Source organism: Ambystoma mexicanum (assembly GCF_040938575.1).
Source record: "Ambystoma mexicanum isolate Mex_15411 chromosome 12 unlocalized genomic scaffold, UKY_AmexF1_1 Mex_chr12_unloc.2, whole genome shotgun sequence".
Classification (NCBI taxonomy): Eukaryota; Metazoa; Chordata; class Amphibia; order Caudata; family Ambystomatidae; genus Ambystoma; species Ambystoma mexicanum.
The window spans coordinates 3,675,692-3,747,780 of NW_027182323.1; the positions used below are offsets into that span (position 1 = coordinate 3,675,692).

General features: G+C 47.5%; 1 non-coding gene across 1 annotated transcript; it reads left to right on the forward strand.

Annotated features, from left to right (window-relative positions):
• Positions 1–29,650: 29,650 nt before the first annotated feature.
• Positions 29,651–29,723, forward strand: TRNAM-CAU (transfer RNA methionine (anticodon CAU)). Its single transcript has one exon. It is a non-coding gene; the product is annotated as a tRNA-Met (tRNA).
• The last annotated feature ends 42,366 nt before the right edge of the window (positions 29,724–72,089 follow it).

The following is a 72,089-nucleotide window of genomic DNA, read 5'->3' on the forward strand; positions in this document are numbered from 1 at the left end:
ACCCTCTCCCGGTCCCTTGGTAATGCCTTTGATTAAAGATGGGTCTGCAATATAGGAGAGCTGGATTCAATACCAGATTGTCTTCATGTTTTCCCACCTTCCTTGGCCTCAACTCCTTCCTCCCCCTTGGGCCTTCTCCTCACCTTAATATTGTAAAAGGTGTATTCTATGTCCTGCTCCTCGTGGCAGGGGCGCGTAGATGTGGGGGCGAGCAGCGACCAAGTTCCTTCACTGGTGCAAGTCCCCTGTGGGAATCCAGGCCTGCTGCGACTCTGTAGGTTTGCTGCTTTGCAGTCTTTATATGCAGTTCTTATGTTGCTCTTAGTTCGAATAATAATGTCTTGCTTCTTTCCTTTTAGGTATGGAAAGGTATTTTGGTGTTGTCATGCAGTTTGAAGATGAGCATGGGCCGGTAGGTGAAAGCGCGGTGTGTGCGATGCTGTCCAGTGAGTAATGCGCAATGCACGGCACTGTTTCGCCTTTTATATTGCTAACCTGTGTCTTTTCTCTCCTTGCAGGTTGCGATGTTCCTCGCCGAGCGCCGTAATGTTCCAGCAATGATACTGACCAGGAGATGACTACCCAGGTAAGAATTGTGTGGCTTTCTTCATTTGGGAGGAAACGTGAGTAAACGCTTAGTAATGCTGTCTTTCTTTCGCGTCTTTCCAGGTTATGGTATTCCAGGATACATGCTGTGCCGGATGATGGAGTTCGTACCTTCAGGTGAGTGGAACTGAAGTCGGCGATGGATTGAAGACAGGATACTGTTCCAGGTAAGTTTCGTAGTGTTCTTTCTCTCTCTGCAGATCCTTGGTTTCAGGTAAGCTGGCATCAAAGAACTGGACACGGTGAGCGTTACGCTGCCCACAGCAGAATAACTCAAAGCATGTTCTGCTGTTTGGGTGTGGTTTAAATAGTCTCAGGTAAAGTAGTCCAGGTAAAATAGTCCCAGGCCTGCCACACCCAAAGTAGTCCAGGTAAAGTAGTCCCAGGCCTGCCACACCCAAAAAACTAGACTGCATAGCTCAGTTCCTTGTAACTGAGCTGTGTGTGTGCCTCCATGTTGGCTGAACCCCCCAAGTTAAATAGTCCCAAGTAAATAGTCTCATTCTAATGTTGGTCTTCATGATGGTTATGAGCCTGGCACCAAAGGCGCCAGGACTGACTCCAAGTGAGTCATGGATGAGGTTTTAAGGCCTTTGACCGAGCCCTAACTGGAAGGCTGACTTGCCAGTGAGGGCCAGGGGCCAGGGGCATGACAGAGATGCATGATTATTTGACAAATATGACTGCTAGTGTTTTTTTTATTTCTCAACATGTCAGAAATCGGAGGGAGGTGTCGAAGAAGATTGATGAAGAAAGTCAAACAGTTGATCCTATAGATTTGCTAAAGCAACCTTGCTTGTATTCAGGCGACCAAGTGCTTGTAAGGATTTTTTTCGGCACTTGGAATAAACCCTGCTTTGTGTGACCATACCTAGTAGAGGGGGTCACTCCTACTGCAGTGAAACTCGAAGGAAGAAGAGCTTGGCTGCAATTGAATGACATTAAGCTTCACAAAAGAGAGACCCTCACCCCTCCTGCACCGCTGACAGTGAAGCAAGAGAACAAGTTCCAGGAATGCAGACTAGATAGACTACCAAGAGCCAACATAGAACAGATGCAGGAAAAACAACTTGAACTTTCAGTTATTCCCAAGTTTGAAGGGAAGCCAACACCACTCTGCAGTGTTCAACAAAACTGTTCCAGTTGGGTTAAAAGAGACAATGCCTTAACACGAAGACTGCACATGACAGTTTATGCTGTCTGTAACATTACACATATTTATGTATGCTGTTTTAGTATACATACTCTGATGTTATCCAGCTTTAGTGGGACGGCACATTGATGTCACTTACAGAAATCCAAAAAACAGTCCTATTATTTTCAGAATCATCATTGCAATCATATTACAATTTCTTTCTATAAAAGTGTGGTTTATAAAAGTGACAGAAACTAAATGATTGAATTAAAGAAAATGGGAATTTTTCAGTTCATAAAAGACACATTGTTAGTAAGAAGACCAGTTGATACACATAATGCAGTAAGATGAATGAACTTGTTTGCAATCTTTTCTGTGTTGATGTTTTGTACAATATGCAGTTTTTATTTCATTATTATAGCATTTCGACAAATGAGTTCTATAATACAAATGGAGTGTTTAGCAATGAGACATCTATTTCTATCCCTAACAAAAGCACAAGTGATATTTTCCCTGAGATTTCCAAACAAACTAACCAAGTAAAGAGGGATGTTGAAGAAGATCATCAGGATATAAATACATATCTTTGTAATTCAGCCGATATAACATGTGTTATAAACACATGAGTGAGGTGGGGAGGAGAACGACAGATGAGAGCTGCTATGTATGTTCTCTCATCCCTTATTGAATGAGCACAACCAGATCATTAATTGCAATCAGCCATCTAGCAGCATGCATGACAAGATGACAATTTGAAGCGAAATGGGCAGCTCTATGATGGATGTCAAAGAGAATGTTCCCATACAAAGACACATGCATAAAGACAGAGAAGATGGAAAAAGCCCTGGATTGGAAGAGCAGAATTCTCCTCACCTTCCCCCAGAAGCTCAATGTTTCCAGACCCCCGATTCTCTGTAGGCTATAATGCTGCAACAGCCTCTTCCTCAACCTGCCTCTGTCCTCCCTTCGCACCCTTCTACTAATCCAGAATAGGACTGCTAGTCCTATCCTTGGCCTCAAGCCCAGGGACTGCATCTCTCCACCCCTAAAATCTCTCTACTGGCTCCCGGTGACCACAAGGATCAAATTCAAGACCTTTTGCATCATACACAAGGCTGTCTGGGGCCTGGAAAGTCATTACATCCAGCTTTCCCTCCCTAAATACCTCCCGGCCAGAGTCCTTCAGTCCACTGGCTCCAACTCTCTGCAGATCAAACGTTTCTCCAAGCAGAGAGTGGCAGGTAGATCCCTTTCCTCGACTGGCTTTTTCCCTCTGGAACGCACCCAGCCCTCAGACTTGAGCCGGATCTTCTTAAGTTCCGAAACCTTCTCTCTCAAGACTTTCCTTTTCTTCTCTTCCTTCCCTCTCCCCCTCCTGTGCTAACTCTCCATCTGCCGTTGTGCCTGGGACCTGGTCCCTTCTTAGTCATACAGGGGCCAGACCACCAACTATCAGTCCGCCCAGCATCCTTTCCCAGCACTTTCCCTCGGGCCCGCTTTCCCAGACTAGCCCAACTTGGTCCTCTCTGTCCACCACACTCATCCTCCCTCCCCCTATTCCCCTGGCACTTGCAGCCTTGGCCCTCCCAGCATTTACCCGCCCTCACCCTTAGGAGGTACCCCACTCCTGCACTTCTCCCTCCAACCACTCCCCTTCACACTTACAACCTTGTCATGCACGGTAGGATTGTAACAATACCAATATAATCGGTTTTGTGTTTTATTTTTATTCCCATGTCCCCCTCCACCTTGTCTTGTGGCACCTGGAAACACCTGTGTATATGCGGCATATAAATGTCAAATACATAAATAAATAAGTACTCACTTAGTGCTTTGACTGACGAGGAATAAGGATTGTTGAACAAAAGAGACTGAAAAGTGCAGACAATTGGGAAACAACAGGATTGCCAGGATGCTGGGAGAGACCTTGGCTATTGGTATATGGTCAAGTATCCACCAGTACACGATGGAAAGCTGGAATGTTTGCATGCAGTGCACACTTATTGATGACAGCAACAGAAAGGGTAGTGCAAATAGTGAATGATGACTGTCTTAAAGAATGGGCATAGTATGCGAAGTTACTAACATGGGTTGAAGATGAACCAGGACCTGTATCCATACTACCCATGAAGAATGTGACACTCTGTTTCAGAAATAGGTGTTTGATCAAAGTTGGAGAAAATAAAAGATGTCAGCAAATAATTGTCATGCCAGCAATGACAGAAGGAACTGCCGCAATAATGGACCACTATTGGCCTTGTACATCTAATGCTTATATGAAGCTACCTAAAGGTTGGGAAGGAATATGTTCTATTGTGATAATACATGTTCCTGCATTGGTGATCGCCCAAAGTGATCTCAACATAGACAGTTTTCTGAAAATGAAAATGGATACACACCAAAGGAAGAAGAGGTCGCTCAACCTCACCCGACAGAAGAGAGAGAACTACTTTTCAGCAAAATCAGTAGAGCATTCCACGACATTCCAGATGAGCACAAATTGTTCAGTAGAATGGCAGTGATATTTACGGCAATATTCATTCCAGGAATTCAAACTGCAGTGAATGCCAAATGGTTACAAATCACCAGGTGGGTACTGCTACAGACAATCAACACAACAATAAAAGGATTTAATGCAATTAGTGAAGGATTGAGGGCCATCAGACTCATGACCCTCCAGAATGGGTATGTCCTGGACTTAATTACAGCAATGGAAGGAGTTGTGTGCGCCAAGATCGGGCCTTCGTGCTGTACTTACAAACCTGTCCATGTTGGAGAAAATGGAACCTTGACAGAAGCAATAACTATGCTGTCAACTCTGCATATGAAAATGGAGGAAGAAGTAGATAACACCGAGGATGAAGACTGGTTTTCGTCTCTGTTCTCATAGGTTCCAATACGGCTAGCAAATGCCATCAAACTACTGGGAGCAATACTAGTGTTGGTATTGCTAGGATTCTGTCTTGTACGAATAATCATAGGGCAGTGCAAGAAGACAGCAAAGAAAGCTATTGGGATGAACATAATGATCGATGTGAATGCTGTGACTGATGAGCACACACAGACCGAAAGCACCACCAGTGTGCACCTGAAAGGAATCCTCTGGCACCCTCAGGAGCAATGTTTTATTACACCAAGGATCATAAGACCTATGTGGGATGTTGGGTATTCTGTCAACCGACTGGGGAGTGTTGCCATATGACATGGAATGTGGATGAGCACATATAGAATGCAGGTGGCCTGAGGGGGGTGACAAAGATATGGATTCCTAAGAAACCACAGTGTGAAGAGAAAGTGAAGAAGATTGAGGAGGTGGTTGAGGACTCAACCAGAGGGGGCAATGTAGAGAAGCAGATGTACACTTCACTCATTTCACTCATGGAGCACACACCCTCACCTCCATCATATTGAAAGAACAGTAAGAATGCACTGTACATGACACCTGGAGTCGTCCCAATACCGGAACAAAGAAACCAGTGTGAAGAGAAAGTGGAAAAGATTGTGGAGGTGGTCGCGGACTCGATCAGAGGGTGGGATGTAGAGAAGCAGATGTACACGTCACTCATGGACCCCATCCCCTCACCTCGGTCATATTGGAAGAACAGTAAGAAAGCACTGTGCATGACACCTGGTATCGTTCCAATACCAGACCACAGATATGAAAGACGTTATGTGCTCAGACAACCATACCGAATGTACGCTTGAACTGTTGTGGTAGAAGGAAGTCTGCAGACACCACTGGACACAGAATAACTATAAGTAAAGTCTGAGAGGTGTAAAGTGATGTCATGAAGAGAAGCGACACAAGCACACTGAAATGATATATGAAAACCCAAAGAAAGAAGATGTGACTGAAGTGACAAAGTGAACATACATGCAAATACGAAGAAATCTTATATACTGAGAAGATAGTTAAGAAGATATGCAGTATATGTATCTAAGCAGACATGAAAGGTAGATGAGACATATAGAAGCTTGCTAAATGTAGGGAAATATAATGCAGGTAAACAGCCATGATGAATAGATGGACGTCGGTTTTGTATAATGGCAAGCTAAAAGCCCCCAGGAGAGAGACCACGGCTGGGTAGCTGACAGGCACTGAAATACAAATTCGTGTAAGAATATTTGTTTGGCTTAGTATCAAGGATGCCGCAGCAAGAAGCAACTGCAAGGTACACAGAGTCAAAGAGGATAAGCCATGTACGTAGGACATATTTCTCTTAGATTAAGCAAAGGAGGAAACATTTGCGAGTTGCAAATACTGGACAATCAAAGATGCAGAAAGCATATGCAATATGGAGCCACCAAGTCTAAAGAGGCCAGGGAGAGTAATAGTACCCAGTATAATTGAATCAAATAGCACTAAATAGAAGGATAAGATGACAAAATCATGGTCTCCTCACATGTGGTGCAAGACCAGAGAAAAAGGCCTATTCATAATCCTTCAGACGAAGATAACAATGTACCTTCACTCCCTTTAAAGTTCTGAGGATGAAAACTGTCAGCAAGGTCAACTACAAAGAAGAGGTCTTGGCTTAGGACCTAACTGATGAGAGATGGTAGGCTAATTGGCCAAGTGAGCAGTTGTCTGACGTTGTTCCCTGCAAATGGGTTTCGTTTTGCTTACGTGCTGCTAACGAGCCGAATGTCCAAGGTTGGAAGAGAGTTCCAATCAATCAGGATGGCCTATGTGATGATGAACCATACAGAAGCCAATTCGATGCTATTATTCTATTATTATCTGTATCATACATAGTTAGTGGTAGCTCGAGGCATGACTACTTGATGAAGGGCAGCCAATGATGTTACTAACAACTAAATAAGCTATAGGTATATATGTTCCCTTAACCTATCCCTTTGTAAAATAGGTTTTTACTAATTGCAACGTAGGATGACGTCATAGCTGACGTATACTGAGGTATAAAGACTTTGTGTAACTGAATGCATTCGAGAGTGTGTGAGCTTCAATTTGTTATGCTTGCCAGATTTCCCTACTTTATTGAACTGATAATAAAGTAGTACTTTGAGTACTTTGCCATATTCTTTGAGTCTGTATGGTTATTTGGGCCTGCAATCAGTTATTGTGGTAATCCCGTCGAGCATTTGATACGCTCCAGGTGCTATTGCACAGATAACTGGCCGCCCCCTCCATCCTTGCTAACAATCTCTCGTTTCTTCACAGCATAGATGCCTTCCCTTTCTATTTTGCATCCCCAATATCCTGCACTTGTATTGTATCCTTCATTTACTTGTTTCACTTCCTTTGCTTGACATAATCTTTCTTGGATCTTCGGCTCTGATTTGCATAACATCATTAGAAATCTGTACGCCAACACAATTACCCAGGTGAGGATTGGCGCTAAATGGAAAACTTCTGCCAACCCTGTTTTCTCTATATATAAATGAAATGGCAGAAATAGTTCTATCTGCCTCAAAGGATTTTCCATCCGTTAAAAATATGCAAGTAGCACTACTTCTCTATGCAGACGATTCCGTCCTGCTAGCACGTACACCAAATGCACTCCAAGTTTGGAAATTGGGGTTGGGGGGCTTGGCAGAAGGCACGATTCTGCACATAGGATTGTCAGAACAAGTGGTAGAGACGATTCTTCAACCCAATGTACAGCTATGTTTAAAGCATATGATAGGCATTGGATGAATTTTCAGGCCTTTTATGATTGTAATAATCGCCCCCATCCAGTGCGGAATACCAGCTATAATATTGTTTCTGCAGGATGGGCTCCGCAGGGGGTTAGCTGTCCTCTTTGATGACCCACTGGGTCACCCTCAAAGTCCTGAAGGGTCAACCCTGGGAGTGGAAAGACTCAAATCTGCATTGCAAACATAACAGTATTTGTGAGTAAGAGGAAGCATTATGTACAGATCCAGGAAAGTAGGGACTGTGTAATACGAATTGGAAACAATGGTTCCCGTAACGGAGGGTTGGCCTCAAATGTAAATACAGTGCTGTGTAAGAGAATATTTGGAGTAATGAGTATAACTAGTAAATAATCCCAGCATTAATTGTGTTTTAATCTTTTCAGTAACTTTTGCTTACATTCCTTAAAATTATCTACATGATTGGCAATTTCTTCTTAACACCATCACAGAGATCACGTTTGCAATCTATAGAGGACCACTATAGTAGCTGATGCATGGTGTACACAACTGCAGGTGTTACTAATGAGTTTCTGACAATAGTATTTCAAACATCACAAGGAAATTAAGAGAGATAACCAGGGAAGCACATCATAGTTATTGCTTATGAGAGGCGAAGCAATAATTATGTGTCTCTGTATTTAAAAGGGGAAAGAAAATATCTTTCCATTAATAAAACAGCCTCACGAACAGGGACCTGGAACCTGGACCTTCAGATTAAACTATATGGATAGAGCCCTAAAGGAATTACCATCTTGGAGGATCCCCACTTCGATAAATGTCTTTGCTTTGCCTCTTAAGTTCTCTGCATAGCTTTGTTTAGCAGGATAAGCTGCTGATTGGATTACAAACTAATAAATCTCATTCAAGCCTGTTCTGTCCATGTCTATTCCCGCGGGCGCCCCCCCAGTAACACCAGTAGGGCAGGGGTTTCAGAGAAAAGAAGTGGATTGGGTTTGTATTTCTGAAATATTATGGATAGCATTTTCTTTCTCCATAGCAAACAGTTACATGATTTGCACATGGATGAATATATACTACCAGTAGCACAACATCCTCGATGCATGCCCATTCATCTTTAGACTCAAGTTGAGAAGGAAATTAGCTATTTACTAGTGAACCTGTAACGGGTCCCACTGCGTGGGTTTCGCCTATCATGTCTGTTCTAAAAAAGCGTTTGACTAGTCACATGTTTGTGGACATGAGGTGAACGGATAAGGTTATTGGAAGAAAAAGGCATCCAGGGATGTACCTGGATGACATGATAAGTCTATTCAATGGTGTGGAATTCTTCTCAAAGCTCGACCTCAAAAAGGGGTATCATCAGATCGGACTGAATTCACTGTCAAGATATAGAACATTCTCCAAATATTTAGGTTTGTTTCTATAAAAACGACTACGCTTTGGCAGCTCATCCGCTGCTGAGATTTTTCAGGAAAGCATCCGCAAGGTTATCAGACACATCGGGATCTGTTTCAATTACAGTGATGACATCTTGATCTTTGGGTACACACTAGAAGAACATGATCGAGCTCTGTCACAAGTGTGTACTGCCCCAGTGGCAGCCGGCTTGACACTCAATGCTGAAAAGTGTGCATTTCACAAAACTCAACTGAAGTTCTTTGGTCATATATTTACTTGATAAGGCATGAGGATTGATCTGGAAAAGGTGACAGCCATCTCATACATCTTGGCCCCAAAGGACATCAATGATGTCTGTTCTCTTCTGGGCATTGCCAGCTACTGCAGCAGATACATCCAGGATTTTGCTACTATGGGTACGACACTAAGAGAACTCACTAAGCAAGGAGTGTTGTTTTGATGGTCGTCTCAATGTGAAGATGTGTTTCATCAAATGAAACTGGAATTTGCCTCTGCTGAAAACATGGCATACTTTGATCCGTCCTTATGTACTTAAGTAACTGTTGATGCCAGTCCTGACGGGCTGGGGGCCATACTTGCTCAAACTAAACTTGTGTGGGAGTCGCTGAGATCGGTTGTTGCTACGCAAGTAAGAGTCTCTCTAACACAGAAAGAAGCTACTCTCAACCAGAAAAGGAAGGTATAGCTATGGTATGGGCCTGTGAGCACTTTCACATGTTCGATTTGGCAAACCAAAAACAATTGTTACGGATTATCAGGCGCTGATTGCAACATATGGGAATCCATGGTGCAACATGCTGCCTCGAAAAGAGCAGTGGAGTCTTTGCTTGCAGGATTATGACTTTAGTATCGATCTCAACCAGAAAAATAATATAATCCTGCTGACTTCATGTCCAAGCAACCTCTGTCAGACCAGGCACAAAGTTCTTCCATGACAGATGTCAACGTTCTCACTTAGATGCGAACATCAGGTCATGTATCGAATTGTGTCATCATTGAACATACTCGACAGGATGGCATGCTGTGCAATGTGAAATAACTCAAGGTGATGGAGCTCTATGCCCCTGGAGGGTCATCAAGGCAGCAAAGTATCAGGACTCAGCCTATGTGCCTTCAAGCAAGTAAAAGATGAACTATCCGTCTCTGCTGAGGGACTTGTCATAAGAGACTCACGGGTGGTAATATGCTTTGAACTTCAACAGCAAATTTTTGACCTAGCCCACGAAGGTCATGGAGGGGTAGTTTTAACCAAGCATAAAATTAAAGATACCAGTTGGTTTCCTGGGCTTGATGCCCTCGTTGTGCGCACTGTGCAATTCTGTTAGCTAGGTTAAAGCACCACAAAGCTGGAGAAACCTGAGCCACTGCAAATATCTGACCTTCCTGATAATATCTGGAGTGAAGTGGCTATCGAGTTTTTTGGGCCTCTCAAGGACGGGAAGTACCTTCTTTTGCTGAAGGATGAATATTCACAATTCCCCATCGTTCAGGTGACTTTGTTTACATCAGCGGCTGCAGTAATCCCTAAACTGGAAAATATCTTTTCTGCTTATAGAATTCTGAAAGTCCTCAAGTCAGACAATGGGCCTACATTCAATGGCTAGAATGTGCCCGATTCATGCGCTACATGAGCGTTCACGACAGGAAAATAACACCTCTGTGGTCTCAGGCCAATGGCATGGTCAAGAGGTTCATTGGGAGTCTCAAGAAAGTGATTCAGCAAAATGAGCAGAGGTCCATGTCCCTAAATCATGGTCTGTACAACATGCTGAGAGACTATAGAATCTCACTGCACACTACTATTGGAAAGTTCCCAACAGAGCTGATGCTGGGAAGGGAATTGAGGACGAGGTTACCTCATCTACGGACGAAACGGGAGCAGCTGCATCGAGAAGTGGCGGCAAATGGTCATATTCGGAAAGACGGCATGAAAGCCTTTGCTGATCAGAAAAGACATGCCACATAGACGGTGATACATGCCAGTGATCTACTGCTAGCTTGTCGGAGATAAGAACGAAAGTTGGATTCGTTGTTGCACCTGTGCCTCTGACAGTGACACGCGTCAAAGGATCCATAGTGACAGCGAGAACCCCTGACAGCGTAATCACACAAAATGTGTCCCACTTCAAGAAATATCTCGATGAAGAACAAGTGCATGAATCGCCTGGCGAAGTCTTAACTTTTGGCACAGGAGAAGAGAAGAGTGTAGGGCTAAACATACATTCTCGACCTGCCTGGTCCATCAAAAGACCTAACTAATTGAGATTTGATTGGGAAGGAGTGATGCATCCAGAATGCCCTTTATTTCACCCACAGAAGGTGTTGTGTCCTGGGACCTTTAGAGTTAATATGGCTAGAAGGAACTGCCTACAGCGCAAGCTTCATGGCGAGTGAAACAATAGGGCAAGAGGTGCTTGATGCCCTGTGTGATGTCACGTATCAGGGGAGACCAGGTCACGTGTCAGGTAGCGGGAGCCGGAAATAAAGGAATCACCGGAACTGGCAGTTTGGCACCAGTCCGGGTTTATGCAGCATACCAAGTGGTTGTGTGTTCCTTTGGCTCAGCGCTGTGACCTTGGGCCTAAGCGTGCCCCTGCACCCTGTAGATGCTCCGCAACAACAGAGTCCCCTACATCACACTGTCGACGAAGGTGGGATTTGGATGGGTTCGAGCATCTGCCTCCTGGTACTTGGGTGTTTTGGCGTCTCGTGGCGGCTGCGACTTCCTCGATTTTTCTCAAGTTGTCTAGTGATAGACGTTGGATTGCGGCCTCGATCACCGCCACCTGGTCATCCGTGCGTTCCAGAAGACGCCCCATCTCGAATATACAAGTTAGCGCTCTGTTCTTCTCCGACAGGATGGCTCTCCTCAGTTTTTCTGACAAAATTCCGTTGATTATTTGGAGACTGATGGCGAACTCCTCGTTGGGGAATTCGCAACCAACTGCCATTTCTCGTAGGCGGGCATGGAAGTTGTCCACAGTTTCGTTCTCACATTTCCTGGCCATACAAAAGTGGAATTGTTCGTAGTCAGATTAAGGTTAGGTTTGAACTTGTTTGTGAGTGCATTCTTACCGGTGTCGTAGTCATTTGCATCACCGTTGTCAGGGATGGCGTTGAAAAGGCGTAGTGCCGCTGCTCTGATGATGAGCAGGAGGAATGTGAGTTTCTTTCTGTCCGCTGTGATCTCTATCAAAATGCATCTCAAATTGTTGTAGCCAGATTCCCTAGCGAATGGCCATCCCTGTGGTGAATAGGTCAAAAGGCGCCATGAGTGTGGTGAGTGCTGGGTCTGGGTGGTCCGGGTTGGAGCCCCTTCTAGCTGATGGACTTGCACTTGCCCTTGAGGGGCTCGCATTCGGGCTGGACATGGTCGAGTCGCGGTGCTATGAGGTGGGCTGCGGGTTATGCGTGGTAAAAATGAAGGGGGTAATTCATAGATTCCCACGCAGAAGAAGCGCACGCGGCTGGTGCCGAGAGGGGGTGTGCGCCAGAGTGCACCATTAGCGTGCGCTAAATCCCATTTCCACGCACCGCGTATTCATGGATTTCCCCATCCATATCCAGCCGTGGCGCAGCGTCCATCCAGCAGCGCCAGTTACACCCCTAACACTGCCACTTGCGACAAAAACAGCCGCACAAATCCACAATATGGTGCAAAGGCCAGTGGACCAGCATACAGTCCCCCAACAATGAAATTGCACTAAAAACGCTCGCGTACCCGGCTCCCGCCAGTCAAATCGCATGTACAACTCCTTTACACCCCTGGTGCGCCCCTCGTGCACCCCTCAGAATACGCATACCCCGCTTGCGCCGGCCAAATCGAGTGAAAAGCGCACTTGTGCACCCCGGAATACACGTACCCCGCTTGTGCCAGCCAAATCGCGCGAAAAGCGCACTCGTGTACCCCGGAATACACGTACCACGCTCGTGCCAGCCAAATCACGTGGAAAGCGCACTCGCGCACCCTGGAATATACGTACCCCGCTTGCGCCGGCCAAATCGTGTGAAAAGCGCACTCGCGTACCCTGAGATACACGTACCCCGCTCACGCCGGCCAAATCGCGTGGAAAGTGCACTCGCGTACCCCGGAATACACGTACCCCACTCGCGCTGGCCAAATCGTGTGGAAAGCGCACTTGCGTACTCCAGAATATATGTACCCCACTCGCGCCGGCCAAATCACGTGAAAAGCACACTCGCGTACCCTGGAATACATGTACCCCTCTTGCGCCGGCCAAATCGCATGGAAAGCGCACTCGCGTACCCCGGAATATACGTACCCCGCTCGCGCCGGCTAAATCATGTGAAAAGCGCACTCACGTACACCATGATTCACGCACCGCTTGGTGAGGAGCCAAATGCACCCCCTGTAGGCAGCCCACACCACAGGGGCCCCCCTGCACCCCTGACCATGCCCCAAGGGCAGCCCCTCACCTCTGTCCATGGCCCGCATGCAGTCCACACCACAGGGGACCCCCCTACACCACTGACCATGCCCCTAAGGCAGACCCTCACCCCAGGCCATGGCCCGCAGGCAGCCCACATCACAGGGGACCCCCCTACACCCCTGACCATGCCCCGCAGGCAGCCCACATGGCACAATGCACCTGGGAGCCCCGACTCATGCCACCCCCCACCAGTGACGGGCACCTGCCAGCAGGCCCTGACTCATGCCCCCCCACCAGTGACGGGCACCTACCCGCAGGCCCCGACTCATGTCCACCCAACCAACACATTGTCACAACAAACATGCATGTACCAAATGTCCACACAAATGTCACCCCACACTGCCCCCCCACAGTGCAACTCCACACCCATCCATTGTCCCCACTTCCCAGTACAGGCCCCATGGCATGTCATGCACAGAAGCATACATGCATGCACCCAAAGACATGCCCAACATCGCCACACACCACCGACACATGACTGAGGCAATGACGACTGACACATGCACCAAACTAATGAGAGCACACAACACAAATATATGAACAGATGAAAATGTATTACAATAACAGAAATCTCACAAACGAAAACCAACCACGACAAGGATAATTAAATGAAAGCGAACTGAACTCAAATGCTAATTCCAAAAAATATGTGATCAAAAAAATAAGAAAAACATCAAAGTGGTCCATGTCCAGAAAAATGAAAATCGGAAGAGGACCTGGTGGTGAAGCACTGGGCGAATGAGCTCCAGGACCATCATCTACTGGATGGTAAACTGGCCCCGGCGCCCCACTGCATCCTCTGCGTCCAAGAGGCGCTGGGCCTTCCTGAGGGTCCTGGACTTGATGTCCTCCCAGCGCTTCAGGACGTGTTTCAAGTCGCGGGGTGCCACCCCCTCTGCGTTGATGGCACCCACGATGTCCTCCCAGATCCTCCTCCGTCCTTCCTTGTCGGCGCGCAATCGTGTGAAGAGGGTATCATAACGCCCCAGGACTTGCTCCACCAGGATGCCAACTTCATTAGCACTGAAGCTGGCAGCTCTCTGCCTCTCTGCCGTGGGGTTGCCACTGGTGCCAGATGGTGTTGTGACGGACATGGCAACCCCCGAGGCAGGTGTGGGAGGGCAACTGGGTCCTGGGGCAGGGCTGTGGAGCGATGCAACACCAGTCGGGAGTCCTCTGTTCCAGCAGGGGTGGTCACAGCAACTGGACCCCTGGCGATGGCTGATGTGCAGGCACCAAATAGCAGGGCATGTTGGCAGCAGGCAGGCAGGCAGCAGCAGATGGCTCGTAGGAGGCTCCCTGGGATCTGGGGGGCAGGTAAATGGCCTTCCGGGCAGGAGCGTGGTCTTCCGTCTGGTGCAGAGTGAATCCGCACAGCACGTCACCGTGAGATTGTGTGAAATCCGAGGAAAGGCAAAGTGAGGTTACGCACGCGGGCGTTTCCCTCGGCACGTGGAGACCGACACGTGTGTTTACTCTTCTTGTGGTTTCACATGCGATTACTTCCCAGCGGATAAAGTTCGTACTTCTTCTTTTGGCGGGGGTGTTGCCTACGCGCACAAGCATGTGTGTTTTTCTTTTCCACGCAAGGCAGACGGTGAGTCGTGCATGCTATTTTTCCTAATGCGGGTGCCCCTGTGTATCGCATACCCGTTTTCGAGGTCATAGTAGCCTGCGTGTTCCACGCGTATGCGTTTTTTGTGTCCCTGGGTGCCACAGCGTACTGCGGGAGGTTTATTCCACGCACGTGGGCTACCGGGGGTTGCATGCACGTTTATCATCATTTTTTGGGTCCCTTAGCGTTGCGTGACCCATCATTTATAACCAGGGGTCACAAACAGCCTTGCAGGAGCACAGGGGTGCATCTAACATCACATAGCCTGCCCCCTTTACCCCAATTGCTCAGGACAATTGTTGAGTGCACCTCCCATTGGCAATATACCATCTGTGCCATGGTTGGGAGGCCACCAAAGGTACAGGGCAGCAAAGTTGGGCATCCTCCCAGTGTTGTGCGTGGTCGGTGACGTAGCCGGGGTGACCAGGGGGTACAGGGAGTCCAGGGTGGCCGCAGAGGGGGAAGAGGCAGGGGTGCACCACTGGGGCAGGATGTCCAGCCACGTGCTGGTGCAGCCATGCCACCACCCCCTGCGGCTTCAGGAGATGCAGCTGTTGAATCCGACACAGCCGCCCATATGACCCGACAGTCAGTAACATCTGCTGTCACGGGCCCACCGGTAGTGGTAGCTGTAGGTGCAGCTGTGGCGACCACCACCCAGGCTCAGGGTCGGCCAGCGCATGATGCATTGGAACCTGAGGACTCCCAGGCAGAATTCCAGGTAGTCAGGAAGCACAGGCCACGTTTGTCCAGGGTTGCTGTGACAGAGGCACACGTATCTAGGGCAGTGGTGACATCTACTGCCCCAAGCAGCTAGGTGGTGGTAACTGCATGGGCAGATGCAGCCAACACCACCCCGGCTGTGAGTCTGCCAGCCAGGACTGTGTCGGTCACAGACCTTGGCACTGCGGCAGATGTGGCACTGGGTCCTGGCAACAGCACCCAGCAGCCACAGACTCAAGCCAGGCCTTCCGTCCTGGTTCCACCAACCACTCCCTTGGTCCAGTCCACCAGCGCCACTGCCCCGACTGCTCAGGGCAACATTGGACACTCAGGGTCCGTACCACCGCCCAAGAGGAGGAAGCGTGTTCCTGCGCAAGAGGCTGGGACCCCAGAGACAGCTCCGGCCTCCAGCACGCCGAGGAAGAAGCCTTTCAACAAGCAGGAACTGGACTTCCTTGTGGGCTACGTGTCGGCCCACAAACGTGATATACCCACAGTACCATACTACGCCTGCCCAGCGTTGGGTCCACTGGCAGCATATTGCGGATGGTGTGAATGCCATGGGAGTCCAGGTGCGCACAGCTCAAGACTGCTACAAGCGTTGGAATGACCTCAGACGCTGTGCAAAAAAAAGCATGCCTCCAATTATGCCATGACTCAGGTGACTGGCAGTGGGCCAGCACCAGAGGAGGATGCACTCACTCAGCACGAGGAGATCACTGCAGAGTTCATCGAGGCAGAAATAATCCGTGGAGTGGGAGAGATGATGGATTATAATGCATCGTCCGGTGAGTGTCGATGCGTGTTTGTCCAGAACATGTGTGTTTGGCTTGTGTCATGTGTTGTGCATTTGGTTTGCTCTTTTGCCGTTGCATGCCATGGCATGGTGTGGCGGACGGGGGTCATGGGGGTTGGGAGGGTTTAGGTGACATACCAGTATTTTCATGCCCTGTTTTTCAGAGGGGTGGTGGGATATGCACCTTGCATGTGTTCCTTTTGGTCACACGGGATAGGTTATGTTTAAGTAGCTGGGGATGCACACAATGTAGCACTTCCATGGACACATTCTCAGGGTGGTAAGTTTGTGACAGTTGACTGTCCCTTTGTCATCATCGATTGTCACCTGCTATGTGCCAGGCCTGTGTGCCCTCCGCAGGGGTGGGAGTTTAGGTGAAGAATGTTGCCACAAGCTGGGTACGGGCTGCCTCGCTACGTGCCCTTTCCCCTCCCATGCGCAGCGCCTGTGCGTGTGGTTGGGGATGTGGGGGCACCACCATGTCCACCGGTACGCTCTGCCGTGTTGCAACGTTGTGCAGGATACATGCTGCCACAATGAGCCTGCACACTACTGCGGGTGCATATAGTAGCTGCCCGCCAGAGCGGTCAAGGGAGCGGAAGCGTGACTTGAGCACTCCGAATGTGCGCTCCACTATGGCCCTTGTTGCAATATGGGCTGCGTTGTATCTTACCTGCGGTGGTGTGGTGGGGTTCCGTATTGGCATCATCATGTAGGTGCTCAGAGGGTAGGCAATGTCCCCTGGGGAGGTGATAATGGTTGTCATTAGTTGGCTTGGTGTATATGTCTGTGTGTGGCATGCATGCATGTGCACAGGCATTTGTACTCACCAATGAGCCATGTGTTGCCATGCTTCCCAGCTTCCAGGTCCCGGCTCAGGGCGGACATTCTGTATATGAAACTGTCATGGGTGGACCAGGGATAGTTTGCATAGACAGAGGTGATGATTCCCTTGGTATCTCATACAACCTGCACATTGATGGAATGCCAGTGCTTGCGGTTGCGGTAGATGTTCTCAGTGGCCCTAGGTGGACGTAGGGCCACATGGCTGCAATCTATGGCACCAAGCATTTTGGGGAAGTGTGCCACCCTGTAGAATTCCTGGACCACGGCCTGCCTTTCTGCGGGTGTTCTGGGCATGTACACCTGGTGTAGGCAGCGTGACTGTGTGGGCTGTGAGACTCCCCCGACTATGGCAGTTGTCTGCTGAAATGACCCAGTGGCCAAAAAATTCAGTACATTGAGCACCTTTTCCAAGGGGCTTATTGCTTGGGAGCACAAGCTGGGTGATGTTCGGTCATCCTCCCACTCAGTGACCAGGTCTAGGATGATATGAGGTGGAAACTTATACCTGCCATAGACCTGGTCATCAGGCATCCCAAAAAAGCTGGTCCTGGGCAAAGAAATGCGGGGCCTGGCTATTCTCCTCCTCCTGCGGTGTCCCACGATCACTGCTGCGAGAAATGGGACATTCATCATAGCTGTATATGTTTGTTTGTTGTTTGCACGCACTTTTATACTACACAGAGGCTTTACAGCCTGCTTTGATTGATTGATTGATTGATTGATTGATATTTTATTTCTATCGCACTCGTACAAAAGTGTTTCAGAGCGCGTCTAGGCAAGGGAGAGGAACAGAGGAGAACAAAACAGCGATCTTACTAGGCCCCGTGACATTGAGAACGTGCAAGTGCATGGGAGAGGGGGAAGAGAAAAGTGCATGGAAGGGGGGAGAGGTGGAAAGTGCGAAGCAGAGGAGAAACAGATAAATAACAATTAATAAATAATAAAGGCAACAAACAGTGGTAATGCAGCCCAGCAATTTGCAAGTGCTAGGTTTAAGGCAGCAGACAGGGTAGGTCTGATAAGTGCACGAAGAAAAGGGGGGGCTGTAGGGGTACAGATACAGACCCCAGTGCAAGGGGTGGCCCGGAGGCAGTGCGGGAGGGTGGCAGGATGAGCAGGTACCTGGGCCCAAAAAGACAGAGGGTGGCTAGGTGCACAGTGCCAAGAGAGAACAGATCAGCAGGGGAGAGGGGGAGCGAAGGCGGAAGAAAAGGGGAAGGTCTTGAGGTGCTTCCGGAACCGGAGATGGTTCTCCTCACGTTTTAGAGTGGCAGGGAGGCTGTTCCAGAGGGAGGCCCCAGCCGAAGACAGAGATCTACCCCCAGCTCGTTTCTTAGAAAAATGACTGACCCTGAGTGAGTTGGAGGTAGAGGAGCGAAGAGCTCGAGAGGGGAGGTATTTGCAGAGGGATAGCTGAAGGTATTTTGGACCCAGGCCCCAGAAAACCTTGTGGACAATGCAGAGGGTTTTGAATTTAATCCTTGCATCCACTGGGAGCCAGTGGAGAGATTTCAGAGCTGGAGAGATACAATCCCAGGGCTTGAGGCCAAGGACAAGTCTCGCAGTCCTGTTCTGCATTAGTTGCAGAGGGCGGAGAGTAGAGGCAGGTAGATTTAGAAAGAGGCTGTTACAATAGTCCAAGCTAGAGAGAACCAGAGCTTGAGATACCATGAGCTTCTGGGGGAAGGAGAGGAAAGGCAGAGTACCTCTGAGGAGGTGCAGTCGAAAATGTGACTTTTTAGAGACCTCAGAGATGTGGGCAGAGAAGAAAAGGGTGGAGTCAAAGATGACCCCGAGGTTCTTAGCCTCGCAGGTGGGGGTAGGAGGAGGGCCATGGGAGGCCGACCAGAGAGTGAGGGGAAAGGATGGTGAAGGTGTGCCGATGAGGAGGATCTCCGTCTTGCGGGCATTCAGACAAAGATCATTGGCGGCACACCAATCTTGAATGCCAGTTAGGCAATCAGAGATGAGAGAGGGAGAGGAGGTGGCAGAGGGCAGCTTGAAAATGAGTTGAGTGTCGTCAGCGTAGCACTGGAAATTTGAGCAGAAAATGGCAATGCAGTGGGCGAGAGTTGCCAGGTATTGGTTGAAAAGCCAGGGCGAGAGGTTAGACCCCTGGGGAAAACCACAGGTAGAGAGGAAGATAGATGAAAGGAAGGACCCAAGTTGGACCTGGGAGGGTCGATCTGAGAGGAAAGAGGTCAGCCAGGCCAGAGCCTGATCAGTGATACCCAGGTTTTCAAGGAGACGGTTGAGCAGGATGGTATGGTTGACAGTGTCGAAAGCAGAAGAGAGATCGAGGAGGTTGAGGACAGATGGAATGTTAGAGTCAAGGTTGGTGAGCAGATCTTCACGGATGGGAGCAGGTCACGTGCTTCTGGCAGCTCTGAAGCCAGACTGGTTGTCATGGAGACAGCCAACAGAATCGCAATGAAGGTTAAGCTGAGAGATGGCCAACTTTTCCAGGAGTTTGCCAAGAAAGGGAATAATGGAAATTGGGCGATAGTTAGCTGGATAAGAAGGATCAGCTGTCGGTTTCTTGAGAAGAGGATGCACAAAGGAGTGCTTCAGAGGGGAGGGGAAGGATCCAGAGGCAAAGGAGTGGTTGCAAAAATCAGCAAGGGCCGGAGCGAGGGTGTCAATGTGGTCCTTGATGGTTTTAGAGGAACAGGGATGAACCTGTTTTGAAGAGACTTTCATAGATCGGACTTGTCTAGCAACCTCGTCAGGGGTGAAAAGAGGAAAGGACGAGAAGGATGGTGGGAGGGTGGCTAAAGGAGGGTCAGCAAGCACAAATGGAGAGGGAAGAGGAGAAGTGTGGGTGGAGAGGGTGGACAGGATGTCCTGGGTTTTTGAAATGAAGTGAGAGGCAAGTGCATTACATTTCGTGTGGCGGACGTATTTACGCGTGTGCGTGTCTTTTGCCATGCGTGGGTTTTCCCTATTCGATTCTATGAATACGTGTTGTTCGCGAGCGTGTGGGCATTGCGTGTGTTTCCCAGCGGTACTTCCCCCGTTACGCCCACATTTTCACGCGTTGTTCCCCAGTTGTGCGCTTTTGCTGTGCGTGTGTCGCACAGCATTTGGATAGTCGCAATGACATGTAGGGTAAGCGCTGATTTGGCGCAGCTCCCGGGAAAACCATGCGCAGAGCCTTCCATGAATTGCTTGTGTGCGAATCGCACGCGTGCGCTGGCTTTTTCACGCTTGCGCCACAAATATTCCATGAATTACCCTGCAAGTTTCTTTCCGATGCAGGTGCGAGCACATGCGTCTAGTGGTGAAAAAGCATGTGTGGCTACGAGAAGCGGGCTCCTCTCACCTGCTGTTTTTGTCGAGTGTCACTTAGAGCTCATCGCACTCCTTAATGTTCACTGCCACATCCTGCTCCCTCGTTTGGATCTGGTGCAGTCCTGTGCCTTGAATGCTGGAGTGCTTAATTCACTGTTTGCAGGGTGAGCGTGGTGGTGAAGGACCTCCTGCCACTGGAGAGTTGTGGGAAGTAGAAGAAGCTTCTCGCTGGTGCCTTTTTGCTTAAATAGAATGTTCAGTCAAGTGCGTAGTGTAACATGCCTCCAGAGTGTTGCATGCAGCGTGCATGATGAAATAAGATTGCCGGAATCCCCATGGAATGTTGGGGGTCTGAAAACGAGGCTCACGTTCCACGCGAGGCATTCATTCATATGCGTGCATTGGAGATTCCGTGATGAAGTCGATTGTTGGAATCCCCATGGAATGTTGGGAGTCTGAAAGCGAGGCTCGTGTTCCGCACAAGACGTTCATATGCGTGCACTGGAAATCTGCATATTAAACATTTGGTGGAACGTTGGGGGCCTGAGAGTGAGGCTCGCGTGCTCCCGCTTAAGAGCGGAAAGTGTGCCAGAGCGGGATGAAAAAAAGGTAAGTCTCTTTGGTGTGCAAAGCATGGGCGTAATTTTGGGGGGACAGGGGTGTTTGTCCCCCCAACTTTCATGGCACAGCATTTTGTCCCCATTCATTTGGCTGGGGCAACTTTTCTTCAGATGTCATGTCCCCCCCAACATTTTCTGCAAAGTTACTCCACTGGTGCAAAGTCCAGAACTGCCAGGGTGATGATACATCAAGAAATGGGCGTGTGGGGAAAGCGGCGTCCTCGTCGCCAGTGTTGTTGCGCAGCCTCTACAGGGTGCATGGGCCTGCTTGGGCCTAAGGTCAGAGCGCTGAGCCAAACCCATCCAAATCCCACATGTCTCAAGGACGAGATCACTCTTGCAAATGGTGTGGTGGCCCATGGCACTGAGGAGAAACATGACCTGCGTGGGGGTCGACCTGCCGAAAGTGCAACCGCCCCAAACCACTACGCAGCAGTCTGCCTGCATCTGCCAAGCAAAGGAGACCGTGAGCATCTGCCGCGACGACCACAAGAACATCGAAAGAAGTTCGCCCCACGAGAAACCACCCGTCAGCCATGCAGGAGGGGAAGAGCGAGAGCAGTAGAACACACGCAGAGGTCACCAGACACGAGTGAAAGTGAAGAGAGTGAAGACAGCACCTCACCTGACAGACGGGAAAGGAAAGGCGAAAGAAACCCAGCAAGAGAGTGCACCGTGTACATCTCATATCAGCATTAGAACCCAAGAGGTCCAAACAACGGAAGAGACCATCCTGCACAGTCATCCCAGATGGCAAGCCAATAAAAGTAGTCATCGACACCGGCACAACCGTCAATGTCATGCCAATAACCGCTTTTGACAAGATCCACCCGAAGCCGGTGCTCCAAGACAGGAAGGTATGACTCTTTGCATACGGCTGCAAGAAACCACTGCTGGTGGAAGGATCTTTCATATAAGACCTATCGCACAACAACACTGCATGCCGAGCCAGGATCTTTGTAGTCGGTGTCGGCTGTGAGACTCTTGTAAGCTGCAGGACAGTGGAAAAGCTGTGACTAGTACAGTTTGCATTCAGAATTCAACATGCAGAAAGAAATCAATGATTTACTCGAAAAACACCACAAAGTGTTCCAGAGAATCGGCTGCCTGAAAGGCAGATCCATCAAGTTACACATTGACCCCACCATTGAACCAAAGGCAGTACGACATTGCAGAGTACTGTTCTACATGAGAGAGGCCATGGAAAAGGAACTTGAGAAGCTAGAGAAGGCAAGCATAATAGAGAAGACCTCAGGGCCAACCCCATGGGTGTCACCCATGTTGGTGGCACAGAAACCCAAACAACCAAATGCAGTGCGAATATGCATTGGCATGAGACTCCCCAATTCAGCCATCGGGAGGAAGCGACACATCACGCCAACCATAGATGAGCTCATCGTCGACCTGATAGGGGCTATGATATTCAGCAAACTGGAATTCAGATCAGGATATCACCAACTCAAACTGGCAAAGGAGTCGAGATACATCACCACTTTCTCCTACCAACTCAGCCTGGGGAGATACAAACGCCTGAACTTTGGGATATCATCGGCAGCTGAAGTGTTTCAGCATGAAATTCGAAAGGTTCTGAATGGCCTAGAAGAGACAACGAACATCAGTGATGGCCTCATTGTGTATGGAACAAACAACAAAGAACACCACATACTCCTAGCCGCAGTACTGCGGCGGCTCGAAGAAGCAGGACTAACACTGAATGCAGAAAAATGCAAATTCGGAAAAGAAGAACTCTGTTTTTTTGGATACATTTTCAACTCTAAGGGGGTATCAACGGATCCAGCAAAAGTGAATGATATCAAAAGTACGAGAGCCCCGCAATCCGCCACCGAAGTAAGGAGTTTTATGGGATTGGCAAACTACTGCGTGAGATTCATCCTAGACCTCGCTACCATAGCAAGCCCCCTCCGCGAACTCACAAAAAAAAGACCAGAAGTGGGAGTGGTCACCCATCCACCAGCAAGCCTTCCAACTGATCAAAGACTCGCTGTCTGCCTCCACGACTATGGCGTTCTTTGACATTGAAAGACACACAGAAGTCCTTGTTGACGCTAGCCCGGTAGGCCTAGGAGCCGTGCTTACCCAAATCAACAAAGAAGGCAATGAGAAAGAGGCCCTCACAATCCTCTTGGGGTGCAGACATTTCAAAGTTTATCTACTGTGTAAGCAAGCAAGGGTGTTCTCTGACCACAAACCCTTCATCCCTATCTTCAAGGGCTCAGCGCCTCACCCCCCGCACACATCGAGAAGTCGATGCTACAACTCCAGCCCTACAACATCGTGGTGGAATATCGGGCCGGAGCAGATAACCCAGCAGACTATCTATTGCACCACCCACGGCCTGCTACAGACCAGGAAAAGCAACACGCGACAGAGACTGATGAACACGTATGTCACGTAGTCGCATGTGCCTGACCGCGGCCCTCACCTTGCAGGAAGTAGCTGAAGAGACTAAAGCAGACGCCATCCTGACCCAAACCACACAAGCCATCCAATCTGGGAACTGGAAGAACTTTCTAACCTCCATGGCCCAGCGCACAAAGTCTACCCAAGAAAAGCTGCAAGCCATATTCGGAATCCGCCACAAACTTACCGTGGCTCCCGAAGGGGTGATACTTAAAGGACACCGAATTGTGCTACCAACTGCACTTGAAGAAAGAGCCCTCAAACTAGCCCACAATGGGCACCAAGGAATTGTAAAAACAACTTCGTACCTAAAGTCCCGGATGTGGATGCCCCACATGCAACAGCGAGTGATGGACCTCGTAGAATCCTGCGCAGCCTGCCAAGCCACCAGGAGAGCAGAGACCCCAGTACCCATCATCAGTGCCCCAAAGAGCAATAAAAGGTGGGAATCTGTCAGCATAGATTACTGCACCATCGTGGGAGAGGGCTACTTACTCGTTCTGGTGGACAAATTCAGCCGATACCCGGAGGTCAAACATGTGGCATCCACCAACGCCGAGACAATGACCCTAGCACTAGAAAAGATATTTGCAGTAAATGGCATCCCTTCCAAGATCAAGAGTGACAATGGGTCCCCTTTCACCAGCCAAGAACCTCAACATACGGCACAAGAGGATCACCCCGGGCTGGCCACAACCAAACAGCGATGCCGAGCAGTTCATGGGGTCACTCAACAAAGTAATCGGCATCGCAAAAGAGCGGGCTCATTCCTGGTTAAACGCTGTGTATCATTTTCTGAGGACTCACCGTCAGACCCTGAACTCCTCAACCGGGATCAGCCCCACAGCCCTCATGTTTGGGGTGCCGCTCCAAGCTGAACTCCCTATCCACCCAAACTGAGTAGCACCCGATCCGGACGTCCCTGCCATAGAGGCAAGATGAATCAAGCAGATTGAACAAGAGAGCCGCGCTCGCCGCGCTCGCCGCGCCAGTTACCGAGAACTGCTGCCAGGAGACATAGTACTCGTCAAGAACCGGGCTCCGCCCAAGAAGATGTCTCTAAACTTTGAGTTCAGACCATGGACAGACCACACCAAACCACAGCATGATCACGGCCACCAGAGGGAGTGAAACGGTGACCAGGAACATATCACACTTTCGGAAAGTCCCAGCGTCAATGTGGGAGGAAGGACCGAGGACCCCGAGAGGAGAGCCCAGATCACCTGCCCGATCAGAAACCCCTGAGCTGTCAGGAGTTCACGACACACCCCAAGAACCTAGAGAGCCAGCACCATGCGAGAGCGAAGCCCGGCTGGAGACCACTCCAACAGAACAAGCCGAGAGGACTCATTCCCACTACCAACTGAGGGAGAAGCCGCGACCGTGATCCCGTCTCCAAGGTTACGTCATACAAGGTGTCTATCATCGATCGAGCCCGGCCAGGGCGCGGTCCTAAGAGACTAGAATGGATTACACGTGTTTAAAGTTATTGTTGATGACTAAGGAAAAGCATTCTAAGTTTGGGAGAAATGTGATGTCACATGTCAGGGGGGACTAGGTCACATTTCAGGGGGTGGGAGCCGGAAATAAAGGAATCACCAGAACTGGCAGTTTGGCACCAGTCTGAGTTTATGCAGCAAACCAAGTGGTTGTGTGTTCCTTTGGCTCAGCGCTGCGACCTTAGGCGTATGCAGGCCCATGCACCCTGTAGAGGCTACGCAACAACGGCGTCCCCTACATTACACCCATGAAGGATAGAAGGAACGTGCGGCTCCAGTTGGAGAGCAGCATAGAATAAAGAAGGTTCTCTACACCCCAGCACTGTGTTGTTTCTTTCACCCACCATATTCAGGGCATACACAAAATCCCACACAACAGGACCCACCCCATTGTTGCAGTACATATACAGCTGCCCTGTGACTCACCTTTTGGCCCAGAAGAGATCCAGCAATCCGTGTCCCACATCATCTTCATTTCTGGCACCCATTTCTTGTTTCACTAAACCCCATCTTCCCGCGACCCACTGCTTGTTACAGTCCAGCACCACTCTGTGGGTTTCGCCTATCATGGCTGTTGTAACAAAGAGTGTGACTAGTCACATACGGGTGTGTGTGTGGAAATGAGGCGAGCGGATAAGGTTATTGGAAGACAAAGGCATCCTGTTGACATGCTAAGTCTACTCAATGGTGTGCAATTCTCCTCAAAGCTCGACCTCAACAAGGGGTATTATCAGATCAAACTGAATTTGCTGTCAAGAAACATAACCTTCTCCACACACTTAGGTTTGTTTCTATAAAAATGACTAATCTTTGGCAGCTCACCAGCTTCTGAGATTTTTCAGGAAAGCATTTGCAAGGTTTGCAGACACATCGCGATCTGTTTCAATTACAGTGACGACATCTTGATCTTTGGGTACACACTAGAACAACATGATCGAGCTCTGTCACAAGTGTGTACTGACCCAGTGGCAGTCGGCTTGACACACTTTGCTGAAAACTGTGCATTGCACAAGACTCACTTGAAGTTCTTTGGGCATATATTAACTCAATAAGGCATGAGGACTAATCTGTAAAAGGTGACAGCCATCTCAAACATCTCAGCCCCCAGGGAGATCAATGATGTCTGTTCTCTTCTGGGCATTGTCAGCTCCTGCAGCAGATACATCCAGGGTTTTGCAACTATGCGTACGACACTAAGAGAACTCACTAAGCAGGAGTGTTGCTTTGATGGTAGTCTCAATGTGAAGATGTGTTCCAACAAATGAAACTGGATTTTGCCTCTGCTGAACACGTGGCATACTTTGATCCGTCCATATGTACTGAAGTAACTGTTGATGCCAGTCCTGACAGGCTTGGGGACATACTTGCGCAAACTAAACTTGTGTGGGAGTCGCTGAGATCGGTTGTCGCTACGCAAGTAAGAGTCTCTCTAACATAGAAAGAAGCTACTCTCAACCAGAAAAGGAAGGTATAGCTATAGAATGGGCCTGTGAGCACTTTCACATGTTCAGATTTGGCAAACCAAAAACAATTGTTACGGATCATCAGGCGTTGATGCAGCATATGGGAATCCATGGTGCAACATGCTGCCTCGAAAAGAGCAGTGGAGTCTTTGCTTGCAGGATTATGACTTTAGTATCCATCTCAACCAGAAAAATAATATAATCCTGCTGACTTCATGTCCAAGCAACCCACGGCCAGACCAGGCACAAGTTCTTCCATGGCTGAGGAATATGTCAACTTTCTCACTTAGATGCTAACATCAGATGATGTATCCAATTGTGTCATCATTGAACATACTCGACAGGATGGCATGCTGTGCAATGTGAAATAACTCACAGTGATGGAGCCCTATGCCTCTGGAGGCTCATCAAGGCAGCAAAGTATCAGGGCCCAGCCTATGTGCCTTCAAGCAAGTAAAAGATGAACTATCCGTCTCTGCTGAGGGACTTGTCATGATAGACTCACCTGTGGTAATATGCTTTGAACTTCGACAGCAAATTGTTGACCCAGCCCACGAAGGTCATGGGGGGGGTGTAGTTTCAACGAAGCATCAACTTAAAGATACCAGTTGTTTTCCTGGGTTTGATGCCCTTGTTGTGCGCACTGTGCGTCCAGTTAGCGTGGTGAAAGCACCATGAAGCTGGAGAAACCTGAGTCATTGCAAATGTCTGACCTTCCTGATCATATCTGGAGTGAAGTGGCTATTGAGTTCTTTGGGCCTCTCAAGGACGGGAAGTACCTTCTTTTGCTGATGGATGAATTCACGATTCCCCATCATACAGGTGACTTTGTCTACATCAGCGGCTGCAGTAATCCCTAAACTGGAAAATATCTTTTCTGCTTCCAGGATTCTGAAAGTCCTCAAGTCGGACAATGGGCCTACACTCAGTGGCTAGAATGTGCCCGATTCATGCGCTACATGGGCGTTCACCACAGTAAAATAACACCTCTGTGGTCTAAGGCCAATGGCATGGTCAAGAGGTTCATGGGCAGTCTCAAGAAAGTAATTCAGCAAAATGAGCAGAGGTTCAGGTCCCTAAATCATGGTCTGTACAACATGCTGAGAGACTATAGAATCTCACTGCACACTACTACTGGGAAATTCCCAGCAGAGCTGATGCTGGGAAGGGAATTGAGGACGAGCTTACCTCATCTACCGACGAAACAGGAGCAGCTGCATCGGGAAGTGGTGGCAAATGGTCACATTCGGAAAGAAGGCATGAAAGCACATGCTGATCAGAAAAGACATGCCACATGGTCGGTGATACATGCCAGTGATCTACTGCTAGTTTGTCGGAGACAAGAACGAAAGTTGGATGTGTTGTTGCACCTGTGCCTCTGGCAGTGACACCCGTCACAGGATCCATAGTGACAGCGGGAACCCCTGACAGCGGAATCACACAAAATGTGTCCCACTTCAAGAAATATCTCGATGGAGGAGAACAAGTGCATGAATCGCCTGGTGAAGTCGTAACTTTTGGCACAGGAGAAGAGAAGAGTGTAGGGCTGAACATACATTCTCGACCTGTCTGGTCCATCAAAAGACCTAACTAATTGAGATTTGATTGGGAAGGAGTGATGCAGTCAGAAGACCCTTTATTTCACCCGGAGAAGGTGTTGTGTCCTGGCACTGTTAGAGTTAACGTGACGAGTAGGAACTGCCTACAGCGCAAGCCAAACAATAGGGCAAGAGGTGCTTGATGCCCATTAGGGAGAGAAGGAACGTGCGGCTCCAGTTCGCGAGCAGCGTAGAATAAAGTAGGTCCTCTGCACTCAAGCACTGTGTTGTTTCTTTCACCCACCCTGTTCAGGGCCTACACGAAACCCCACACAACAGGACCCACCCCATTGTTCCAGTACAGACACGGCTGCTCTGGAACTCACCTTTTGGTCCAGTAGAGATCCAGCAATCCTTGTCCCACATCGTCTTCATTTCTGGCACCCATTTCTTGTTCCACTAAACGCCAGCTTCCCTGAGACCCACCGCTTGTTACAGTCCAGCAGAGAGCAGAACCACCTTCCTGTGTAGCTGCCCACTAGTCCAGTGGTAGACTGGGGGAAGGGCAAACACTTGTGTGGGGGCATCCAACTTCTTTAAACATTCTAATGAGGCTCTTCTGGTGCAGCTTCAGTTTTACAAACTGTTAACTAGCTTCTTCAAGTATGAAATCACACACTTAAGAACTGCTATAACACTGAGCTGTCTCCTGTCCCCATACTTCCCAACCCTCCCAATTTAGGCGGGAGACTCACGATTTTTCAATTAAAAATATTGGCATTTTTTACTTTCTCCAGCCAAAAATAATTAAATCTGCAATGCAATTCTATAGCAAAATTACTTTCAACTGCTTTCTGTGGCATAATCTCCCTCCTATGCCTGTCCCCTGCCCACCAACCCTTCCAATCACTCCCCCGACATACAAGTACTAACACCCCATCATGGTTTCAATTGCCAACAAATGTATGCATACGAATACAGGGGTTAACAATGACACACTGTATTATTAGCTTTTGCAGGGACTTTGTTAACTGTATAGCCCTGTCCTGTCCTGCCAGTGCTCCGTAGGTCAGCCAGGTCAAGACAACATAACCAAACATTTCGGCGTGGGAGGGGCATTTGGGGGTATTTGCAGGAGGGCCAATGCCCAGTGGTCTTCGTGCCACTGATTTTAGGAGATCCAGACCACATGAACATTATTCAAATTTTATGAATTGCTGACAACTGATCTTTGCGCCCTCTAGCGGTGATACGGGAAGGGGCATTAGCATAACTAACTGTCTTGCACATCTTGCTGTGATCGACTTTTTGTTAAGCGGAATTCAACTCTCAATATAAATGTGTATTGGTTATTTAAGTACAGCGACTTTTCTGCTTTTTGATTCTGTTTTAAATCGTGTTCCGTATTGCTATAACAAGCCTAGCTTCCATATCATGAAGCAAATGCAGAACAACATAAAAACGTAAAACTTGTTATTTCCCGCGAGCTGAGTTTGACTATAATAACGTAATTGAAATCAATAAAACTAAAAAAAAAATCTCCAACAATAATAAACACACAAGTAGAGAAACCTTAAACACCAAGTAATTGCTAAACTCTATCAAGCCTTCTTAGCGCAGTAGGCAGCGCGTCAGTCTCATAATCTGAAGGTCGTGAGTTCGAGCCTCACAGTGGGCAAAGGTTTTTACTGTGTTTGAGAATTATTACATTTATCTTTTTTTAACCGCAACTATACCTTTAAACATTGAACTCCTTCGGTGTGTGTCACTGTTATTTCACTGCACCTTTCCACTCCTATTCTCCCATTGCTATGTCACATTCATTGCTGTAACAAGCCCTAGCTTTTGATACAGGGGACTGATTACCAGACATTCTGATTCGAATTGGAGAGAGTATGGCTGCTTGTACCTGTCCATAAAGAAAGCATGTGTTTCAGCAGTGGCGGGAAACACCTGTAACGGGGAAAGGGCCACCATGGGGGCGTAGTTTGGAGGAGGGTGCATAGTTCCGGAGGGTGAGGGGGTACGAGGGGGAGAGGGGGGGTTGGATAGATGGGAGGTGAGGCAGAGTTGGCGTTTGAACACTGCTCAATGGAAATGTTCAAAACAATAGTTTAAAAATGGGGCAATTTCTTTTAGTCTGCTTCTTTCCAAACTCCACACTGTACATCAATTCCACTTGAAATCACTTCCATGGCAGTGGTGCACCTAAAATACTGTCGGTAATGGAGTGATTTTTAGTACATTAAGGCATCCATAGACACGCTCTACAGTAGAAGCTTACCAGGGTAGCTCAGCAGGTTGAGGGACCGTTGCTGGGATGTTATATATTAAAAACTGATTGCTAATCGTATGACTTTTTGCAATTCCTTTTAAAAAACCAAGTGCTATAAAATGGGCCTCATTACAAGTGTGGCGGTCCAGAAACAAGGGTGCCGGTTACTGGCACCCTTGTTTCCGGAACACCACATTACAAGTCTGTCTACTGGGTTCATTGCGCGCCGCAGCTCTGACCTGCCGGGTGCAGCGACCCAAGTAGGCAGACTTGTCACGGAAGCACCGGAACTGTTAGCAACGGTGCCAGTGCTTCCGTCTCCCCACTCCCATTGAGTCCTATTGGACTCTATGGGAATGGGGAGTTACAAAATCTGGCGCCTGACTTCCCGCACCACCGGGACTTGTAATGAGGACCAATGTGTTTGGCCAGAGCATGGGTTGGGCTGGTTGCTTGCTTATATTCAGATCTGAGGTGGGGCTATTTCTACATATAGACCGCCTGGCACACTCTCACCCTTCAAAGAAGATATATCGACTCTCCACGCGACCAACACTAAACCATCATCAAAAATCGTCATTATGGGGGACTTTAATTTAGGCCTAAACGACCCATCCGATAGCCAAACTACTAATATTGCCAGCACCATACAAGCACAAGGCTTTACCCTCAGAATCCTGAGCCTCACAGACGACAAAGGATGTACGCTGGACTGGCTGGCCGACGAACTGCCTCACCGACATCTGTACCAACACCCCATTCCCATGGTCAGATTACAACATCATCCAAGTCAAAATCAGCGCCATATCTAATGCTAACAATACTCCACCGCAATCCACCCTTGCAGCCCAAGCAAGAAACCAGAAGAACATCACACCTGACAATATGCTGCTGCTCCTACGCCCAATCACCTCGCTAATACAGTCTAACTCTAACCCCACCTCATTAGTAACGCTCTGTAACCTAACCTTACAAAACGCTGTCAACAAAGTGGCCCCCCTAGGCCCGCGCAAATGAAAACCTCCTGCCCACTCCAACCCTTGGTTCAGAGACAACCTAAAGAACCTTCGCACAGCCAAAAGAACAGCAGAGAGCAAATGGAGAAAAAACAAAAACCATCGATAACAAAAATCTCTTCAACTCACTAGCGTCTGAATACAAGACAGCTACTATCACTGCCAAAAGCAACAAGTTCAATACAAGAATTAAGCATGCTAATTCTGACTCCAAAGAGCTATTCACTATCCTCTGGGAACTCAAATCACCTGCCGCTGCACCAGACTACTGTATCAAAGACCTAACCTGGTGCACTAGCATCCAAAATGCCCTATCTGACAAAGTCGCCTCTCTACATAAGAAAATCAAAGAAAAATCCTCTAAGCTCGCCCAGTCAACTTGCAGCTTGACACACCCCCTCCGCATAACAATCCCATCCCAAAATTTGAATTCACCCCCATCTCCTCAGCTGAAACATTAAAAATTATCAATGGGCTGAAGTCATCAAAATGCCTAGGCGACATATGCCCTGCATCCCTCATTAAAGATTGCGCCGAGAAATTAGCTCCATTCATCACAATGCTAATCAACAATTCCTTCAAGGATTGCAAAGTTCTAGGAAACTTGAGAGAAGCATGGGTGCTCCCATTGCTGAAAAAACCCACTCTAGATCCGAACATCCCAACTAATTATCGACCAATCACAACAGTGCCATTTCTATTAAAGATTCTTGACAGAGTTGTGTACCTTCAAATTAAAAAATTCCTGGAAAATCACAATCTTCTAGGCCTCCATCAATCAGGCTTCCGCATTGGCCACAGGACCGAAACTGCCCTCCTAGCCTTTAAAATTCAAATGGATCAGATCAAAGACAAAAGAAACCTGGCAATTCTCCTCCTCTTAGACCTGTCCGCTACATTCGACTTGGTTAACCACAATATCCTTTGTCAACACATGGAACATGCAGCCCACTATTCAACCAACGCCAAAAAATGGATCAAATCCTTCCCGGCAGACCACACTACAAGGGTCTTCTCACCAATGGCAGCAGCCAACCGGTACCAGTAACATGTGGCGTACCACAAGAATCTTACATTTCCCCGACCCTCTATAATGTATTTACGAAGCCACTCGTGGACCTCCTCGATAAACTAGGCGCCACATACAGCAATTATTCTGACTTTACACAGATCCTCATTCCCCTCACAGGCAATTTTGACACCTACACTAAACTACTAAACGACATTTACCTTACTATTCAAGCATGGATGGCACAACATGAGCTTTGTCTAAATGATGAGATAACTGAGCTACTCCTCATCGGCACCCCTCTAGACTAAATTCACTACAGGAAGACTACAAATCATTCAACATCGACAGCAACATCATCACGGTAGCTAAGGAAGTAAAAACACTTGGAGCATACCTGGACTCTTCACTATCCCTCACAGGACAAGCCAACACCATTGCCTCATCAGCAGCCTAAATGGCCAAACTGATACCAGCTAGCAGACCGTTGTTAACTACCGACAACTCGATCACCTTACCTAGAGCGCTCATCTTATTGAGAATTGACTGCTGCAACTCCCTCTTTGCTGGTTCCAACTCACGAAACATCAATAAGCTACAAACAACCCAAAACAATGCAATCAGAGCTGCCCTCAATATCCCCAAAAAAGATCACATATCCACAGCAAGGCGAACCCTTCACTGGTTACCAGTACATGATCGCATCAAGTTCAAAGTCTTATTGCTTACTCATAAATGCCTGTCCAATAAGGCCCCAGCCTATCTTTCCAACCAGGTCACCAAAGCCTAATCTAACAGACCTATCCGTTCTGCCTATTCACACCACCTCACCATCCCAATATTGCAATTGCAAAAAGCTGGAAGCTGTAGTTTACCAGTAATAGCAGCCAAACAGTGGAACTCTTTGCCCCATGCGCTTAGGGCAGACGTGCCATTCTGGACGTTCCGCAAAAGCATTAAAACCCCAGGATTATCCTGCACACGCTTCTAATCTTGCACTCCGCGTACCTACTCTATGCCAAACTGCTTGCAATCTCCATGCCAGTACCTTAGTATGTGCATATCCCATGTCTACAGTTTACTAACATGCAATGGGATAATCTTGTAATCAATGTATTTAATCCATACCAAACCATGTGCAACTTAATCGTCCAGCAATTCTTGTGGCACTACTGTAACCAACGCCCACAGAAAACGAAACAACTGTAACCATATTCTTAAGCAAGCGCCCAGATGCCTCAGGGCTTTGTGCGCTTTATAAATGTACACATAGATAAATAAATACCTTGTTCTGAAAATCAAAAGCTGCCACCCATGAACCCACAGTTTACTTTCCTAATAACTGCTGTCAGCACAACAGAAGCATTTATTTGTGATTAAGCAGTTTGCCAAGCATATAACATCTTTATAAATATAACATGTGATAAAACACAAAGGAAAGGGCACAACAATTGCAGGGTATTTGTGTGGTAGTCCGACAAAAAAAGAAACACATTTTAATGAAAACTAGTGAATGCAAGTTTAAGCAGCATTTGTAGTTTGAAAATGACTTCTTTTTTTTCTATGCAAGTGTAAGATGCACATTAGGAAAACAATAGTGTGCCCAGCATGTAAAAACACTACTTTTAACAGTGAAGGCCCCATTAATTCCTCTGGTGTCCCTTCAGGCCAAAAGAAAGGAAACAGGCTAAGCAAACAGAATGCCTGCAGGCGTGCGAATGAAGGCTGGGGAAAGGAGCACAAAGCAGGTATGATCATGGAGCTCCCAGCTTCCCTCTTTGAAGCAGGGGGCTCAGTGAGGCCTTGACAGGGCTGAAGCAGACTGGGACTGAGATCCGGCATGACATCTGATGCCAGATCTCGGACCCGGAAAGAGCCGGGCCACTGACCATCGTGTTTCAGGCAATATATGGTCTAAACCCCAACCTAGTGTAGATGGCCACAGGAGAGCCCCATCAATAATAGTATTGAAAGCTGAACATATGTTTTCAGAAAATAAGTGCTGAGGTTCTGACCACATGGATGGAGGTCTGCCATCCCAGTGACAAAATCCACTACTGTCATTAAGACTGGCTTAGGGCCTCTTGCATGACAAAAGTCTCTGTTAAAAAGGCGGACTGTAGATTCAAGAATGAGCTCCATCTTGGCACCCACTCTAAGACAGCTGCAGTTCTACGTCAAGACTCGGAGGCTTGTATTATCCTTGCTCTCCTTATTTACCACTCGAGCAGCAAAAACCAACAGTTTAAACATTAACAATAGAGCACTTCCTTATGTAAGGACAGTCTTTAAACAACAAACTCAAATGCACCAAGTCCTACCACGTGATCCCATCCTCCAATCCAGGCATGCCTTTGCACGTAAATGCCTGAAAATGTCAATTCTATATCAAGACCGGAGGCTCGGATTATGCTTTCTTTCTTTACTGATAATCCGAGCAGCATACAAAGTATTTCAACAGTAAAAACAAATAAAAGAGAAAACACAACAAAAACTACATTTCCCACAAAATGTTCCACGTGTGTAGTTTGTTCTCATTATGTCCATGAACTCTCAGGTCACATGACTCCCTCCACCAATGCTGTCCAACACAGCCCTTAACCTCTGATGACTTCCTGTGTCCTTCCTCTTTCTTTGTCTGTGACCTGCTTAATCTTTAACTTTTCGCCCCAACCGGTAGGCGCTAAAAACCTCCAACATTCAATCCTCAAGATCCTGCATTCTTCCCTTCTGTACCTGCAATGCAAATCAAACCAACATCTTACTAACACTGATTCACGGTGGGTAATCGTAGAGTCGTAATCTCATAACATTTACAGTAATCCTTAACATTAAAATATCCTCATACAGTTTAACATTTTACAGAAATTTACATTTCATACACGATTACATGGGTGGGATAATCCTTCGCCTCCTTGTCTTTAATAGAATCTTGACTTTCCATAACGGTAGTATCCTCAAGACCGGAGGCTCGGATTATGCTTGTTCAAAGCTTAACTACCACCAACGTAGACATTCCCTCTATGGGTCTGAAATAGAATTGTTTAAACGTCAACTCATTCGACCAGTCAGCTGCCTTAAGAATATCCTCCAATCTAACCCCTGCATTAAATGCCTTGGATGCCATGGTCCCGCTAATGCAATGTGCCCCATGAACTTCTGTATCAATGCCCGCCTGGGTCATGCACCATCTAACCCACCTGGCTAAGGTTGGTCCTGCAACTCCCTTAAATGGCTTCCTCAAAGCTATAAACAACTGAGACACATTGGTGGGTCTAATAGAACTTGTCACCTCCTCGTACCTCTTCAAACACCTGACCGGACATCATTTGGGTTGGGCTGCATATGATACCCTATCTAAACCTGTCTTCGTCTCCCACTCACTCTAAATGTTACCCCTTCTGGAATAAACAACTTCCTGTCTATGTCCAGGGCCCTGATATCTGCCACTCTCTTACATGTTATAAGACATAATAAAATCGTCAGTTTTGCTGACAATGCTTTCCTCGTTAATCTATCCTTTTTCCGGTCATCTAATGAACATGTTCAATACTGAATTCTCATCCCATGTCTGTGTATATCTAGGTAAAGGGGGTTTCTTCATCCTCACCCCTCTGAGGAGTCCACATACTAGGGGATGTTCCCCCACAGCCACATTATCAATCTTCGGGTGCCCTGCTGAAATGGCCGATCCACATGTTTTCACTGTCCTATACGCCAAGCCCTGAGCTGCCAGTGCTGCTAAATAATTCACGATCTGAGTGACATCTGCCCCAATGGGATGTATCTCTCGTGCCACACAGCAGCTAGTCCACCTAGACCATGCCAACCTATATGCTTCCCTGGTACCTGGTGCCCATGCTTCTTCCATAAACCTTGTAGCTTCTCCTGATAGGCCTGGCTTCTGCCAGGCATTCCTGAAATTGTCTAAGCTATCAATCTCAACTCTCCTGACAGGTTCAGTGGGTGACACTCTCACACTGAATTCAGAATCAGTTCCCTGAACTGTGGTAACACTAACGGGTCCTTGCAAGACATTTACAGCAGATCCGGAAACCACACCTGACTCCTCCATTCTGGCGTCACCAAAATCAGCGTCGCTTGTTGTCTCCTGGCCTGCGCTATCGTTCTCGGAATCATAGCGAAAGGAGGAAACGCATACACCTTCTCCATACCCCATGCCTGTAAGAAAGCATCCGTCGCTGCCGCTGCTGGATCCGGTCTCCAACTGAAAAACCTCTCCAACTGCCTGTTCAGCCTGGATGCAAAGAAATCCGTATTGCATCAAAGTCTGGAAAATCGACCTGTCCTACTGCCAATCGCTGGCATCCCTCAGATGACTTGAGTGCCAGTCTGCAACAACATTCTGCAACCCTGGAAGATATTCAGCCGTGACGCTGACCTTGTTCCTTAGGCACATGTGCCAGAAGTCTTTCACCATCTCCGCTAACAGTCTGGATCTTGTACCTCTTAACCTGTTTATGTAGCGTACTGCCGCGATGTTGTCCACCTTCAGCAGTTCACAGCAGTTCACCCTGTCCTGGGTCCAACACTTCACTGCAAAGGAACCCGCTAGAAGTTCCAAGCAATTGGTGTGGAGGTCTAGTTACTCTCCAGACTTTCTTCCACCTGTCGTCAGTTCTCCACACAAGCTCCCCAGTCCCAGCGGCTGGCATCCGACTCTATGACCAGGTCCGGGGCATAGCCAAATATTGCTCTCCCGTTCAAATCCTCAATGTTGTCGAACCACCACCACAGTTCCGTCCTCGCCTCCATGGAGATTGGCACCTCCTCTTTGTAAGGTAACCACTTCCTCGGGTGTTGAATCTTGAGTCGTTGCAGTGCCCTGGAATGTAACAGGCCCGGAAAGATCGCTTCCATGGACACTGCAAGTCTCCCCACTAACCTTGCTAATTCTCTGATTGATATTTCCTCTTTCGCAATCGCCAACCCAATCTCCTTCTTGATTGTATTCACCTTGTCCCTGGACAGGCTGAGCGTCCACGACAAACCCCAGGAACTCGATCGCTTGATCAGGAACCAACACCGACATCTCCCAGTTTATCAGGAAACCTAGCACCTCTAACAAACGTGTTGTCTGTTTTGCTTGTTTTATCAACATCTGCTTGTCCTGTCCCATCAGGCAAAAATCATCTAGGTCTATCCTGACCAACCAGTCCTCTGTCTGCAAAACATCCCTGAGCAGATGGATGCCCTCCATCTTGAAATGCCTGTATACCAGAAATTCGTTCAGGTTCCTCATATTGATCGAGGGCCCGTGTTTCTTCTTGCCGTTTACCAGGAACATGTTTCTCACAAAACCTTGCCCGGGATCCAGCATCTTTTCGATCGCTCCTTTATTCTCTAACTCTGCGATCTCTCTGTCTACCAGATCTTCCTCCTCTCCTGATAATCTTATGGGCCTCGGTTCTATGCTCTGCAATGGATCCAGCCAAAACTCTAGCTTGAACCCTCAGGCCATGTCTCCGAACCATGCATCTCCTGACAACTCCGACCATTTCACTGAATACTGAGCTGTTCTCCCCACTACCAGAGGGGTCCCCCTTGTTCTCTCGTGTGTGAGAGTTTTTGTATTGTTGCTCACCTGTGTCGACCTGTTGGCCTCTGTTGTTTTCACTCCAGCTTCTACCCCTGACCCTTCCTCTCGATTGATATAAGGAGTTGGGTTGGGTCGGCGTGCCTGCTGGTTTTTCCACTCTCCTCTATTTCCGGCGTAGGGCCTGAAGGCCGAGGAACGGCTGGCTGAGTGGCCCCTACCTCTGCCAGCCCTGCTGAAAACCTTACTGCCGAACACCCTCTTGAGCGAGGACTATGCCTTGTCTATCGCTGCATAGGTGCTGGCGAATTTCGTCATCTCCTTGATAAAGGTGTCCCCAAACAGCTTCCCTTTACTGTTGGCGGTAGACTCTGCCATGGCCAACTCTCCCACTTTAGGGTCGATCTTCACCAGGATGGACCTCCTTCTTTCTGTCATAAGTGCTTTGGGCAGGATTGGGGCCCATCTCAGGCAAATCCGACTTCCTGCCAGACTGGCTCTCCTTCTCACAGGGCCCCAGGGCTTTCCCGCCTTCGCGGAAGAGAATCAAGGACAGTGTTGATCAGGGGGAAAACCGCGCCAAGAAGTGCAAGACCTGTGTTACTAACAAAGCCTTGACCAACCCCCCGCCCCTGGGTTCCCTGCCCAAGCGACACGGCAAACACAGTAGATCAAAGAAAAAAGCTGCCATGTTCCGCAAACGGTGCTCCGCGCGGCGACATAGCCTCTGACCTGGAGGAAGAGCAAAAGTGTACCAAGGAAAGTGGCACTTCCGGCTATACCGGAGATGAGGAGTCTGAGGTTTCGTATTTCTCCTCAGATACCGATAGAGTGCAGAGAAAAGCCACAGGCAAATGTAAGAGGGACAGAAGTCCATTGGAGCATTCTAAAGGAGATTTTGACCCTGATCTGCTAGTACACCCAAGGTCAGCCGAATGGGAGCCACCAAAGAAGGTGGCCGCCTACTTGAGTAAGTGACTGAAGACACCACTGTCAAAGGAGACTCGTAGTAAAGTCAGGGCTGAGTGTCCTAGGCCCTTGCTTCCGGACAAGGTGGCAGAAACATTGATTATCGATTTGAAGATGCAGATTATCATGGCAAAGTACACTAAAGACACCCCAAAAGGTAAACACAAGTCATGGTCCTCATGTCAGGATAAATTACTTGATGCCTTAGGTAGGGTAACCAGATGTCCTGGTTTTCCCGGGACAGTCTGGGGAAATCACCCGGGGTCCTGGGAGTTTTTTTATTTTATAAACTCCATCTGGAGTTTCGGCTACGGTCCCTTTTTTTGCCGGGACCCGATTTTGAAATCCCGAAATCGGGTCCCGGTGCAACTCATTTAGCGCGAATGGGGCGTGAAATGCTGTTCATGCTCCCATTTCCTCCCCCTGCCCCTCCCCGGCGCTCTCCTCCAATGAGAGGAGTGTGCATGTTAGCACACCCCGTCCCTAGCGGCCCCCGCAACAAACCAGCGACATAGAATTAGGTTGTGTATTTACTTTAGTCCTACTTCTATTTCGATAGCCCGTCCGGTTTAAAAAAAAAGAAATCTGGTCGCCCTAGCCTTAGGACCACTGGCTAAGATTATGGAGATGGCGCAGGAGGCCAAGTGAATGAAGAGTGAAGTGGACCCACAGGCCTTAGCAGGTTCGGCACTGAGAGCAGCATGCTTAATTGTGAATGCCAAATACGCTCTGGCAGGCGAGAGACGCTGATCGATCCTGGTGAAGATCGACCCAAAATTAGGGTAATTAACATCCTCAGAGGTGGTCACCTCAGCGAAAGGATGCATTTATTCAGAGATGCTTTTATCAAAGATGTTACAAAATTCATGCAAACCTTCGGCGCTTTGGTTAAAGCACAGGTATCTCTATGAATAGTCTTTGCCCCTAGAGTTTTTTTGCTTGGCCGGAAGAGGAGGAGGGTGTTCCACCAGCCGTGCAGGAGGAAGAACCTCATACACAGGATCCTGGTGTACACAGTATAACGGAAGACTGAATCCCTTCTTCCCCACCAGGGGGAGAGGCAGAGGCCGTGGTTGGAGAGGTGCCAATGGAGCTCAGAGCAATGACACAGGTGAGAGCGCAAGCCCCGGCAGCAAACACTGGGGGCGCGCTACCAGCGATAAGCGTCAGGTTTTCCACACGCTTGAAAGCATGGCAAGAGATCACCAGGGATGCCTGGGTATTGACGACAGCTCAGGGTTTCCAATTCAATTTTTACGCAGAGCCCGAACAGACAGAGCTCCCCAGGCCATTGATACTCTCCAGGCAAGAACAAGATCTTAGAAATATATTAAAACCTCTAAAGTGAGAAGCCATCAGACAGGTCGTCTATGAAGCAGAAGGTTTTGTGAGCAACCTCTTCTTGGTGAAGAGGAAAGAGAAAGTAAGGCCGGTCATAAATCTCAGAACACTCAATGGTTTTCTTGTTTACTGGCATTTAAAGATGGAGGGCATCCACCTGTTGCAGGATATTCGGCAAGCAGGAGACTGGCTGGCATGCAGACACATATCTAGCGATCCCTGTTCATGAGCCGCAGCAGCATTTCCTCCAGGTTCTTTGGAACAGGCAGAGATGGCAGTTCACGTGTCTCCCATTTGGACTGTCCTTACGCCTTGGTGTTTCACCAAGTTATTAAAGCCTGTGGTGACAAAGTTGCGTCAGCGTGGATTGAGGCTGATAGTCTATTAAGACGACATCTACATTATGGCGCAAGACAATCAACTGCTGTGAGAACAGGTGGCAGAGACAACAAAACTACTGGAGCGGTTGGGGTTCTTAGTGAATTGGGAGAAATCTCAAATAATTTCCACCCAAAAGATGGAATTTCTGGGGTGTACCATTGATTCAGTGCACGGCACATTGCGCTTCCTGTTATCAAATATCAATGATATCAGAAAGGAGATTGAGGTGATTCTCAGCAAAGGTCCAGTGTCTCTAAGGGATAGAAGGAAGGCTTTCGTCCTCCATCCAAGCAATTTTCCCTGTTTCTCTTCACTACAGAGCACTACAATGGCGAAAAAAAGCAACACCTGCAGCAAGGTTTCTCGTACGAACACAAAGTCCAGGTGTGGAAGGAGGCGAGGACAGAATTGCAGTGGTGGATGCAACACATGGAGGCCTGGAACAGGAAGGCCATATTTGGTTCCCTGCTAGAACTGATTATAGATTCGGACACAAGCCGCAAGGGATGGCGAGCCTGCTGCGGGTGTCACAACCCCATCAAGGTCACAAAGCAGACACACCAGAACACAAGGCATATCCCCCCATGACAGTGTAGGGAGAAGCTGGACATGCAGGGTGGCTGGCTGGCGGAGGATTTGGTGGGAGCTGTCTTGACCCACACAAACATGGCTGCCAAGACAGAACCTACTATGGAACTTAAGGTGGCCCCCGGCAGGTCCGAAGATCTGACATCCCAGGTGGTCTAGTGTTAACAGGGTGCGGCCCAAGGCTATAAAACCACAATCCCGGGCCACACCCTGCGCTTAGCATTTCTCCTGCTACCTACTAGGGCAGTGTAATGCTTACCGCTCCTGTATTCCACGTGCACAGACACTTAAGCCTAGACTTATCCTCAGCCATACTTACCAGCGAGGTCAGCATAAGAGTTCTGCTTTACGTCTCTGTCTTGAATTTCACTTGGAACCACAGCTTGGACTCACCTGCAGCCGTATATTCTCGCAGACTTCGCCGTAAGAGTTCTGCTTCCAGCTTCTGTCCTGATACGCATTTGGGACCATTGCCGAGCGAGGCCCGCAGCAACCGCAGCTTCTGAAACGAGAAAACAAACAGTAAGAGACTGAATTTAACGGTCAAAACCCACCCGAGTTCCCCATTCAGCACAACCTTACCTGAACAGACGATCAGCTGCTCCACTCACTTCTTGTGCAGCGGTCGACCTAACCAAAGGTATCCTACGAGAACCGCATCTGTGGAAAGGAATATAAAGAGACATGCTAGAGCGCACCTTGCCACCCGACAACCACGCTGCACTCTGCGCTGTAAGCCTCTACAGGGATGACGCTGCGCTGTACGAAGACTCCATACCTTCAGCATCCAGTGCATCACAGCTGGCCTGGACCACTACTCACAGTGAAGCAATAGGAGTCGGATGCTTGCCTGATATCTCCAGCCTGTCCTCTTCATCCAAATACGGTGAACACAACTGCCTGCGCGCCAGCCAGACTATCTAAGGGGAACACAAGGGCAAGGTGGGGGGAAAGCTAGGGGACACATACTGAATATCTGCACTTACTATTCTCTAGGTCTTTAACCAACCCCCCCTCGCACATCTTACCAGAGGTTCCAACTTCTACTGGGTCCCTCCCAATGTCACTGCTCCCTGGGTGTTGGGCCTTCAGCAGACTAGTGGGGGGAAGGAGTGGCTTGGGCATTAAGCATAGCAGAGTTATCCTGTGGGGGCAACACTTCGGAACAGTCCGGACCAGGCACTCCTGCAGGGCACCAGAGGTAAGCGTTACAGCGGGGTGATCTCGACCAGGGGACGCTGGTCGCCCACGCAGAACAGACTGCATATCAATTGTCTGGAGCTGTTGGTGGGGACCATCACAATCAGGAGCCTGACACATAACTGAGTGCACTGCTGCATTCTCTTGAAGATGGACAATGTCTCAGCCATGCAGTATATCAACCGGCTGGGCGGAATGAAATACAAGATGTCAGCAGAGATAGCCAAAGTGTTCTGGCACCTCTGCCTAGCCAGACAAATCAGTGTGACAGCGGAATACCTACCCGGTTTGGCAAATCAGGTAGCAGACTAGAACTCCCGGTACCTCAAGGATTCCAGTGATTGGCAGCTGGATACAACGTGCTTTCGCAACCTGACTAGTTGGAAAGGACCCTGTACGACAGATTTGTTCACATGCAGGCTCAATTGGCAGCTGATGCACTTTTTCAGCTGGAGGCCTGACCCAGAATTGGCTGACACGGATACATTCCTACATGAATGAGTGTCAAGTCTAGTGTACGCCTTTCGCGATGATAGCGAGGACTCTGGCGCATGTGAGGAGGCAGAGGCTGAGGCCTCTTGGAAGAGTCAAGCGTGGTACCCCGACCTTCTGTCATGTGACCATCTGGTATTGTTACCCAGTTGGCCGGAGATTGTTCGGGATCCGGGATTAGTACTCGCAGGCACTCTCTGCTTGGTGGCCTGCGTGATTTAAAGGGATCCTTGAAAAAGCCAGGCCTGTCGGGATAGAACGACTGGCTCAATGGAGAATCCTGGGCACCAAAGACGGCTAAGTGCTACCGAACAGCATGGGCAAAATGGCATAGTTGGTGTCTGGCTAGGACCGTCCATCCCACTTCAGCGGATGTGATTCACATAGTCATTTTTTTGGCAGCCCTAGCCGCACAAGGGAAAAGATTCAGGACTGTGAATACTTCCAGGTCAGCCATCCCAGCGGGACACAAGCACGCCTCCACATTGTGTATAGGCGCATTAGGCACATTATGAATACCCAATAAATAAAATGTTGCAGAGCATGCTCTGGTCTCGAAGCTACTCAAAGTAGTAAAGGCCATTCAACCTCTCAAACCGAAGTATACATGTTTGTGGGACGTGTATATAGAATTGCAGTTTTTGCAGAGATGGCCAGATAACCATGAACTGACCAGGAAGGACCTCTCTGCTAAGTTGCCCATGCTTCTTTGTTAAGTAGCATGCAGGAGAGTGCCAGACATAGGAGCATTGGATGTAGATAGAAAGTCATTTGCCCCAGAAGGAGTGACTTTCCATGTGAGATAAAGGACTAGGAATGCTATCACCTCTGTGTCATTCCCGAGCTTCCCTGTGCAGTCTAAGTTGTGTCCGGTCAAAAACCTTAAGGAGTATGAAGCGAGAAGTAACCCACTCAGGTCTGCCGGAGTGAGCCGTTTGTTCTTCACACTGCGTAAACCTTTTAAAGCAGTGTCAGTAGCCACCCTGGCTCGCTGAGTCAAGTGGGTCATGCTCCAGGCAGGGATCGGCATCAAGAGATTTGGAGCGCACTCGGCACAGTGTGCCATGGCTTTGAAAGCTTTTGCCAGTGAAGCGCAGCTTCAAGACATAATGAAAGCCGCTGATTGGTCAAATTAATCAACCTTCAAGACCTTTTATTTTAAGCACGTGGAACGGGTGGCCTTGTTGGTGGTAAGTAAGCTTTGAACAAGCATAATACGAGCCTCTGTGTCTTGACGTAGAAGTCAGATTTTCCAGACTAACGTGCATGAAAGTTATCATTCTATGAAAGACATGGAGGAAAAGTATTATCCCACCCATGAAATCGCTGAGCAGCTGGAGAGGGCAGTAGACTCTTGCCAAGCGATACACAAAAAAGGCGCAAGCAACAAGACCAAGAAGGGGGCAAGAGGAGCAGTGTAAGTGCATGTGATTGCCCCTCCCCATGGCAGCTATCACAGTCTATTACATGTTTATTATTTCTAGGAACGAAGAAGAAGCGGGCAGGATCCGGTTCGGAGCGGAGACCAGTTGAGGAAGTTGTGCCACATTCAGCAGCATCGGTACATCTTGTTTGGACTATTTCAAGCTTCAGTTACAGCTCTCGAGGCAGCGGCAGAAAGAGGAACAAAATGGAAGGTCGTATGCATTTATGTTGGAAGGCATACCTGGATTGGAGGGCGAGATCACGTGGAAGGAGTTGGGGCATTCACGTTTATTGTTTAAAGACAGTCTTTCAATAAGGAAGTGCCTCTTTTGTTAATGTTTAAACTTGTTGATTTTTGCTGCTCGAGTGATAAATAAGAGAACAAGCATAATACTTTGCCTCAGTGTCTTCAATAGAATTATGACTTTCCTGTACATTAGTGTGGAAAATCAGAATTGGCTCCTTTTGCGAGCTATATATGTGTACACAACACATAAAACGCAGAGGGCTCCTTCTATTCAGTGAGCATTATATTTAAAGATGGCGAGCATCTTCTACTCGGTGGGCACTGTATATGAAGACAATGCAGAAGGAGCTGTTGATGAGATATTCCGTAGGCTGCAGTAGTGGAGTAATGCATATAGCTAAATGCGAGAACTGGAAGTGTTTAGGGACACCATATACGTGTGTTGTCACCAATTGTTTCTGGTTGTACATTACCAAACCGGGGTGGGATGAATGACTTGCATTTAACTATGACAGACAGCCCTACCCCTGCAAATCACATCAAAGTTAGTGTCTGTCCCAACATCAGCCCCTGGACAGCTTGCTTTAATTGCAGTGCACTTGACACGAAGGTGATGACAGAAAGAACGAAAAAGATGGAGGAGGCACCCCGATAACTGGGGCAGGGTCCTCCTCCTCCCTCCTCCCTGGGTAAGGGGGAGGGATAAGTCCAAGCGCACCAAAGTGCTTGGAAAGCCCGCGAAGGGCAACAAAACAAAGGGGTGGTCAAGCCCCAGATAAGTGGTGAACTCCTGCTGCAAGGAACTTACACCACACAGCAGAAGGACGCCCGCCGCTGCAGAAAGGATTTTCGTTTTATATTGCAGGAGGAGTCGAAGTGCTGCTGGAGCAGTTCACGGAGCAGCGTTTAAGTCGGAGGACGGGCGTGCAAAGAAATCGAGCAGCGTCGCAGGTGGAGAAGACCAGCGAGTGCGGAAGTTGTTGAGCGTGTCAGAACCTGGGAACCGCGCTTCGTGGGACCCGGATTAAAGGTGCTGGTGTCTCTGGCCGCCGTTGGAAGAACAGCAAAAGGAGGCGAGGAGCGGCCGGTGGAGGATCCAAGCGGTGCAGCCAGTGCGGGCGGTCGGCTCGGGGTGAGCGGCAGACGGAGGTGACCGCATGAAGACAGAAGGTAGGCAAACGCAAGCAGCGAGCTGCCATGTTTGCAAAGCGGGCGGAGTGAAAGGAGAACTGGGCTGCACTGGGTGAAAGGAAGTAGCTGGCGGCTAATTAAATTAACGGAAGAGTGGCATACCGGCAGTACTGGGATATATTGAAAACCTTATATAAGCGGTGCAGGACAAAGGCTCAGGGAAGTTGGAACGGGGCACAGAGCTTGTCACGCACATCCGGCTGGTGAGCGGAGCGACTTGCAATAAAGCGGAGTGGGCAGGAAACGTTGTGAGCTGCACGTAATTAAGGGGAACCTTTTGCTAGAATTTTGAAGCAGTTCTGGTGTCTGGTTTTTTCAGTTGTGGCATTAGGGGACAATACACGTGGCATTGCATTGAATTGAATTGAAGATTTCAACAGGAAGAGACACTGCCTAAGCGAACAGTTTCAGTACAAGGTGCACTAGGAGGAGGTGAGCTAAAGACAATTAGAATAAGGAAACACCTGGTTGCAGTGCATGTGCCTGTGTTTACAGACAGAAAGCATTGCACAGAAAGGGTCATACAACAAAGGAGATGGCTACACAAGGCCAGGGTGCCACAGGGTTCTCTTGCCCCCAGAAGGACTTGGAGGCCTTCTTGTCTATGGCCCGGTTGGCAGCAGCCAGGCATGGGCCTGGATGAATCAATCTAGTAGCCTCACACATGGGGGGTGAGGCTGCCGGCCCCAGCCAGAGGGCTGATTCTCTTCTGATGTTCACTAAGACGTCCTGCGATGAAGGCTTGCGGGAGATCCAGGAAATAGAGGAAGGAGAGGAGGAAGAAGAAGGTCAGAGCGAGGAAGAGGAGCCGGCATCCAAAAGGAAGAGGAACATGACCGAGAGGGCAAAGGCCAGCAAGCAGCAAGCAGTGGCGGCGAGAAAGCGCAGATCGGCTGGCGCAAAAAGAAGGGGGAGGGAGCAGGAGCCTGTAGGCTCAACGGCGCCTGTATCTGCTGAGTCTCCGAGGAATCGTGGCAGTGCACCCAGCGCACCTGTAGCCAATTCGGCGGTAGCAGCGGGGAGACGCACATCCTTAGAGATGGAAAAAGGTATGTTCATGCAGTGTATGCAAGCATGGAGGAATGGTGGCAATGGTCAAATGTTTTGTGGGAAGGTTAATGCGTTTAATCAATTGCGGAGAAATGCTGAGGCGGTTCACCACCTGGGGGAGAACCTGGGGTCAAGGGGCTTGGGTTCTGGGGTAAGCCAAGCATTTGCATTGCCCAGCACTGGTGCAGAAGTAAGTGGTGGGTACTTGACAAAGGCCAATTCAGCACCAGGAGGCTCTCTCGGTCATGGGCCGGCAGGGTGAGTGCAAGGTGTTGCTGCGCCCGGGGTCCCCTCTTTGTGTGGGGTCAGTCAAGGGGTGGAGCCGGCGCCAGCTGCAGCAGTTAACCAAGTGCAGTGTGGAGTATTGGGTAATGTCACACAGTACGGAAGGCTGATGCCGGGCTTTGCCCCTGCAAGGGTCGCAGGGAACTCCTTACTTTGGCACATACCACGGGCCTATAAGGAGAGGGTGTGGCAAAAAGAATTTCTGGAAATCCTGGATCTGGTTGGAATGGAACCTGAGGGTGAAGGGTTAAGTGAGTTAACTGAAAAAGAGAGTGATAAGAAGGATAGGGCGAGACCAAAGGTTGAGGCCACTATCCACAATTGGCTGAGAGCCTTTATGATGTATACATCCATCATGATTCAGCGATTCCCGCAGGATGCAACGCCAATGATTTCACATGAGCAGTACATTCACAGCCTGTATTTGAAATATGGCAGCGACGCCTGGCTAAATTATGACAGGGGCTTCAGGCTTAAGATGCAAGTCTGGCCCGCAATGTCTTGGGATGAGGTTGATATTGACGGTTACATAGACAAAATGGTACCCACCAGAGAGTCGGGGGAAAAGGCTCAAGGGGAAAAGCTTATACAACACTGGAGGGACTATAAGTCTCAACGAGAGGGGAGTAAACCAGATATTGGAATATCTATCACAAGAAAAACAAACTCCCTGCCTCTTGCAGTCAGGTAGAGTATAGTAGAGCAGATGACTAGACTTATAGGGGATGGGTCACGTGTCTACTCTCTTAACATTAGGTATTTGTGTGTATGGAGAATTCAACCAAGTCACACTATCATTAATCAAAAACTATAGCAAATTTAATACACACTCATAAAAAACAGTTATAATAAAACATCATAGGAAACATTAGAAATCTCATAAAGTGACAATGTGCAAGAGCAACCTTTTACTGGTAGAAAGCCTCCAATGGGTCTACCTGTGTGAGGTGTAAGGTGCAAGTAATGTACAGTGCAAAAATACACAGGACTGTACCTATTTAACAACACACTCAAGGTACAAAATACTTGGATAGAGCAATGTTGTCAATTTAAAACTATGGTATAATAACCATAATTGAAAACCACAATTAAAAAAAACAAGCGGAAAACCAAAAATGTAGAGTACGAAACAATTATGGTTACTCTATGGTTGGTACTTATGTCTTTTACTGATCTAATAAGCAACCCATGAGAGTATTAATCTTGTTCACAACATTTGGTATTAATGTTGACAAAAAACCCACATGTTTCGTTCCTCTGAAAGATAATTTTGTCATGGGAACTTCTTCAGGGGTAAAGTGTTTCCAAAACGTCTAAACCCAAAAGGGGTTGTTACTCAGTATGTGGTTCCAAGGTAGTTGAGTAGTCAATAACTGAATGTCAGATGTTCAAAGGGTGGCTAGACAAGGAAGGTATATTTCCCCAGTAAAACAATTGTAGAATAATTTTGTTCACAATTCACTTCTCTGTTTATTAGAGTAAGGACGTCTAGACCAGAACTGAACTAAAAAACACAAGAAAGGGACCTAATTAATGAGAGTCACCTATCTAGTTTGCCACAGTAAAAATATTTTGTGGTATAGTGTGGGCGCTTACCATATTACTGAATAGTAACGGCGTCCGGAGGTGGCTGGGCGGAAATGCTACAAGGCAGTCACCATGAACCCTGTGGATATAAAGACGGGGGCATATTGATAGTCTGTCATGTATAGATGCGGAATGTTGGCAGGCGGTAAGCGTGCCTATCAAACAGATGGTATGGCACAACCACTCAGTGTAGATAGATCAATGTAACTCACTGTGAAGCTGTACAACGTTGTCTGTACATGCAACTTAATGCAGAGTGTTGATGTTGGAGACAACTGCAGGAGGTAGAGGTATATATATGTATAAGTATAAATATAAACAAATAGAACAAGGAGCAGAACACGTGGGTGAGTAAATAAGAGAGAACACCTCACCGTGCCCCGAAGCGCTGCTTGATCAATTTTAGGAGCGTCTTGGTGATGTAAAATAGCTAGCGCGAGTGGTAAAAGCGCCACGAGTGACTGTATCATGCAATAAAAGATAGAGGGTAGATACAGTATCAGTGACTAATGTCGCAGTCTAACATATGTAATTGCAGTAGAGCTAGTTCTTGGTCGAAGTTTGCAGGACGTAAGTGCAGAAAAGGTCAAATGGAGCTGGCAGTGACCAAAAAGCACCGTGTTTAGTTAAAGTGGTGCAGAGGCAAGTGACACGACAAGGAAATACGTGTGTCTATAAACAATCACTAACACAGCAACACAGCGGCATCATATCGGATTGCAAACTCAGTAGGCGTTGGTAAGAACATCACCGCAGATGAGATTGCAGAATCACTAGGGTAACGGAAGTAAGGTATAAAAGTAAATACCGAATCTACAGGCTCTGGAAAGACGCGGCGAGTACTGGAGAATCATGCAGGACCGCTCGTAATGACCTGTTTGGCGCTTGAGGGAGGAGCACCATAAATGGCACGGGAGGGTCACGGTACGTCTGTGTGAACGCACCGTCAGCGGTAACATGTCATATGTCACGAGTGTAAATATAGACTAAAGGAGTAACGCGCCTTCAGTGGAAATGTGTCTACTATGATGGAACGGTGTGGGAACTACCGGTAGAGGTGAGAAGGCATGAAAGTTGCAGCGGGAACGTGACGATCAGTCTAATCCACATGAAGTACATAATCATAGAGATATTACAAATAGGGTCCCTATGAGTAAATTCGTATCTAGGTAAAAGATCAGAAATATACTAGTTCAAATCCTAAAAGTAATATTGGATATAGATGTAACAGATGACTATAGTGCTTACAATGGGTCGGCAAGGTAAATAGAAAACAACCAAATGCCAGAGTACAACACGTTGTGTTCTATATAATACATGAGGGGCCTGAGGACTAGAGTAGAGTAATACTACTCATGAATGAGTCAAGAACACACTCCAATCAATATTTACATTTAGACCCGACACATGACTTTTTGTGAGGAAAATCATTTTTTGTTCTTGTACACTGAGTTTATGCTTACAGTTGTTTACATTGTCTGAGTCTCCAATTCTCATTATGATAGTCCATCTCAAATCTTCTGGTTTGTGGGCAACACTATTACGGTGGCCTACTAGGGGTGCATTTAGTGTGTTGGTTCTAATACAGCTTTTATGTTCGCTGATTCTAACCTTTATTTTTCTTTCCGTTTTGCCGAACTACAATCTGTCGCAGGGGCACCAAATTGCATATACAACCATACTGGCATTACAGTTGCTAAAGGATCTCTCTTCCCACAATTTCGGTAAGCCTAAATCTATCATTTTGGTCCTTTTAGTTTGTGCGCAGTAACTGCATGTGCCACACGGACTGTGTCCAGTTGGTTTGGGTAGACCCCATTGTTCAGTAAGTGTGGTTTGGTTTGCCTTGATGGAAATGTCATTTCTAGTTGTTAAGTCCTCCAGATTTTTACTCCTCTTCAGGGCACACTTGGGTTGCAGAAGTGGATAATCACCTTCTTCTAGGATGTGCCAGTTATTTTTGATTATTTTGGAGATTTCATTAGTCAATGGGTTAAATGTACTCACAAAGACAAGGCTGTCGTCTAAGACATTTTTTTGTCTGTACTCCAACAGCGACTCTCTGTTGTTATTGGTAGCCCTTTTTCTGGAGGACTTCACAACTTTCTTAGGATAGCCTCTTTTAATTAGATTGTCTTGCAGTTAGTGAGCTTCATGTACAAAATCTTCCTTATTACTGCTATTCCTCTTCAATCTCAGGAATTGTCCAAACGGTAGATTATGTCTGATATGTTTGGGATGGAAGCTAGAAAATAACGGTAAGGAGTTTTTGTCATTTTCCTTATGGTAAGGTTTAACTTCCAATATTGCTTCAATTTTGTTTATATAGATGGTCAAATCTAGAAAGTTGATTTTATCGTAGCTTCTAGTATTAGTAAATTTAAGGAATGGATTTTGTACATTCAGCCATGCAATAAACAAGTCATAGGTAACATCATCTCCGGACCACACCATGAGGATATCATTGATATACCTCTTCCGTAGTTTGATGTATTGTAAATAAGGGTTCATCTGGTTCAAGGGGAAAAGCACCAGTACTGGAAGGGCACAGGGTCTTACTCACAGCTGGGTAGGTGGTCCTTTCGAGGGCACTCCTCCTGGAACAGCCGTTCCAGCTAGCAGGGGGAGCAGGCAGACTGCTGGAAATTTGCGGAAGGGAACTGTCCCTTCGGCAAAGCTTGTAGATTCAAGCCCTCAAAGGGCAAAAGCGCAGGGGAACGCAGCTCCTCGTCAGGTGAAGGGAAACAGCGAAGCAGTGCCAAGCCTAAGGATAAAGCAAAGCGTGATTAAAAGACATTTACCCACACCAGTTCAATTGCAGGCATTGATTCCTTTTCTAAATGTGTACCACAACAGTCTGATGCAAAAATTCTCTGGGAAGGTTTTAGGTGGGGGTTCAGGATCCCTTTCACTGGGGCTAAGGTTGGCAGGGAGGCCAAAAATTTGAAGTCGGCATTGGGGATGCCGGAGGTGTTGGCACAAATGGTGGGAAAGGAAATCAAACTAGGGAGGGTTGCGGGCCCTTTCACCTCTGCTTCCCTGGAGAATTCTGTGGTATCACCCTTGGGGCTGGTTCCAAAGAAGGAGGTGGGGCAGTACCGGTTAATCCAGCACCTTTCCTTCCCTGAGGGAGAATCTGTGAACGATGGCATATCTGAAGAGCTGTGCAGTGTTCACTATGCTTCATTTGAGGATGCAGTACAGATGGTGAAGTCCGCAGAGAGAGGCGCTCTTTATGGGGAAGGCTGACATAGAGTCCGCCTTCAGGTTATTGCCAAACCACGAGGAGAGATACCATTTGCTGGGCTTCAAGGTACAAGATGATTACTTCTTCGACAAATGTTTGCCAATCCCAAGAGGGATACGGGGGCGGGGGGTCCTCCATTACCTTGATGATTTCTTGTTTATTGGGAAAGAGGGAACCACCGTTCACTCATGAGCTCATTTCAGGGATTGATGGAGAAATGGGGGTCCCGCTAGCCAGGGGGAAGACAGTGGGCCCGGTCACGATACTGACCTTTCTGGGGATCGAGATTGATTCTGTCTCAGGGGAGTGCAGGCTGCCTAGCGAGAAAGTGCTGAAATTAAAGGAAACAATCAAGATTTTGAGGGGCAGGGGCAAGGCCACCCTGAGGGAGCTTCAATCATTGGCTGGTAATCTCAATTTTGCGGGTAAGGTCAACCCAGCTGGTAAGGTGTTCGCTAGGAGCATTGAGCTTAAAACGGTGGGTTTATAGCATGCATCACAGCATGTCTGACTAGGGTCGGAGGTTAAAGAGGATCTCAGAATGTGGGATGGTTTCTTGGATGACTTTAATGGGGTTTTGCTATGGGGGGAGGAGTTGGCCAGCGGCAAGGGGCTCAAACTGTTCACTGATTCCTCATGCTCACATGGATTCAGGTCCATTTTGGGGAGTGAGTGGTGTGGCCAGGCTTGCCCTGCAGCAAGGCATTGTGAGGGGATTACTAGGGACATCACTATGCTAGAGCTGTTCCCCATTGTGGTTGCATTTAAGATGTGGGGCGGGCAGTTAAGGAACAAAAGGTGTTGCTCTGGTCAGACAACTTGACAGTGGTTCAGATCATCAATCAGGGGATGTCCAGCAATTCCAGGGTTCTGAAACTGCTTAGAGAACTCACAAAAAGCCTGCTGACATTGAACACCGAGGTGAGAGCACGACATATTCCAGGGGTGAAAACCGTGGCAGCTGATTCTCTCTCTCTCCTTTACAGTGGGAGAAATTCCGGGGGAGCTGTCCGGAAGCAAGCAGGACGATGACCCCATACAAGGCACAGTGGTGGGGCATGATTGGGAGGATCTGAATTCCTTAATCCATACCGCTCTAGCACCTGGCACAGCGAGAAGATACAAAGTGTGCTGGGAGCGGTTCTTGGCCTTCCACAACGAGGTGTTGACAGAAAGGCAGGGAGATTTGCCAGTATGGGACTTTGTGGGATGGTGTTGGCAGTCTGGGAGAACTAGATCTTGGATGGCCTATCACCTGGTGGCAATAGCACACTATTACAAATTGGGGAGCAAAACAGATCCCACGAAGGAGCATTACATTGTGATGGCAAAGAGAGGTTGGGCCAAACAGGCTGAGAGGAAGCCAGATGCAAGGTGGCCTATTGATGTGGAAAAATTGCAGTCTGATTGGATGCCTGGGGGAGGTTTGTCACAATGAGTCGGAGAGGGTGTTGTTCACGGCGGCCTTCACGTTAGCTTACTTTGGGGCACTCGGAGTGAGTGAACTGGTACCAGAGAATAGGGATGGCTGGGGCTCTGGGTTGTTGTTGAGGTGGGCAGACGTTCACTTAACAGAAGCTCGGTTAAGCATATTTCTGAGAAAATCCAAGATTGATCAGAAGGGGAAGGGGAGGACAGTTACACTCCTCGGCATGCAAGGGAACGGGATGCATTGCTGCGTATCTCCAGCAGAAGCTGCCTACGGGTGAGGGATCCCCCCCTTCTCTTGCACAGTGACTGGTCGGCCTTGAGACGTTTTCAGTTCAGGAGGGTCATGGATATGGCATTAGAGAAGATTGGGGTGACGGAAGTGGTGTTCGGGACACATTCCTTTAAGATAGGGGCAGCGACATCAGCTGCGGAGATGGGCCTGGGTTCAGAAGCGATCAAGCAAATAGGGGGATGGAAATCGGGGTGTTTCAAGAGATACATCAGGCCTGAAAAAATGTAACATTAACCACTTCATTCTCATCTCTTTCCTACTAGCGGCAGCACAGAGGAGGAGGCGGTCCGTCTGGGTTGTAGGGCATTCCTTTATGTCAAGGGCCGGGGCGAGCTGGACGGTCGAGCAGGAGGAGCTGACAGCTGGCGAGTAAGGGATGTGGTGGCACGGGGTGCCCGGGATGAGATGGGCCCAGGCACATTCGCGAATTGCTGGGTAAGCAGCAGAAGCCGGATGTCTTGATCATTCACCTGGGGGGCAACGATTTGACAAGCTTGGGGAGGGGGAGCCTAATGAGGGAGGTGATGTTTTCCTTACAGGTGTTGTCAGCACAGCTGGGGGAGACTGAGATTGTGTGGTCAGAAATCATTCCAAGGCAGGAATGGAGGGGCGCTGAGAGTCACTCAGCGGTGGAGAAATCGAGAAGGAAATTGAATTGCGCAATGGCAAAATTCTGCAGGGGCAGAGGTTTTCCCCAGATCAGGCACAGCCTGATCAATCTGAAATCTCCTGAGTATTACTTGAAGGATGGAGTGCACTTGTCGACAGCTGGGATGGATCTGTTTTATTGGAATGTGTGCACAAAGCTCCTGGAACTATGAGAAAGGAAACAGAGAAGCCGCGGTGGGCGGTAACCCACCTTCGGCGTGGCAGTGTTTTGGTGACTAGTGGCAAGAGACAGTCTCCGAATGAGCCATTGCAAAGCCGGAAGGGTCTTTGCTCTTCTCGGACCAGTGCCTCTTGGGAGCCTAAGCGACGGGGGTGTCTGATGGTAGCAATGAGGGCTCAGCTTCCCCCGAAGAAACAGCGCTCTCTCATCCCAGGAACACCTGCAGGGGCAGGCGTAGCTCAGACACGAAGGGTTGGGGGATTTGTGCCTACTGTGGACTTTGCTGGGAAAAGGGGGAGCAGGTTTTGGACACGGAGCAGTCGCTGCACCTTCGGAACTGTTTTCAAATTTGTTTGCTGTGCTTTTTATTATGTGTGACAATAAATCTGCGGCCTTTTTATGCCAAAAGAAGGCATGTCTCATTCTGCACCTTACTTGTGGGAAAAGAAAAGGGCCAAGAGGAATGAGCAAGAGTGATGTATGTTGGCATAGTAATGGACAAATGCCCAGGTTATGAAGGTGACGACAGAAAGAACGAAAAAGTTGGAGGAGGCACCCTGATAACTGGGGCAGGGTCCTCCTCCTCCCTCCTCCCTGGGTAAGGGGGAGGGATAAGTCCAAGCGTGCCAAAGCGTTTGGAAAGCCCGCGAAGGGCAACAAAAGAAAGGGGCGGGCCAAGCCCCATATAAGCGGTGGGCTCCTGCTGCAAGGAACTCCGCAGCAGAAGGATGCCCGCCACTGCAGAGAAGGATTTTCGTTTTCCACCCACCCACCCTGCATAAGGGACAGCTACAGCAAGGCCTGGCCGTTGGCGTTGCAGGACGGCGAGCTGGTGTTTTGATGACCAGTGACAAGAGACAGACTCCGAATGAGCCATTGCAAAGCCGGAAGGGTCTTCGCTCTTCTCGGTCCAGCGCCTCTTGGGAGCCTAAGCGGCAGGGGCTTCTGGTGGTAGCAATGAGAGCTCAGCTTCCCCTGACAAAACTGTGCTCTCTCAGCCCAGGAACACCTGCAGGGGCAGGCGGGGCTCAGACACGAAGGGTTGGGGGAGTTGTGCCAACTGTGGACTTTGTTGGGAAAAGGAGGAAGCAGGTGTTGGACACGGAGCAGTTGCCGTACCTTCGGAACTATTTTCACAATTGTTTGCTGTTTTTTTTATTATGTGTGAAAATAAATCTGCTGCCTTTTTATGCCAAAAGAAGACATGTCTCATTCTGCACCTTACTTGTGGGAAAAGAAAGGGGCCAAGAGGAATGAGCAAGGGTGATGTATGTTGGCATAGTAATGGACAAATGACCAGGTTATGGAAGCAGGCACCCACATGCACGGACACATACATACATACACAAACAGACACACACTCTGGCTAGTGTCTTCTCTCGGCATAGTCACAAACACACTCCAATTTCACTTTACTGTATCATTGGGCTTGGTTGGCACCCGACTAAAGGGGTGGGGCTAGAGGCTATTAAAAGATTAATTTACTTGCCAATAATGCTAGGACACACAGGGAGCTGGGCATCAAGATGATGGATGAACATCTACCAAAGCTAAACAGGAATTTCAGGCATGGGCTAGATCAGGAGTCAAACCTAGTGATTAAAAAAACCATGCTACGATTACTACAAATACTTTTGACTGCTACCTGCGGCTTATCACAATGCTGACCCTGTGAAACCAACTCTACTGTGGCTAGTGAACACAGATCAAGAAGCAACCGAAACCGTGACTACACCTTAAACCAGACAAATTGGGGGTAATGAAGCTCAGCCACTTTATCCAACAACACCACTGACAGATCAAAACTGTGAGCAAGATAAAGAGCGGGGACAGTAATGCTTTTCTGCTGCGCTTGTCAACTAATTGCTGCTCCATGCATTGAAGTTTCTCCCCCTTTTGAACAGGTGCAGCACAAATGTCAGGATCTTGGGGCATGTGAGCGCAGTGCACAAGCAAAGCTTTATCAACTTATTTGCAAGAAAATGCTGTACATTTTACAACAATAGGAAAGTGTGGATGTGTCTGACTCAAAGGTGGACCGAGGCTAACATTTTGGGGATGGGGCTAACCCTTCAAATGTTGGAGGTGGCACTAAGACTGTGGGGCTGGGGCAAACTCACTCGTGTGGGCATCTAACTCCTTTACACATTCTAATGAGACTATTCTAGTGCAACTTGAAAGTTACAATCAGTTAACTCTCTCCTTCATGTCTGAAACCACACACTGAAGAACTGCTGTGAGAATGAGCGGTCTCCTGTCCCCACAACCATTCCAATCACTCCTGAGACATGCAAGTACTAACAACCCATAACGATTTCAGTTGCCTAAAAATGTATGCATAAGAATGCAGTTGCTAACAATGAAACATTTTACAATCGTAATTGCTCGGCCTTTGGCACCATGTATTGTCTGTGTCCTGTCCTGTCTGGCTATGGCTATGTAGGTCAGCCATGTCAAGCCAACATAGCCCAACATTTCAGGAGGGACTAAAGCCTGATCTGCCCAATGGTTGCTGCGCTACTGGTCTGACTCATCTGTTTAGACAGCCAGGAGTAAACTGGATTGCTCCAAGTCCGAGGAAGTGCCAGCCTCAAAAGTGTGTTGGGGATAGATGACAGTTTTGAAATCTGGTGAGGAGTGGGGTGTTGCTAGGTCTGGAAAAGATCCGGGGCTACGCTAATGATGGAACTGCCAGGACTCGGGGCTAGCAAACCTTTTGGTTGTAGCCTGTGAGCTTCTCCCCGGGGTTTCAACCAAAAGACCCACGGATATAGCCCCCTCAGCCCACCGAGCAATGCCTCTGCCCAGAAGGCTGAATAGCTATTATGCTTTCCTTTGGCCCATTAGATGCCTCTTTCACCCCAATTTAGAGGCTGATCCCTATGCAGACTTGAGACAGAATCCATTAAGAGATGGGTGACCAGACCATAATGGGAATTGGTTTCTATACCGCCAGCTGAAAAGAGAGCTTGCTGGTGGAGTAATTATAGACTGACTGGGTCCTGCTGATTCTCCACAAAATGAGAAGCCACATTTGAATTGTAATTAAAATGCCAAAGTAACTCCAAATTGTCCCTATAGACTGTCCATGAGTGAAAGCCAGAGAATTAAGTTAAAGGGGAATGTTAATGTGTTGAAGACCAACGTGTAGTGTTAAATGTGGGGCCATGTATCTCCCATTACATTGAATATAAAGTGAGATGTCATTTCTGTAAACATTGAATACACTTTCTGTATTTGAGAGGCACAATTTAAAACATAAAGCATTTTGGTGCAACTTAAATGCAGAGGTCTTTTGTCAAATTAACCACCATCAAAAAGAATCCTTGGCTCATGCTGGCACAGAATGACACAGGCCATAGTGTAGATGTCACACTCTATTGTTTAAAGTGATATTATGTGTTAGACAGCTGATGTGAGTCCAGTCTCATATTATATGTCTGGGAAAATAGATATTAACCTAGAGAATGCATGTGATCCGTAGAGAATCGTGGTAAGTGTTAAGCCCCTTGCTGTCCCTTATCTTTGAATGCACAGACAAACCTATGTGAAATGAGAAAGGAAAGGGCAGTGGTATTTTGACATGGTATCTGTTACTGAAGAATAGTACATATCCAACTAAAAAAAGCAAATATAGATTTAAAGCTGAACACACATATTCAGAGAAGACTGCACAGAAGAAGACACTATTCTGAGCCCATTATTTTTCTAATCCAAACCTTCAAAAGTCAGGCACAATTACTTCTTGTCTATTATTAAATTACTTAAACATTGCCTATACATTCACTACCTCACAATTTTACAGGGGAACCAGAACCATGTTAAATATAATTATATCTTGGTAAATGTCAATTGTTCAAGTCATTTTTCTCCGATACCATACTTGTTTTGTTACTGGAAAAAATCAAGTGTTTCGAGATAAATGCCCACATTGGCCCAAACGTGACAATGCTATCATTGAAATACATTGTATTGCAATCATACAAGAAGTGTATATAAAATACTGCTATCTTTTAGAGTATAATATATATGGAGAATTGAGATAGGAAAGTAATGCTTGTATGAGAACCAGTATTGAGATACATGTTGGCAGGGAACATTTGTATTGCCGATTGGTCATTTATAAGTCCTTAACATTGTAGTGAATTCCTTGGTACAAAGCCAGAGACCCCTTTGATTGAACTGTTATGTGAAGTTCTTCAAAACATTTCGATTTTTGAGAAGCACACTGTCTGTTTTTCTTGTCCAGAATTGTGGGGAGTGACTATATATCAGGGGGCAAGAAACTGATGTCATGCTGCGCCCTTGGAAGCAATGGCACCGTTGGAAACTCCATTCAAATGCACATCACATTGTCTGCCGTTCTTCTATTAGCGGTCTAGTGTTTATCAAAATGGCCGCTGCCAATATTTACTCGACCTCGAGTACAGCATGGTGCGTTGTAACCTTCGTCACTAGTTGGTGAGACGCTCGCTTTGCCGTAGGAGCTCCTGCTCTGTTCTGTGCCTTCTACCTGTAGCTAACTTGTTTCTTGGTGTTCTCTTCTGTTTGCCAACACTCTCTCTCTCTCCCCCGTTCCTCATTTGCCTTTTCGCCACGCCTCTCAGGGTGTTTGCTTTTCTCTTTCCCGCTGGATCTTTCTTCTCTCCGGGTCTCATCCCGGTTCGCCTGGTCATCTCCCTTCCTTCCTGTTCTCAGTCCACAGTGCATCACCTATACCTGGGAGTGGTACTGCAATCTGCTCCGTCTCAGCTGCGAACCGGAGCTGCATCCTCTGCCCACTTTGCAACCTCTTACCTGGGAGTAGCACTGCTATCCGCTCCTTCTCGGCAGTGAACCAGAGCGGCTTCCGCTTTCTCCTTGTGATTCCTCATCCCGGCTTTCACTCTCCTAGGATTCTCTACACTCTTTTCCCTTTTGGGAGAAACGCTGGACTCTATCAGAAATCTCTGATCTGGGAGTCTCACTATCTTTACAAGAATCAGGATACAAGACACGCTTCACAGCTCCTGGCCCCACTCTTCGACAACTCATCAGGAATTGCAATTTCTGCAGGTTTTTTTCCACCAAAATACTTTTTTCCTGTCTGGGGTCGGCTCCCGGGGGAATCCCTGTTGTTTGGTATATTCTATACCGGCAACGTGGCCTCCAGAGGAGCTCACACTTATTTCCACAAAAAGAAGAAGGACCAAAAGGGAGAAGAAAAGAAGAAGACCAGGAGGAAGAAGAAGACAGACACACAGGACAGCTTTACCGAAGATCCAGTTGAGGAGGATTGGCGAGAGGAGTCACCAGAGTCTGATAAATGATTAGCAGAACCTAAAACTAAATCAATCCAATAAACAGGTCTATAGGTGGAGGATCCCCTCTGGGCATCAGATAATCTTCCTGTAGTGGAAGTGGGGAACAAAGGAGTCACCTTGTACCAGGAGATGCTTGATTGGAACTTCCAGCAACTCAGAAGCCCAGAGGCAGCTCAGAATCCTTTTAACACCTCAAGACCCTTTTGAGCCAGCTCTGCTTGATTGTCTAAGAGCTTCTATGGAACCTGAGGTGCTGCTTTTGGCACTCTACGAAATTCAAGCCACTTAGCTGCACTTTGAGCCATCCAGATGTCAACTCGACCCACTGAAGTGGACCACCTCAACTTGACCTGATCTCTGGTTGCACCCGACTCAAACTCTGACACGATCTGCTGGAAGCCATCAACAAGCCCATCTCAAATGCCGACTTCAGCCAGCAGTAGCATCATCTAACCGCCAACTTCACTGTCACCTCAAATCTTTGGAAGACATCACCTAAACTTTATTGAATGGTGACTTGACCCACATTGAGCCTGGGATTCAAACCGACCTGAAGCTCATTTTTCATTGAAAAAACATACTTCGACCATCTCAACACCTGCAGTAAAGCACCTAGATTCCTAGCTGGATGCTGTAGAGCCTCAAAGAAAAGAAACTATGGTATTTGATGAGGCCATCTCCCCTTGTCCAACTTAAAGCACCTTAGTAACTTTTAAGCCCACTTCTTTGCCTTTTAAAGCCATACCCTTTAACATTAGCATTGTTGCTGAAATCGTTTACCTGAGCACCCCTGTCTATCAACCAAGAATGCTCTTTATTCTTAAAGTCTACATTCTCTGTGTTTCCTTTAAAGGGACATGTCGATAGTGTTTTTTATTAGTTGTGCCTATGATTAGTCATTATTAAAATCCCTGTTTTTATAGAACCTTGTTTGGACATTCTTTTATTTTGTATTCAACATACTCTTGTTGTTTGTGTTGCAACTGTCTCATCTCACACCGCTCTTGAAGAGTATAGATGCCATCAGCCAACTTTACAAAAAGGGACAAAGGTAGTATTTCTGTTGGGCTGTGCTTGCTTCACCTTTATGATTGTGATAGCTACTGGTTTAGTAGTGTGGGGCTTGGTATGCTACTTAGAAACTACTCATGCCTGCACACCAGCAGAGCAGTAGACATGTTATCACAGTGTAATAGAATATCTATGAATGTAGATCATGAAATAACTTCACATGAGTCAAGAAATAGCCACCACACATATTGCTGCACTTCGCTTGCAAATCCTGAACCCAGAATCCTGGCATCAGACTCAGTTTTCACTGAAAACACATGAAGTGGGCAATACAGGGGGTGATGGGAAGACAGGGGGTAGACAGGAGTTCATTTCAAAGGGCACAGTAGGTCAGATGGACCTGGAAACATCCTTTAATGTGCCCACATAAAGCCTGTCAGTCCATTTAAAGATATAGCTCCACCATAAGTGTTTGATACTGGATTAGCCGGGCTAGACTTTTCCGGCTCCCTATCCAGACATATTAAAAAGCTAATATGTCGGAAGACAGAACGCTAGGCTATAGCGATGACTATGCAACGGCACTCATGAACGCCATCTCGATCATCAATAACAGTGAACTGGGCGATATCCCAGATAAATCAGACGAATGGGATGAAATAATCCAACTTCGCAAAAGACTGATAAGGACAGAATTACATGGCGCAATAATGTTGGAATACCTAAAGAACAAAGCCTTACCACAAGGCTTAAAGGTTCCAAATGAGCCACGACTGTTCTTAGACAACGCCAAATTCATCCTACAATGGAGCTACATAGCTAACCGTTGTGGGAGAGATTGGCTGATATTAATAATAGATACAGCCAAAGAAACATCTAGCAAAATAGAAATCGACCTAAAAAAACTGGAAGATGACATTAAAAAACTAATTGCACTAGACGTAGTCAAAAAGAGACTGGAAGAGATAGAGAAAGAAATGAAAGACTTCAAACAAACTAACACATTAGAAAGAATTCAAAGATTAAAAAAAGATCTGAGTAAATATTCACATGAAAAGGCATATCCCTACACTAAAGAAGGATATAAAACACAGATGGCCCAGATACAAGGACTACCACGAAACAACAGACGAGTTAGATTCAGGGCGACATCATATAGCTCAAGCAATTCAAGTAGCGATGTAGCGATCCAGATAATACTAACCCAGGTCAAAATCCACCAAATCGTGGAAGAGGAAACCCCAATCATAGACAAAAAAGAGGAAACAGGAATCAAGGAACACGGCCTTTTTTATACCAAGGGCCCAATCGGGGCCAATGGAACGGGGACCAGAGATACCTGAGGAGCGGAAATCAATTCTAGTGAATTTATCCACGTATACGCCTACTAACATGGAAAAACAAGTTCTGGAAAAGGGCCTAGGATTCGTTATTTCGAACAAACATGATCATTTTCTGTTCCGCACAGATCTTTTTAAATTTATGCGGAAAATAAGACTCAAAGAATTCTTTGCTACACGTAACGAAACAAATAGAGAACCCAACACTCTGAACCACTCAGGTCTCAAAACTCCCTCTACTTTCTGTCCCCCCTCATACACTTACTCGCTAGAATCAATAATTTTTGAAAAAAGAGTTCTGGCGGAAGTAGCCAAGTTGGAACAACAAAACATCCCTATGTATCAAAACTTGACCACTAATGAGAGAACAGCGATCGAATCACTAGCTTCCAATGATAAGATCATTATTAAAAGAGCAGATAAGGGGGGAGCTATAGTGTTGCTAAATAAGACAGAATACATAGAAGAATGCCACAGACAACTAGAAAATGAGAACTATTACAAGAGATTACCTACAGATCCCACAAAAGAATTGGAAAACCTCATTGAAACTAAAACTACCAAAGCTTGTGATAGAGGATGGATTAGCAAACAGGAATGGGCTTTTCTGAATAAAATGGAACCAGCAACACCCAAGTTCTACTGCCTACCCAAAATCCATAAAACGCTGACTAAACCACCGGGTAGACCCATAGTTTCAGGGATTAATTCTATTTTAGAACCGTTATCTAAGTATGCAGATCACTACCTGAAAGGATATGTAGAGAAAATGAGATCTTACCTAAAAGATACCAAAGATGTGATCAATAAATATGAAAATCTCCCATACGATCCCGCGAAAACACTCCTTATAGGTCTAGATATTGTATCCCTATATACTAACATCCCTCAACAAGCTACACTTGAAACCATCAGCGAAATTCTACTCAATAGACTTGACAACGACCCAGTACCCAGCTCGTTTATTATGTGGTGTATAGAAATAGCTCTTACACGAAATTATTTCGAGTTTCAAGGCTCATACTTTCAACAAATAGAAGGAACAGCGATGGGCGCCTGTTGGTTAAACCCTACCATAAAAAAACAGAAAAAAATTCACTCTTACATTACTCCAGTCATCATGTTAAACACCTGAGAGATAACCTTCCATACGGCCAATTTTTAAGACTCAAGAGAAATAGCAGCCAAAATGCAGACTTTGAAACAGAAGCAAAAAATCTGACGGCCAAATTAAAACAAAGAGGATATCCTAAAAAACTGATCAAAAAGTCAGCCAAAAGAGCGGCGAACAACAACAGGGAAGCCCTCCTAGAAGCAAAAATTAAACAACCGCAACAAGATATGCTAGTATGTGTTAACACTTTCTCTAATTTGAGTCTGAAAATTAGCCAAATAGTAAAAACCCAATGGAAAATCTTTGAGAAGAGTGAAATAGGGATTCCTGTTCCTCTTTTTGCATACAAAAAATCCAAGACGATTGGGAACAGAGTGAGTAGTAACAAACTCAAAGAAAAACCAACAAAAACCCTGAGCCTGACTGAATCCTGGGGACTTAAACCTATAATTGGACATTACCCATGCACTAATTGTGCAATGTGTAAATTAACCCAAAAAACCAAAGAAATAGACATAGGGTTACTCACCCCTTGAAAAACAAAAACTAATGACTAATTGCAATTCTGAATATGTAGTATACATGATCACGTGTCCGTGTAATAAACACTACATAGGGAAAACAAACCGGAAGGTAAAAACCAGGATGCTTGAACATAAAAGCTGTTTGAAAAATAAAGTCACTAACGCACCTCTAGTAAAACTTTTTGGGGAAGCACAACATGGTTATGAAAACTTCAGCTGGACCGTTTTACTAATGGTACAAGGGAGAGATCACAATACAAAAAATAGAATCCTACTTGAAAAAGAACAGAGATTAATTTTTTTAACTAAAAGTGACAAAATAGGACTCAACGAGTCTATAGATTGGTTAAAAATCTGATCGCCCTAATGTATAATTTATAATCATCGGCACAACCTTCTTTTTGACTGTTAATAGCAGAGCCAGAGAACACAATTGAAGTAGAGGCCCTTTAATGACAAACACTAAAAAAGGACTACTAGAGAGCTATATATAGACCTCTCAAAATGGCGGCCCAAACATAGATACTAACCAGAACAGGCGCAGGCACCCATGAAGGAGGATCTTACAGAAGGAGCTAAACTCAGCCCATAGAAGACACCAGCCCACAGGGATACCACTCCACCCTGTAGTGGCACCATTGGGAATGACTAGAGACCAAGAAACAGGTAAATCATGATACACACGGTAGCCTGTGCAAAGTATTGAAATACAGAGAAGTAAGATAGCACTTAGATTTAAACTCAGCATTTGACTTGCATTTTTTAACATCCTTTTAGCATTTTTTAGCACTTTTCTAGCTTTAAGAATAGCTGGAGAACAGTTCTACTGAAGTCTTTTTTCGAACTGTTTTCAGCAATGGGAAACAGGAATCCATTTAGAACTAACGGATACAACCTGTGTGGTTTATTTCAGAAACCAATTGTAGAAGCCTCTACACAGAAGCTAAAACTGCATTAACACATCCGCAAAACATCGCGGCAAGGAAAAGAACAGAGAGAGTTTTCTGACTAAACTACTGGTAAGCTGACTAAAATGCGACCTTTTTAAGAACCCATGCATAAGGGATAAGCTATTATGATCTCGCCATTATGTTTAAAATACGTTTAAAATATATAGAAACCATAACCAATTACTAAAGAAAGGACACCACTCCTCTCCAAATTAAACGACCTCGCCGAGGAACTGCAATTACCAGAATGCTTTGTGTTTTCTAAGCTGAAGGCTGGAGTAGACTTTCTTGTAAATAAAATAATTTGTTGTTTGCAGATTCGGTAGGAATATCCTTCCTCCCAAGAAAATGATGCCCAACACATGTGGACATTTTTTCGCCTGCTAATCAAGAAAGCCCCCACACTAAGAAGACCAGGTAACCAAATGGACCCTGTAGTCTTTCTTGACACCTCTAAACGTGTCTAAAGAAACATAAATTGATTCTTTTTTAATGTTTCTTTATCAACAGTTATTATCATCTTAAAGAAGAGGCCAGAAGAGTTCATACTTAGCTGAAGCCCATTCTAAACCCCCCTTATTGACCACTCATGAAGAAAGTCCCAAGACCTACACAGAGGACTGAAACATGTCGAGAATTTTTTGTCAGTCTAATTAGTTAAACTGTCTGAGTGAATTGAAAATTCCAATGAAGGGACAATCTAATCCTAATTATTGAATAGAATTAGAATAGAAGAATTAGAGATTAGAAAGTCATTAGCTCTAAGATCTTTTAGAATTGTATGTTCTTAATGTTTGTCTTTGTCAACACGATACACTTGTATCTTTTTAGAGGGTTTAATCATGTATTTTAGACTATTTTGCTATCTCCATTAAAATTTGTACTTTTTGAATTAACCAATGGCATTCAGATGAATGGATAACTGTTGATAAAGGACTAAGTCCAATCTTTTCGAGTCTTGTGATACTGGATTAGAACATTTGTCCAACTGTAAAAAATATATACATAAATAAATCCATAAATGTAAATGCTTAAATAAACAGCTGCATCACTGGTGATAAAGATGTCTATTTAAATATGTACATTTGTGGATTCTTTTTTTTTTTAATGGGACACCTTTTCTTGTCCAATTGCAGAGACTTAATTGTGGAGGAGAGATATCTTTGAATGGACTGACAGGCGTTCTGTTGGACTCTGTATATGAGGTATCTCCCACTCTGCCACGCTTCCATTTGGCCTTCTAAGCATGAGATGTAGCCTTTCAAACACATCATTTCAATGTCTTTTGTTCATCCCTCCCAGATCTTGGATAGATTTGTTTTCATTAGCATCTGTGAAATTACTATTTTCTTGAGCATACTGGTTATTACTCTGGTAAATGGCAGTATTACAATGTTTACAGAACTGAAGGCCTTACTTCAAATGTCCAAACTAAAGAAAAGTTGGGCACCACATATATATTTCAGCAAAAATATATATATACTCAAATCATTGCATATCATTCCTAAATATTAGTCGGAACACAATGGTAAAGCTAGGCACTAGAGTATTACAAAACCAAATGACAAAGTTGCCCTTGGAAAACCATGTGCTCTCGCTCTTCTCAATTAGAGCTGCATATGTTACCACATATTATCACAAGTCAATACCAAAGACATCTCGAGTCTTTTCTTGGGAGGCCCGGACGACACACCCCAGGCCTATAACAACTGGGGACGAGGGCGGGGACCCAGCTTGCCGTCCTGAGCAGGAGCTCTGGCACTCCTTGTCCCTCCTGGCACAGCACCAGGCGGCCCCTGCTTTCACCCACCCCAGCTGCATTGTTGGAGGCAGCGTGCATTATGATAACTCAATATCCAATCCTTAGTGTCAAAATTATATACTTTAAAAATGTAAACAGTTTTATTGTATGAGCAAGTCTATTTTGGCCAATGCATTTGCAAATTAATCTGTCTTCGGGGCTAGACCCTTCGTTCAGTAAACCAAAATTAAATATAAAAAGGGAAGAACACAAAATATGATTGTTAAGTCATTATAAAACACCTTATGATCCAAAAAACAACTGAACATAATGATGCTCTGATACCTTTGTGTAACTCATCCCAAGAATCAACTTTGGAGAAAAAATAAGGAAAACCACATGAAAATTACCTATAAATTCGAAACTAATCTCCTTGTGTGTCACCTGTGTTTCACATGCTCTGGCATGAAGCCAATATGTAACTGTCTTCCTGCAAGAGATAAAATTGAAAGGAAACCACTTACCATCTGTTGCGTAGTAATACGCAGTTCAACGCATGCGCGGCCCATAACGAGGCTCGTGCATGCGCGTTTTCAATAAAGACAGTCCCGGCCGGCAGTTCGCGCCGGAGACCAGAGCAGCAACACGTCTCCGGCGTGTCTCTTAGCGCGCGCGCTGCGTGTGTGCGTGTGTGCCTACAGGTGGGGCCTGCCATCGCCCCACACCATCACACTGGCGATGAGGATGGTGCGGGAGCAGTTCTCCGCTCCGGTAGCATCCAGAGAGGAGAACGCTGCTCCGTGTCGGCACGGGCTCACACGTGTGGCCGGCGGCCATTTTGGATCGAGCACAGAATGCATTGGTTGCGGCCCGTGAGGGTGCTCGTGCGCCACCTGCAATTCACACCGAGTACAGTGAATTTTTGGACCCTCCACAGCCTGTGCAGCCGCAAGGTTGTGGCATTCTGTCAAGACAACAGGAAAAAGAAGAAAAGAGTGGCACCAGTGAAGATATTGCACCAAGGGTGTTCCGGGGCCCTGTCTTCGAAGCAGTTCAACGTACTCCTGTAAGTACCACGCAAGGAAATGGGAGAGGAAGATGAACAGGATGGTGCTCCTGCCCCCATCCCTCGCAGGGTGAACAGTACACTGGCCCCCATGCCCGAATTTGATACCACGGGCCCACCTTCCAAGTTGGGGCCTAAATGGCTCCTGTGGGTGAAGAGGTTGGAGATGTTCTTCACAGCATCGGGGATCACGGAGGACGAAGAACGAATTGCAATCATGGTGTACTCGGCAGGGGCCGAGGTCCACAAGATATATGACTCTCTGAACATTCCGGTTGCGACATATGCGGCAGTGAAGCTGGCGCTCCGAGATCATTTTCTGCCAATGGCGAATGTAGACTTTGATAGATTCGTCATGAGTGCGGAAAGACAGCGAGAGGAAGAGTCACTGGATCAATTCTGTGCACGACTCAGAGTTCTAGCAAGCTCCTGTAGATGGGGAAATGAAGAGGAGATGGTTCGGAACCAGTTGTTGCAGGGCTGCAGCTCTGGTAAATTGAGAAGGCAGGTATTGAGGGAACCTGGCTTGACCCTACAACAGATTCTGGACACAGGAAGGGCCTATGAGCTGGCTGACGCGAGGGGGGCGAAAATGGATGCAGCCACGCATGGGAGGAACGAAGGTGAGGCTTTTGCAATTGGCCGCAATAACCCAGGAAAGTCAAGGTGGACGTCAAGAGGAGGTGATAACCCGGGGGGGGCCGAGCAACGCTCCCTCGTGCCAATATTGCGGGTATGACCTGCCACATGCGGGCGACTGTCCAGCCAAATCGAGGACCTGTGGCCGGTGTAACACCCCAGGACATTATGCTAGGGTGTGCAGGGCATCAGCACCTGTTGCTGCGTCGCGATGGTCAGAAAGGGTTGCCAGAGGCTGCGCTCGGAGAGTGAGGGGTGTATCATCCATTGAACAAGGCGAACAGGACCTGAACATCGCCGAGGAGGAGGAGGAGGAAGACGAAATCTTCTTCATCTCGAGCATATCCGAAGGCCCAGGCAGGAGAAGACAACCCAAGTGCACAGTGAACATTGGGGAGACACCGACACCGGTCTTGATAGCCACTGGGGCGAACGTCTGTGTGCTGGCGACGGAACACTACAACGCACTCCCTGGTCCACCAGGCCTAGCAGAGTCCACAGCACGGATATACGCTTTCGGAGGACACACACCGCTTCCCATCCAAGGAGTATTCGTTGCTCCAGTCACTCAAGGACAAAATAGAATAAGGGGAAGATTCTTTGTCACAGATGTGAGCCCGCATTCCCTTCTGAGTTGTGCTGCGGCTGAGGCATTGGACCTGGTACACTTCTCATTTGCAGTGTATCACACCGACTTAGAAAATTTGTTGAGTCGTTTTGAAACGATATTCCGAGGGATAGGGAAACTAAAGGCTGACCCAATACGCCTCCACATCGATGGGTCTGTGAGACCAACGGCTCTAAAGCACCGCCGCGTCCCTTTCCATCTGAGGACACAGGTGGAGCGCGAGCTGCAATCCCTGATAGACAAGGACATAATTGAGAAGGTAGAGGGCCCCACTCCGTGGGTCTCCCCGATCGTGGTAGCCCCAAAGCCCAAACAACCGGGTGCGGTACGCATCTGCGTGGACATGAGGCTTCCTAACCTAGCGATCAAAAGAGAGCACCTCATAACACCCACCTTGGATGACATCATTGGGGAGCTTAAAGGGGCGAAAGTCTTCTCAAAACTGGATTTAAAGTCTGGGTACCACCATTTAGAGCTCCACCCCGAGTCAGGATACATCACGACGTTTACGACGCATGAGGGGTTATACCAATATAAAAGACTCCGTTGTGGTATCTCTTCCGCGGCAGAGGTCTTCCAAAACACCATCAGGGAAGCCCTGTCCGGACTCAAGGGAGTGATAAACATGTCGGACGACATTCTGGTCTTTGCCCGTTCCGAAGCTGAACACCTAAAGCGCCTGGAAAACACACTTGTCAGATTGCGCGACCTAGGGCTGACACTGCAAAAAGAGAAGAGTGAGTTTTTAAGGGACAGGCTGGAATTTTTCAGGTTCGTCTTCCACGCGGGGGGAATATCACCTGATCCCGAGAAAGTGGAGGATATCCAGGAAGCGACCCCGCCAACAACACCTTCCGAAATCAGAAGCTTCCTGGGTATGGTGACGTATTGTGGTCGCTTCATCCGCGATCTAGCCTCCCTGTCGGAGCCCCTGAGAGCGCTAACCAGAAACGACATTGCCTGGAACTGGGGGGAGAAAAAACAGAGGGCTTTCGACAACATCAAAAGTGCCCTATCGGAACAAGAAACGATGGCATACTTTAATCCGGATTGGGAGTCCGAAATTGTCGTCGATGCCAGCCCCGTAGGACTGGGGGCTGTCCTCATGCAGGCCGAAAATCAAGGAACCAGGAGGCCCATCGCATATGCCAGCAAAGCGCTTACAGAGACAGAGAGACGGTACTCTCAGATCGAGCGGGAAGCTCTAGCCATCTTATGGTGGTGCAAGCACTTCCGGATATATATCTTGGGAAAACCGGTCGTGGTGGTAACTGACCACAAGCCTCTCATCCCGATCCTGTCCGGAACATCATCCAAACCACCGCCTAGAATAGAGAGATGGATGTTGTCGTTAATGGAGTACGGGGTCAAACTGCTGTATCGACCAGGCCCTGACAACCAGGCAGACTACCTGTCCCCCCATCCAGGTGCGGGGAAGCCAAAAGACACAGTGGAAGTGGCAGAGGGTGTTGAAGCGATACATCTCGCGGTCGAATCGGCGCTGCCCGTTGCCCTATCCCGCCAGGAGATCACCGAAGACTCCAACGTGGACGAGACATTCGCAAGGATCAAGGTTGCTATGGCAAATGGAGAATGGCTAGAGGTCCTCCAGGACAACTCACGAAGGAACGCAGGGGCTCAGAAAGACCTGCAGTCCCTCTGAAAAGCGCGCCATGAGCTCTCGGTAGCCGAGGATGCCCTCCTGCTAAGGGGTCACCAGATTGTCATCCCGAGAACAGTGGTTGACAAGGTTCTGCAGCTCGCACACAATGGGCACCAAGGGATGGCCAAGATGAAAGCAAGACTGAGACTCAAGGTCTGGTTCCCCGACCTGGAAAGCAGAGTGGAGAGTTCATGAGAAGGTGCATCCCCTGCCCAGCAGCCCACCCGGTGGAGAGGGCCCCGCAGATCCAAACCATGGAGAGAAGTGACCAGCCATGGGGGACGGTCCATGCCGACTTTGGATCCACCGGCCGAGGGCTCTACTTTCTAGTGGTGACAGACCAATGGTCCCGCTATCCGGAGGTTGAACTGGTGGAGACCACACCATCATGGCGCTGGAGAAAATGTTGCCACGCATGGTTTTCCGGTGGAGCTATGCTCAGACAATGGGGTGCCATTTCGGGGGCAACGTTTTGCTCAGTACTGTGAGGAGAGGGGAATACGCCATAGGAAAGTCACACCGCTCTGGCCGAGGGCAAATGGGGAGGTAGAGCGCTTCATGCGAACGCTAAACAAAGTATTCCGCATATCAGCAGATGGAGGCACAGACCTCCGACGCAACTTAGTGAACTTCCTTTGCGAGTACCGCTCGACCCCCCATCAGTCAACCGGGGTCGCCCCTGCCGAAGCGCTCTTCAAGCGTGTACCGAGAGGGCTCCTGCCCGAAATGGACGGCCGCCAGCCGGGGGAGATTGAAAAGGATCAAGTGCGAACGGAGAGGGCAGTGAGGAATGAAAAGGAAACGATCAGGAGGAAGCTCTCGGAGAGGCCGATTGCGATGGGGGACACCGTATTGGTGCGAAACAGAAGAGCAGAAGGAAAGTTATCGTTAACCTATGAAACCCAGCCTCTGGGGGTGACACATGTGAAGGGCTCGATGGTCACAGCGGCCAACGCACGTGGAACTGTCACCCGGAATTTCTCGTTTTTCAAGCGGGTGGGGTCTGCCGAAACTGATGAAGTCGACCCTCCGGCACCTGAGCTGAGCGATGAACCGCCCCTGAGACCTGATGGACTGGCCGAGACTCAAGGGACACAAGAGATGCCTCCGGCCGAGGCACGCAGGTACCCGAGCCAGGCGGGGCGCAAACCGCTGCAGAGGTTCCAAGACTTTATTATGGACCCTGCCTAGGCATCTAGGTCGTGTTGGAATATTTATGGTTGAAGAATATGTTGTTAAGTTATACTGTTGATCACTGTTCGTTGTTTGGGGAAAAAAGAGGGATGTTGCGTAGTAATACGCGGTTCAACGCATGCGCGGCCCATAACGAGGCTCGCGCATGCGCGTTTTTCAATAAAGACGGTCCCGGCCGGCAGTTCGCGCCGGAGACCAGAGCAGCAACACGTCTCCGGCGTGTCTCTTAGCGCGCGCGCTGCGTGTGTGCGTGTGCCTACAGGTGGGGCCTGCCATCGCCCCACACCATCACACCATCTTGTTTCCAAAGACACTGATCTCTTTTGTGCGTTTACGGTAGAATGCAAAAGCAGAGGAGAAAGGTACTAGCATGCACGCCGCCTTTTGCCCTCACCATTTGCAAATGACGAATATTTGGGGGACCTATCTATGCTAAATGTAACATGTCTCTGCTGTTAA